Source organism: Mustela nigripes, chromosome X (genome assembly GCF_022355385.1).
Source record: "Mustela nigripes isolate SB6536 chromosome X, MUSNIG.SB6536, whole genome shotgun sequence".
Lineage (NCBI taxonomy): Eukaryota > Metazoa > Chordata > Mammalia > Carnivora > Mustelidae > Mustela > Mustela nigripes.
Genome location: NC_081575.1, coordinates 53,471,877 through 53,538,498, shown reverse-complemented (window position 1 = coordinate 53,538,498; position 66,622 = coordinate 53,471,877). Strand labels below are relative to the sequence as shown.

General features: G+C 34.3%; 1 protein-coding gene and 1 long non-coding RNA gene across 3 annotated transcripts in view; one reads left to right on the top strand and one right to left on the bottom strand.

Annotated features, from left to right (window-relative positions):
• The first annotated feature begins 29,113 nt into the window (after nucleotides 1-29,113).
• Nucleotides 29,114-33,425, top strand: PABPC5 (poly(A) binding protein cytoplasmic 5). Of its 2 annotated transcripts, none has more exons than XM_059386162.1 (2): nucleotides 29,114-29,343; nucleotides 30,003-33,425. In XM_059386162.1, the coding sequence occupies exon 2, from the start codon at nucleotides 30,029-30,031 to the stop codon at nucleotides 31,175-31,177; it is 1,149 nt and encodes a 382-aa protein (XP_059242145.1). In that variant the 5' UTR covers nucleotides 29,114-29,343; nucleotides 30,003-30,028; the 3' UTR covers nucleotides 31,178-33,425. The 2 variants fall into 2 exon arrangements, with proteins under 2 accessions (XP_059242145.1, XP_059242144.1); XM_059386161.1 differs by having other exon boundaries at nucleotides 29,885-33,425.
• Nucleotides 33,426-65,196: 31,771 nt separating this feature from the next.
• The window catches only part of LOC132006813 (uncharacterized), an 11,371-nt gene continuing 9,945 nt past the window's right edge, over nucleotides 65,197-66,622 (bottom strand). The window contains exon 4 of the long non-coding RNA XR_009401235.1: nucleotides 65,197-66,622. This exon is cut by the window's right edge and continues 1,989 nt beyond it. This is a non-coding gene — a long non-coding RNA (uncharacterized LOC132006813).

The window sequence follows — 66,622 nt, the reverse complement described above, 5'->3', positions numbered from 1 at the left end:
TTTTTTAAAGATTTTATTTATTTGACAGAGAGAAATCACAAGTAGGCAGAGAAGCAGGCAGAGAGAGAGGAAGGGAAGCAGGCTCCCCCGCCGAGCAGGGAGCCTGATGCGGGACTCGATCCCAGGACCCTGAGATCATGACCTGAGCCGAAGGCAGCGGCTTAACCCACTGAGCCACCCAGGTGCCCAATGATTGACTTTTTTCATTTAACATTATTATAATTTCTATATCCACCCATGTCATTGCAAATGGCATGATTTTGTTCTTTTTATAGCTGAATAATATTCTATTATATATATATATAGTGGAATGAAATGGAGAGATATATATCTCACATCATCTTTATATGTTATTTGTATCTTCTTTATCCTTTATCCATTCATCAAGTGATGGACACTTGGTCTACTTCCATATTTTCGCTATTGTAAATAATGCTCCTATAAACATTAGGGTGCATGTATACCTTTGAATCACTGTTGTTGTGTTCTTTGGGTAAATACCCAGTAGTGCAATTGATGGATTGATAGATTGTAGGGTAGCTCTATTTTACAGTTTTTGAGGAAATTCTACTATTTTCCATAGTATCTGCACCAGTTTGCATTCCCACAAACAGTGCAAAAGTGTTCCTTTTTCTTCATATCCTCAGGAACACTTGTTGTTTCTTGCATTGTTCTGTTGTTGTGCTAGCTCTTGTGTTATTGATTTTAGCCATTCTGACAGATATGAGGTGATATCTCATTGTAGTTTTGATTTGCATTTCTCTGATTGGTAAGTGATGATTTCATGTGTTCTTTGGCCACCTGGATGTCTTCTTTGGAGAAATTTCTGTTCATATCTTCTGCCCATTTTTTAATTGTATTATTTATTTTTTTAATATTAAGTTTTATAAGTTCTTTATATAATTTGGATACCAACCCTTTATTGGATATGCTATTTGCAAATATCTTCTCCCATGCAAGATATTACCTTTAGTTTTGTTGATTATTTCCTTTGTTGTGCAGAAGCCTTTATTTTTTTATTAAAAATAGTTTATTTTTGCCTTTGTTTCCCTTGCCTCAGCAGACGTATCTAGAAAAAAGTTGCTACAGATAATTTCTAAGATTTTTATGGATTTTAATCTGATTTGTAGTTATTTTTTTTATGATGTCTGTCTGACTTTTTACTCAGTATATGTATATGTTTACTTGAGTATATGTTTGTATATGGTGAAGAATGTGATCCAGTTTCATTCCTTTGCATGAAGCTGTCCGTTTTCCCTTATTCATTGAAAAGACTGTCTTTTCCCCATTGCATATTGTTGCCTACCCATTGTATATTGTTGCTTCATTTGTCATAGACTAATTGATCTGATAAGCCTGGGTTTATGTCTGGGCTCAATATTCTCTTTCTGAATGTCTTTTTTTTTTTTTTTTTTTTTTTTTGCCAGTAAAGTACTGTTCTAATTACTATATCTTTGAAATCCACTTTAACCATAAAGGCAGTTACAGATTAAAAGTAAAGGATTAGAGAAAGATATATCATGCTAACACTAACCAAAGAAAGCAATGGTAACTATATTAATTTTAGACAAAGTTGACACCAGAGGAATATATATATAAAATCAGGATTAAGGAGAGCCATTACGGAATGATAAAATGGTCAATTATTGAATAATACTTAAGAATTCTTAATGTGGGGGTGCCTGGGTGGCTCAGTGGGTTAAAGCCTCTGCCTTCAGCTCAGGTCATGATCCCGGGGCCCAGGGATCGAGCCCCGCATCTGGCTCTCTGCTCAGCGGGGAGCCTGCTTCCTTTCCTCTCTCTCTGCCTCTCTGCCTCCCTGTGATTTCTGTCTGTCAAAATAAATAAAATCTTTAAAAAAAAAAAGAATTCTTAATGTGTATGTGTCTAAGAACTAAGTGTCAAAATATGTGAGAAAAAAGCTGATAGAACTTCAAGGAGAAAGAGACAAGGAGACATCATTTCCCCACTGTCAGTAATGGACAGTTCCAGCAGAAAGAACATCAATACAGACATCGTTGAGCTAAACAGAATGATCAGTCAGTTGAATCTAATTGATATTTATAAAATACTTCATCCAACAACAGCAAAACTCAAATATTGTTCAAGCTCATAGGGAACATTTATCAAAATATATCACAATTTAATTCACAAAACACACCTTATCAAATTTAAAAGAGAAGAAATTATACATGTTTATACAATAATGGAATTAAAGTAAATACCAACAATTGAAAGATAAGTAGAAAACCACAAAATGCTGAGAGATTAGACAACACAATAAACAACAAATTGGCCAAAAAGACTAAGGAGAAATTAAACAATATTTGAACTATGAACTATATTACAATTAAACCACAACTTATCCTACTTTGTGGAAACCAGTAAAAACAATGTGTATAAGGAAATGTATAGCATTAAATGCATATATGAGAAATGAAAGATATATTATCAATAATCTAAGCTTCCCCTACAGGAAACTAGAGAGAGAGAAAAAAAATAAATCCAAAGTAAGCAGAAGAAAAATAAAATAGAGATTAGTGTAGAAATAAAGAAAATTAAAACCAGAAAATCAATAGACAAAAATCAACAAAATGAAAATCCAGTTCTTAAAAAGGATCTGTAAAATTCATAAGGTTTTAGCTATGGCAACTAAGGAAATAAAAAAGAGAAGAACCAAGTTATTAATATCAGAAATGAAAAAAAATCTGTATCTGTATTACTACAGATATCATAGATATTAAAAAGAATAAAAGAATCATATGAACTTTCTATGTTTACAAATTTGATAACCAAGATGAAATAACCAATTCTTTGAAAGACACAATTTGTCAAAAGTCACACAAGAAACAATAGACAATCTGAATAGATCTATATCTATTAAAATATTGAATCAATAATTAATAACCTCCCCAAATAGAAGACACCAGTTCCAGATGGGTTCACTTGTAAATTATACCAAATGCTTAAAGAAGAAATTACCTCAATTCTCTGCAATTGCTTTCATAAAATAGAAACAAGGGAAGCACATCCTAACTCATAATATAAGGCCAGTATTATCCTAATACCAAATATAAGATAAAGACATTAAGACAAAGGAAAACTACAAACCAATATATATCATACACAGAAGCAAAATCCTCTACAAAATATTAGCAAATCAAATCCAAGATTGTATAAAAGGAATCACACAGTTTTAGATATGCAACATTGGTTCAATCTTTGAAAATCAGTAATGTATTTGAACATATCAACTGAGTAAAGAAGGAAAATCTCATGATCATATCAATAGATAAAGAATTTGATAAAACCCTAAACCCATTTATCATAAAAACTCTTAACAAACTAAGAATAGAGAGGAACTTATTCAACCTCATAAAAAAGTCTACAAAAGCCAACAGCTAACATCATAATTACAAGTGAAAAATTTAGTTTCCTCACTTTTGAAAAAAAAAACAAAACAAGAATGCCCAATACCACCATTCTCACTACTCATAATTATACTGAAAGTCCTATTTAATGCGATAATATAAGAAGAAGAGATATTGTATATAAATTGAGGAGGAAAAAATTAAACTAAGTTCACAAATTACATGTTAATGTAGAAAATCCCAAAGAATTACTCTCACAAACATATCCCTCGATATATAATAAGCAATTAAAACATGGTCGCAGGATGAAAGGTTGATATACAAAAGTCAACTCTTTTTCTATATACAAGAAATACTTAGAATTCAAGACAAAAAAGCAGAGTTCCATTTACATGGTCACCAGACAAGCAAAAGCCTTAGGCATAAATCTGATGAACTATGTATGAGATATATATGATATGAGGAAATCTATAAAACCTTGATGAAAGTAAGTAAGGAACAAATAAATGAAGAGATATTCCATTTAATAGATAGGAAGGCTCAGTATAATGTTATGACAGTTCTTTCCAAATTAACATATAGATTCAACACAATCCAAATAAAAATTTCAGTTAGTTATTTTGTTGATATTAATAAATTGAAGTTTATATAGTGAGGGAAAAGACAACAGTTTTGACAGCATAATATTGAAGGAGAAGAACAAAGTCAGGAGACTGAAACTACCCCAACTTCAAGACTTACTCTAAAGCTATAGTAATCAAGACAGTGTTATATTAGCAAAAGAATAGACATGTTGATCAATGGAACAGACCAGAGAGCTCAGACATAGATCCACACAGGTATAATCAAATGATCTTTGACAAATTATCACAGACAATTCAATAAGGAAAAGAGGTTTTTTTGTTTTGTTTTGTTTTGTTTTTTAAGATTTTATTTATTTATTTGACAGAGAGAAATCACAAGTAGATGGAGAGGCAGGCAGAGAGAGAGGAGGAAGCAGGCTCCCAGGAAAAGAGGTTTTTTTTCAACAATTGGTACTGGAACAACCGGACATACCCATGCAAAAAATAATAAAAATCTAGACACAGACCTTATATCCTTCACAAAAATTAATTTATAATGGGTCATAAGCATGAATGTTAAAAGGCACCACTATAAAACTCTTAGAGATGACATAAGAGGGTATCTAGATAACCTTGGAGTTGGCAAAGACAAATATGTGATTTTGTTAAGAAAATTAAAAAAAAAAACATTAAGTTGGAATTCTTTTTTCTGTATATATTTAATAAATCTTTATTAATTATATTCCATTCTGTCTTTACCAAAATCCATGCCTTATCATTACCAGAATATCTTAAAATCCATTTAACTAAAGCAACACTTTAGATCCATTTAGATACATTTGACAGTTTTCACGTACAAATACTCCAGATCCTTTTGTGAGCACTGAGCCAGCATCAGATAGTATAGGTTTCAGATGACATTAAATGAGAATTTTCAGGAAGATCATAATATCACTTTGTAACTTACATAGCAAAATTCTTTGGCAAACAATAACTTCATCAAAATCCCTCTCATCCACTGAACCACACATACAAATGAACACACCTTCATTTTACACACAATTAAAGGTTATACACTAAGAGTAATATTCCCAGGTAAGCCAACTAATAAAACAAATAAATTTTGAAAATTGTCATGTCCCAAGCACCATAATTATATCTGATGATACAAAAATGAACAAAAATAAATCCTTCCTTCACAAAAACATCTATCATGGAAGACATATACTTAAATAACAAATCATGATAATGTGGGATAAAGTTACCAATTGGTAAAGTAGGGTGCTAATCAACCAGATAGGAGAGGTGTCTAATGTTTTATGAACTCACAAAGAAAAATTATATGCCAAACTTCTGATTTCTTATTTAAAGAATACTTATTTATTACTTCAACTCATCATTATGTATATTTTCCCACAATAATAATTTTATTATTACAATTAAATATTTATGAATTTGACACAGATATCTGTGTATATAACTTCTCTTTAATAATAATAATAATGATAAAAATAACAAAAATCAAGCATATAGCACTTATTCTGTGCCATATATTATTCCAAATGTTTTATATATATTAACTATTTTAATCCTTACAACAAATTATGATATAAATGTTAACATTGGTGTCATTTACGTCTAAGAAAAGTGGAGAACAGAGAAGTTAAATTATTTGTACAAATATAAACAACAAAATAGTAATTGGTTAAGACAGATTTCAACAAAGTTTCTAAATCCTGTACCTTTAAACACAGTTATATTAATTTTCAATACATGTAAAATAGATTATATTGACTTTGAGAACTTGAAAAGCAGGAATTACCTTTTCTCACCACTACCTAAATACCCTATCTTGCTAACCATTACCTTCCATCTTTATTTCAGTTAGTTTTCCCTACTCAAATGTCATCTCTGAATTTCTGCATGCAAAATTCCTGTTAAAGACCCAAATCAAATCATGTTTCCTTTGTAAAAGCTAATCTAAGGCAACCCTTCATCTCCTGGATTATAAAATGTATTCTTAAAAAACAACAAAACAAAACAAACAAACAAACAAAAACAACTTCTTTTCTCCAAAACACACTGTGAAAAAAACAAAAAGACAAGCCACTGACAGAAAGAAAATATCTTCAAAAGATGTATATATAAAGGACTAATATTACAAATACACAAAGGATCTATAAATCTCATTTTGTTTAAATAAACAACCCAGTTAAAAATGGAGAAAAGTTTTAAAATATTTTGAATAAATACCCAGAAGTGGGATTACTGGACCATATGGTAGTTCTATTTTTATTTTTTTAAAAGATTTTACTTATTTGCTAAAGAGAGAGAGAGCGCGCACAAGCAGGGGGAGTGGCAGGCAGAAGGGGCTGCAGGCTCCCTGCTGAGTAAGGAGCCTGACACAGACCTCAATCTCAGGACCTTGGGATTATTACCTAAACCAAAGACAGACTCTTAATTGAGCCACTCAGGCATCCCTACTTTTAATTTTTTGAGGAAACACTCTTGTACATTTTGCATTCCCACTGACAACGCGTAAAGGTTCTAATTTCTCCACATTCTTACTAACACTTGTTTTTTGTTCTTTGGATAATAGTCATTCTGACAAGTGCAAGGTGATTTTTAATTATGGTTTTGATTTGCATTTTTCTAATAACTTGTGATGTACATATTTTCATATACCTGCTGGTCATTTATATGTCTTCTTTGGAGAAATATTTATTCAAGTCCTTCACAGATTTTACAATCAGGCTATTTGTTTTGTTTTTACTATTGATTTGTGGAAGTTTCTTTTTTTTAAATTATGTTCAACTAGACAACATATAGTACATCAATAGTCTTTGATATAGTATTCAGTGATTCATCAGTTGTGTATAAGACCCAGTGGAAGTTTCTAATATATTTTGGAGGTTAACTCCTCATCAGAAATATGGTTTGCATATATTTTCTCCCAACTGGAAAAAATATAAGCACTGTCATGTTCATTGCAACATTATTGATAATGAAAATCTAGTCCATCAACAGAAGAGTAGATAAAAAACAAATACATGCAACAGAATAATATTCACCCTTTAAAAAAAACTGGAATATGTGACAACACTAATAGAACTTGAGGATATTATGCTAAGTGAAACAAGTCCATTATACAAAGGTAAATAGTGCATGATTCTATTTTTATAATGTATCTAAAAATAGAATAGAATTAAAGAGAGGAATTAAAAAGAACTAAATACTGTCATAGAATTAAAGAGTGGAATATAGTTTCTGGGGGCTGGGAGGGCATGAGGAGTTACTTACCAACAGGCATAATGTTTAGTCAAGCAAGATGAGTAAGCTCTAGAGGTCTGTTGTATAACCTTGTCCTTGTAGTCAATAATAATATACTGTCTACTTAAAAGTTTATTAAGGAGACAGACCTCATATAAAGTGTACTTTTCATGGTAAAATAGTATTTTTAAAAGAAAAAAATGGAGAAAAGTTCTGAGGAGACAACTCCACAAAGATGAGGTACAGATGGAAATAGAAAGTATTATGCTGAGCAAAATATATCATTCAGAGAAAGAATAACACCATAAGATTTCATCTCTATGTGGAACTTAAGAAACAAAACAAATAAGCAAAGTAAAAAAAAAAAAAAAAGAAAGAAAGAAAGAGACAGAGAGAAAGAGAGAGAGAGAGAGACAGACCAAGAAACAACTCTTAACTACAAAGAACAAACTGATGGTTACCAGAGTGGAGGTGGGTGGGGAGATGGGTTAAATAGGTAATGGAGATTAAGGAGTGTGCTTACTGTGATGAGCACTGGGTACTGTATGGAAGTGTTGAAACAGTATACTGTATACCTGCAACTAATATTATACTGTATGCTAACTAATAGGAAATTAAATAAAAAATTTAAAAAAACTAATATATATATATGAAGTAGTCATCGTGGGATGCATGGGTGGTTCAGTATGTTAAGTGTCTACCTTCAACTCAGGTCATGATTCCAGGGTCCTGGGATCAAGCCCCACATCCAGCTCCATGCTTAGCAAGAAGCCTGATTCTCCCTCTGCCCCTCCTCTTCTTGTGCTCTCTCTGACAGATAAATAAAGCCTTTAAAAAAATAAATAAAATGATACCTACTCCTCTATCCTCTAAAGACCTGTTTTGTCTACTTTAGGGAAAAAAAAAAAGAGGGGAAGACACCATGTCATTAGGTAATGGAAAATTAAAATGACAGTGAGAAGTATCTGTTCATGTCTTCTGCCTGTTATTTGACTTGATTACATCTAGACAATGGATTACATCTAGACAATGACTTGATTACATCTAGACATCTATTATTGTCAAAGCTATAAAATAAATGAGCTATCAGGACATGGAACAACATGGGATAATCCTTATGTGTATATTACTAAGCAAAGGAAGACTATCTGAAAAGGCTACATACTGTATGATTTTGTTTATATTACATTCTAGAAAAAGGAAATAAGTATGGAGACATTAAAAAGATGAGTAATGATCAGGGTATAGGGTAAAAGAAGGAATAAATAAGCAAATCACAGAGAAGTTTTAGGACAATGAAACTATGTCATATGATACTGTAATAGTAGATACATATACATTTGCCAAACCCACAAAATGTATACTATCAAGAGTGAACCGTAATATAAACTGTGGACTTTGGTAGATAATGATGTGTCAATAATGGGTTATCAGTTCTTACAAAGGTACCATATTAGTTCAGGATATTGACAGTGAGAGCCTATATTTGGGGTGAGCTAAAGTAATGTGTGTGTGTTTTTATTTTCCACTCATTATTTTTCTGTGAGTCTAAAACTGCTCTAACAACTGTTTATTAATACTTCAATAAAATTATGTAAAGGTAACTAGTTGCTATTTTGTGCCATGATAAATTGCCAAAACAACAAGCAAGTTTCAATAAATTGGAAAAATTAATGTTTTGGTCAAGTCCTTTGGTGTCAGGTTAACAATGAAGACAAGTCTTCAGAAGGTCCCTGATTTCAGCTGTAATGGTGGGACAGTATATAGTTAGCTACTAAAATTAGGTTTTAGTAGCTAATAATTTAGTAGCTAATAATTTAGTAGCTCATAATTTCCTTAAATACTTACAATATTTATTTGCTAAAGGCTTCTTTGGAATGCAGTACAATTTGGGAGTTCATTACCTAAATTGAAAAAATAAAAATAAAATTATTTAATTTAATTTTTTTCATATAAGAGTTTTCATTAATATTAATTCACCCACAACCTATCATTACCAAGAGTGTGTATGTTTTATTTACTGAAAGAAAAGAAGTGTTACTATTTTCTTTGTATTTTTAACAAAAAGAATATGTCCCTTAGCATAGGAGAAGTTGTGACAATGCTGTTGGTTTGTCTTCCTTCCTCTATCAGTCCTCAAAATTGACCTTACAGGGGTGCCTGGGTGGCTCACTGGGTTAGAGCCTCTGCCTTCAGCTCAGGTCATGATCTCAGGGTCCTGGAATCGAGCCCTGTATCGGGCTCTCCATTCGGCAGAGAGCCTGCTTCCCCCTCTCTCTCTGCCTGCCTCTCTGCCTACTTGTGATATCTCTGTCAAATAAATAAATAAAATCTTTAAAAAAATTGACCTTACACCTTTCTTAAAGTTAGCATTTCACTTTATTTTGTAAATAATCACCCTTTCCTTCCTAATGTCTTTAAGTGTAAAATTAAACATTTTAAAAGAAATATATTTAGAGTATATTGTGTATTTTCAAGTTCAGAGTTGTACGCCAGTTGTTTCTGGCAATCAAAAGAATGAAGTAAGATACTGACAAAAAAAATTATTAGATGAGGTTAAAATACTCAGAGTTGAAAATGGTTCTTCAAGGAAATATATATTCAGTCTTTATAATGATCTTTGTATTACAACAGACACAAAGCTTTCCTTTAGATTAAAAGAAGATGATTAGACTTCTTGTTTCTTAACAGAACAATAACAAAAACTGGAAATTATAATTTCCTTAAAAATACAGCTACAGAGAAGAAAATGGCAGTGGATTAGGAGGGCACTAGGCTTCTCTCCTCCCACAAACACAACTAGATTTTTTAAAAAGATTTTATTTATTTATTTGTCATAGAGAAAGAGAGCACAAGCAGGAAGAGTGTCAGGCAGCAGCAGAGAAAGAAGCAAGCTCCCTGCTGGACAAGGAGCCTGATGCAGGACTCAATCCCAGGACCCTGGGATCATGACCTGAGCCGAAGGCAGCAGCTTAACCTACTGAGCCACCCAGGTGTCCCAAACACTGCTAGATATTTATCAAATCATTCTAAATACCCCCAGAAATTCATCTGATGAAAGACAGAACAAATCCCACAACTAAAGGGAGAAAATAGGCCACATCAAAGAAGGTAGGAAATATGGAAACAGGGTTTAGGGGAGAAATGGATCACAGATCACAAGTGCTGTAGAGGAGAGGGAGACATTGTCATAAAGAAGTACAAGAGAGAAAGAAGACCACACAGGGGAATGTACAAGGAAAATATTTCCTCAAAGTCACTGGCTTGGAAAAGAAAAGTGTTTGATTTTCATGAGTTCTTGTAACCAGCAGGAATTAAAGCTTAGAGTTTTAAAAGCCAGCAAGCTTGGCTGGTACAAAGCATGGAGGGCACTGTGCTGCTCCCAAAGAGAAAATAGCGAACAACCCAAGAGCAGAGAACCTGGAAACAGCAATGTGAACACCTGGAGCACACAGACAGATTATTTGCTCTTCCTGGAGCATATCCCTGAGAGGCAGCATTCATGGAGATCACTCTGCAGAGCAAAGGCTGGCAACATGTTCTGCCACCTGTGAGCATAAATACAGAACCATCAGCAAGAAGCAGCACAGAACCCACACTGTCTGCCTAACTTGTTTATGCAAGGTACCACCATCCTGTGTTCTGGTGGGACTGCCCTTCTCAGTGAATCTTGCCTTAGTCCCACCACAGAGGGCTCTACACACACAAAACCAGCACAAAACCCTGCCTATACCGTGTCTTCCAACTAGAGAGTGCTGCAGGTCCTCAGTTCTGGTTGGTGTCAGGCCTCATTTCACAAGCAGACCACAACACACCAAGTTAAAACTCACCACATTCAGACTAGGGACCAAACACTGCCCACAGCAGGCAAGGAGAGCCTTTGAAGACTATTGGCCTGAAGGATAGAGCAACCAAAAAACACAACAGCATTGTGAATTCAGTGAGTCTGTCAATCATAGTAACAATTGTATTACAGGAGTCCCCAAAAAAGAGTGAAAATGAAACAAAAATTTTGTTTTAGGTATTAATAGTGGAAAATTCCTTAATCGTGGGAAGGAAAAGGATATTCAGACCCTGGAGGCACAGAGAATCCCCATTAACATCAAAAGTAGCAGCCAACAGCAAGATATGTTGTAAATATTTCTTTTCTTTCTTTCTTTTTATTTTTTTTTCAAAATAAAGCAATAAAGAAAAAAGTCTTGAAAGCAGCAAGATAAAAGAAGTTGTTAAATTATACAGAAAGCCCCATAAGGCTAGCTGCATATTTCTCTACAGAGACTTGTCAAGCCAGAAAGGAGTAACATCATATATGCAAAGGGCCAAATGGGAAAAATCTATAGCCATGAATACTCTATCTAGCAAGACTATCATTGAAAATAAAGGGAGACAAAGAGTTTCCTAGACATACGATACCTAAGGAGTTTGTGACCACTAATCCAGCCCTTCAAGAAATATTAAGGGGGACTCTTGGAGTGCAAAGGAGAAACCAAAAGTGAAAAAGACAAGAAAGGCCCAGAGAAAATCTCTAGAAACAAAGATAAGACATATAATAAAATGGCAATAAATATTTATCTATCAGTAACTCTTTTGACTAAATGGACTACAAGGTCCAATCAAAACACATAGGGTGTCAGAATAGGTTTAAAAAAAAGGTCCATCTATATGCTGCCTATAAAAGACTCAATTTAGACCTAAAGACACCTGAAGTTTAAAAATAAGGGGATAGAGACTAATCATGTAAATGGATGGTAAAAGAAAGCTAGAGTAGCAATGCTTACATTGCACTAACTAGACATTAAACAAAGCCTGTGACAAAAGACAAATAAGAGCATTAATAATCATAAAGGAGATAATAAAACAAGAAGATTTAATAACTGTAAATATTTATACAAGCAACATGGAAGAACCCAAATATATAAAAAACAATAACAAACATAAAAGAGCAAATTGATAAAAATACAATATTGTAGGGGACTTTAACACCTCACTTATATCAGTGGACAGATCACTGAAACAGAAAACAAGGAAACAATGGCTTTGGATGACACATTGGACCAGATGGACTTAAGAGATATATTCAGAACACTCCATCCTAAAACAGCACAATACACATTCTTTTCAAGTGCACATGGGACAATCTCCAGAATAGATCACACATTAGGTCACAAATCAGATTTCAAAAAATATAATAACATTAAAGTCATACCACACATCTTTTCTAACCACAATGCTATAAAACTGGAAGCCAACCACAAGAAAAATTTGGAAACATCACAAATACATGGAGGTTAAACAACATGCTATTAAAGAATGAATGGCTCAAGCAGAAAATCAAAGAACAAATTTTTTTAAAAAGCATGGAAACAAATGAAAATGAAAAAACAATGGTCTAAAACTTTGGTATGTGGCAAAAGGGGTCCTGAGAAGGAAGTATATAGCAATGCAGGCCTACCCCAAGAAGCAAGAAAAACCTCAAATACACAACCTACCATTACATTTAAGGTACCTAGGGTACCTAAGGTATGCTAAAGTCAGCAGAATAAAAGGAAATAATAAAGATTAAAGCAGAAATAAATGATATAGAAAAGAAAAAAATGAACAGATCAATGAGACCAGGAAACATTTCTTTGAAAACAAAACAAAACTGATAAACTACTAACCAGACTTATCAAAAAGAAAAGAGAAAGAACCCAAATAAATAAAATCATGAATGAAAGAGGAGAGACCATAACCAACACCACAGAAATACAAACAATTGTAATAGAATATTATGAGCAATTGTAGGCCAACAAATTAGGTAATCTGGAAGAAGTGAATAAATTCCTACAAACATTTAAACTACCAAAATTGAAACAAGAAGAAATAGAAAATCTGAACAGACCTATAACCATCAAAGAAATTGAATCTGTAAAAAAAAAAAAAAAAAAAAAAAAAAAAATCTCCCCCAAAACAAGAGTCCAGGGCCAGATGGCTTCTCAGGAAAATTATACCAAATATTTAAAGAAGAATTAATACCTAGTCTTCTGAAACTATTTGGGAAAAAAAAAAGGAAGGAAAATTTCCAAATTCATTCTATAAGGCCAGCATTGCCTTGATCCCAAAACCAGACGAGACCCCACTAAAAGGAATTATAGTCCAATATCCCTGATGAAGATGTATGTAAAAATCCTTAACAAGATACAGATAATTGAATCCAGCAGTACATTAAAAAGATTATTCACCACTACTAAGTGGGTTCTATTCCTGGGCTGCAGAAGTAGTTCAACATCCACATGATCTGATGATTGATTATCAATCATCACATTATCATCACAACATCAAATTGATTATCAATGTGATATACCACATTAATAAAAGAAAGGAAAAGAAACATATGATCCTCTTAATAGATGCAGAAACAACATTTGACAAAATACAACATCGTTTCTTGATAAAAGCCCTCCATAATGCTGGGATAGAGGGACCTCAACACCATAAAGGTCATATGTGAAAACTCCACAGCTAATATCATCCTCAAGGGGCAAAAACTGATAGCTTTTCACCTAAAGTCAGGAACACGACAGAGATGTCCACTTTCACCACTGTTCAACACAGTACTAGAAGTCTTAGCCTCTACAATCAGGCAACAAAAAGAAATAAATGTATCCAAATCACCAAAGAGAGAGAAAGCTCTGAATCCTAACCACTAGACCACCAGGGAAGGCCTTCCAAATCACCAAAGAAGTCAATTTTTCACTCTTCATGGAGAGAACATGATACCCTATGTAGAAAACCTGAATGATTCCACCAAAAAATTGCTAGAATTGATACAGGAATTCAGCAAAGTCACAGGGTATAAAATCAATGCACAGAAATCTGTTGCATTTCTATATACTAAGAATGAAGTAGCAGAGAAAAAAAAATCAAGGGATCAATTCCATTTACACCAAAAACTGTAAGATACATAGGAATAAACATTACCAAAGACATAAAAAATCTGTACTCTGAGAATTATAGAACACTTATGAAAGAAATTGTAGACAACACAAAGAAATGGAAACACTCCATGCTCATGGATTGGCAGAATAAATATTGTTAAAATGTCTACACTACCCAAAGCAATCTACACATTTAATGAAATCCCTACCAAAATACCACCAGTATTTCTCAGAGAGCTAGAACAATGAATCCTAAAATTTATATGGAACCATAACAGATTCTGAATACCCAAATCAATCCTGAAAAAGAAAAGGAAAGCTGGAAGCATCACAATTCCAGACTTCAAGTTATACCACAATGCTAGTCATCAAGACAGTATGGTACTGGCACAAAAACAGACACATAGTTCAATGAAGCAGAATAGAAAACTGAGATATAAATCCACAACTATATGATCAACTAATCTTTGACAAAACAGGAAAGAAAATATCCAAAGGAAAAATGTGTCTCTTCAACAAATGGTGTTGGGAAAACTGGATAGAAACATGTAGAGGAATGAAACCAGACCACTTTCTTATATCATACACAAAAATAAATTCAAAATAGATGACAGACCTAAATGTGAGACAGGAAACCATCAAAATCCTAGAGGAGAGAATAGGCAATATCCTTTTGGCCATTGGCCACAGTGCCTTGTTAGTAGATACATTTCATGAAAGGAAAACAAAGGCAAAAATAAACTATGGGGACTTCATCAAAATAAAGTTTCTGTAGAGCAAAGGTGAAAATCAACAAAAGTAAAAAGCAGGGGCACCTGAGTGGCTCAGTGGGTTAAAACCTCTGCCTTGGGCTCAGGTCATGATCTTGGGGGTCCTGGGATGGAGCCCTGCACAGGCTCTCTGCTCAGCAGGGAGCCTGCTTCCCCCTCTCTCTCCCTGTCAAATAAATAAATAAAATCTTAAAATAAAAAACCTAAAAAGCAACCTATAGAATAGGAGAAGATGTTTGACATATTTGATAATGACGATAAATGACATATTTGATAAAGTATTAATATCTAAAATCTATAAAGAACTTATGAAATTCCACACCCAAAAAACAAATAACCCAGTTAAGAAAAGGGCAGAAGACATGAATAGACATGAATTTTTTCCAAAGAAGACATCCAGATGGCCAACAGACATATGAAAAGATTATCAGCATCACTCCATTCATATCTCAATATGAATGTGATATCTTAATATACCTTGAGATATCACATCACCCCTGTTAGTGTGACTAAAATTAAAAACAAAGGAAACAACAGATATTGGTGAGGGTTCAGAGAAATGGGAAGCCTGCTACACTATTGGTAGGAATGTAAATTGATACAGAATCTCTGGAGAGCAGTATGGAGTTTCCTCAAAAAGTTAAAAATAAAATTGCCCTATGACCCAGCAATTGCACTACTAGGTACTTACCCAAAGGATACAAAAATACTGATTCAAAGGAACACATGCACCCTGATGTTATAGCAGCATTATAAACCATAGCTAAATTATGGAAAGAGCCCAAAAGTCCATCAGTTGATGAATGGATAAAGAAGAGGTGGTATTTATAAAGAATGGAATTACTTGTGATAAAAAATGAAATCTTGCCATTTGCAATGACATGAATGGAGCTAGGATGTATTATGCTAAGCAAAAGAAGTCAGTCAGAGAATGATAAATACCAAATGATTTCACTCATATGTGGAATTTAAGAAACGAAACAGATGAACATAGGGGAAGGGGGGAAAGAAGAGAGGGAGTCAAACCATAAGAGACTCTTAACTTTAGAGAACAAACTGAGTGCTAATGGTGGGCAGGGGACAGTCTAAATGTGTGGTGGGTATTAAGGAGGGCACTTGTGATGAGCACTGGGTCTTATATGTACATGATTGATCACTAAATTCTCCTCATGAAACCAATATTATAGTGTATGTAAACCAACTAGAAGTCAAAAATTTAGAAAAGAAAAAAAATAAAAAATAAAAATAAATAACATTAAAAGGAGGAACACTCCCCCCTCCCCGCAAAAAAAAAAAAAAAAATTTAATATAACCAACAAAGTGACAGAGAAAGAAAGGAGGAGAGAAAGGAGAATGGAAGTAGGGAGGACAGGGAGAACAACAGTGATCCTATACAAAATATATGATTGTTTGTTTTTTTCAAAAAGAGCATCTACGAATATAATTATACATGATAAAGTTATTTCAGATATTTTAATTCATATTTTATTTTGGCAGTAATCCACAATACATTCTCTACAACTTTTTGAAGAACTCAGTGTGTGAAGAAGTCTAGTAGGAATACTATTTTTAGGGCTTGACCTATATTTCCCAAGGGTAGTAAGCTATACTAACTTAAGAAATTTGGAACTATACTAATGTAAGAAATTCTGAACATAACAAATTCTGAAAATACTTTCAATATGACCATATCCTTTGTCATGCAGCTGCTAGTCTGGGAAGTGGAAATGACTTCTCTTCTGGGACCTATAGATCCTGCTGTAAATTGTTTAATTACATCAATCAACATAGATTTCATTTAAATATTTTATAAGGTTGTAAAATCCATGCCTTTTGAAAATGTTTGTTAAGGTCCATATTATTTTAAGATAGGCCACTCTATCTCACTGTTAACTGCTATTACATCACCCAGTTTGTTTCCTATATGGATCTTGTCACAAATTAGAGTTTTTTCCTTTATTCTTTATCTGTCTATAATATACCCCCCACTTAGAATGTGATAACTATTATGTATAGCAGGAACCAAGTCTGTCTTGTTCAAAATTCTACCCTCAATGCCCAGCAGAGTCCCTGATATGTAAAGGATTCTCAATAAATGCATGGCATTTAAGTAAATGGATGAAACATGATAGACCTTAAAATGTATCTTTATACCATCATATATTAAATGTCACAAAAATTTAATAACTTCTTAAAACAGTCATGTGAAGAAAAATTAATGTCATGCTGGTGAAAGAGGAGAGCTGAAGCAAGTGCAAAATGTCTAGCACTCAATTTGAAACGGAGAGAACACTTAACTTGATGAATAATGTACCTAAATATTCTAAGGGTCGTTTCAATATTATTGAAGCTACAAATAGATAAATAATTAATCAGAAGAAATATCCTCTCATTATTAATTACTGTTTTTCAGCTTTAGTAGTAAATCAGTTTCAAGAATGTTTGAGCAGGGGCGCCGGGGTGGCTCAGTGGGATAAGACCTCTGCCTTTGGCTCAGGTCATGATCCCAGGGTACTGGGATTGAGCCCGCATCGGGGTCTCTGCTCAGCAGGGAACCTGCTTCCTCCTCTCTCTTTGCCTACTTGTGATCTCTGTCTGTCAAATAAATAAATAAAATCATTTTTAAAAATCTTAAAAAAATAATGTTTGAGCAATACAAATATAATATAAGTACTAGATTAATCACTTATAAAACCAGCACAGAGGTCAAAGCATAAATGTCATAAAATCAATTAAATCTATAAAACCAATCAAGGGATTCACAAAATAAAATAATGTAAAATATGACATCATATACATAAATGAATACATAAATATGGTGGGGAAGTAAAAACTGCTGCTCTTAGAATGTGTTAAAACTTAAGTGACCATCAACTCAGTAGAGTCAGCTATATAGATAAGATGTTATATGTGAACCTAATGGTAACTGCAAGTCAGAAACCTGTAATAGATACACAAAAAAATATGGAGAAAGGAATCCACACATATCACTAAAGAAAGCCATCAAACCACAAGGGAAGAGAGCAAGAGAAGAAAGGAAGAGAGAAGAACTAAAGAAGCAATAATAAAGTAGGTAACAAAATGTCAATAAGTGCATACCTATCAATAATTACTTCAAATGAAAATAATCTAAGCGATCCAATCAAAACACGTAAGGTGACTAAATGGATAAAAAATGCAAGACCCATCTATATGCTTCCTACAAGAGATTCACTTCAGATCTAATGACACATGCAGATTAAAGTGAAGAGATGGGGGGCGCCTGGGTGGCTCAGTGAGTTAACGCCTCTGCCTTCGGCTCGGGTCATGATCCCAGGGTCCTGGGATCGAGCCCCACATCGGGCTCTCTGCTCGGCGGGGAGCCTGCTTCCTTCTCTCTCTCTCTGCCTGCTTCTCTGTCTACTTGTGATCTCTGTCTGTCAAATAAATAAATAAAATCTTTAAAAAAAATAAAAAGTGAAGAGATGGAAAAAACTTCTACCCCGCAAATGGAAGCAAAAAGAAAGCTGGAGTAACAATACTTATATCAGACATAATAGATTAAAATAAAGACTGTAATAAGAGACAAACAAAACAAAACCTTTCGTAATGATGAAGGGAAAAATCCAACAAGAGGACATAACAATTGTAAATATTTGTACAGCAAACATGGGACCACCTAAATACATAAATCACCTATTAATAGACATAAGAGGCAAAGAAAATGACAGTGATCCAATAGTAGGGAAATTTAACACCCCAACTGGGGTTGAATTAATTAATTAACATTAATTAATTAATTGACATTAATTAATTCATTAATTCATTATTTGACATTAATTAATTAGCATTAATGGATAGATCATACAGACAGAAATTAATAAGGAAACAGTATTTTTGAATGATACATTGGACCAGTTAGACTTAACAGATATATTAATAATATTTCATCCAAAACAAATGGAGTATACATCAATTTCAAGTATATATGGAACATTCTCCAAAATAGATCACGTTTTAGGTTGCAAAACAAACCTCAATAAACTTAAAAAAAGACTGAAGTCATATCATTCATGTTTTCCCAACCAAAAAAGTATGAAACTAGAAATTAGTTATCAGAAAATATCTGGAAAGGATACAAATACACTGAGCTAACTAACATGATACTAAAAATTTGGTCAACCAAGAAATAAAAAAAGTAAATTAAAAAATATAGAGAGACATGGGGTGCCTGGGTGGTTCAGTGGGTTAAGCCTCTGCCTTCGGCTCAGGTCATGATCTCAGGGTCCTGGGATGGAGCCTCACATCGGCCTTTCTGCTCAGCAGGGAGTCTGCTTCCTCCTCTCTCTCTGCCTGCCTCTCTGCCTACTTGTGATCTCTGTCAAATGAATAAATAAAATCTTTAAAGAAATACATGGAGACAAATGAAAGTGAAACACAATGATTCAAAATCTTTGAGATATAGCAGATGCTGTTTTAAGGGGGACAATTTTATCAATATAGACTTACCTCAAAAAAAAAAATCTCAAATAACAGCCTAACTTACACCTAAAGTAGTTAGAAAGAAAAAAAAAATGTCATTAAATACTACATCCAAAATTAATGATGTACTATACGTTGGTTAAATGAATTTAATTAAAAAATGAACAAAGTCTAAAGCTAATAGAAGGAAGAAAGTAATAAAAATTAGAGCAGAAATAAAATAGAGATTAAAAAATAGAGACTAAAAAATTGAGAAATAAAATAGAGACCAGAAAACATCAATGAAACCAGAAGTTGGTTCTTTGAAAAGATCAACAAAGTTGATCAAACTTTAGCCAGACTCATGAAAAGGAGAGTGGTTGTAGAATTCAAATAAATGAAATCAGAAATTAAGGAGAAGAAAAAACAACCAAAACCACAGAAATGCAAAGGATTATAAAATAATATTATGAAAAATTGTATGAGAACAAATTAGACAACCTTAAAGAAATGGACAAATTTATAGAAACATAACCTTCAAAAATCGAATCAGGAAGAAAATGAAAATTTGAACAGACCAATTACTAGCAATGGAATTGAATCAGTAATCAAAAAACTCCCAACAAATAAAACTGCAGCATCACATGTCTTCGCAAGTTATTATACCAAACATTTAAAGAAGAGTTAATAACTGTTCTTATTTAAACTATTCCAAATAAAAAAAAAAATAGAAGAGGAAGAAAAGCTTCCAAATTTACTTTGCCAGATGGTCAATACCCTTATACCAAACCATATAAGGACACAACAACAACAACAAGGGAAAAAAAATAACAACAACAACAACAACAACAAATGAAAAAACTATAGGCCAATATCTCTGATGAGCATACATGCAAAAATTTTGAACAAAATTTTAATAAAACAAGTCAACAATACATACAAAAAATCATTCACAATCATCAAGTGAGATTTATACCTGGGATGAAAATATTTGCAAATAGATGAACATGATATATCATATATAATAGAGAAAGGATACAAAATATATGATCATCCCAATAGATGCAGAAAAAACATTAGACAAAGTGCAAATTCCATTCATTATAAAAAGCTTCAACAAAGTAAATTTAGAGAAACTTACCTTAACAAAATAAAGGTATTATATGAAAAATTCACAACAAACTTACTCAATGGTGAAAAATTGGGAATTTTTCCTCTAAGATCAGGAACAAGACCGATATGTCCACTCTCGCCGCTTTTATTAAACATAGTACTGAGTCCTACCAACAGCAATCAGACAAGGAAAAAAAAAATTGAAAGATACCTAAATTGGTAAGAAGGAGGAGGAGCAAGAGGAGGAAGGGGAGGAGGAGAGAAGGGGGAGGAGAATTAGAATTAGTTGTTAAAATGTTACTATTTGTGGATGACATGATACTTATATAGAAAATCCTAAAGAATCCACAAAAAAACTACTATAAATGATAAATGAATTTGGGAAAGTTGGAGGTTACAAAATTAATATATAGAAATTGGTTCCATTTCTATGCACTAATAATGAAATAGCAGAAAGAGAAATTAAGAAAGCAACTTCATTTACAGTTTCTCCCAAACAATAAGATACCTAAGAATAAACTTGAGCAAAAGACCTGTACTTTATAACGTATGTGTTACACCTGAACTTCCATGTCAGAAAAGCAGAGAATTTTTCTCAATCATCTATTTATTTAAATATTCAATTTTCCTGATCTTTGGAGAACTGTTTCCCATGTTTTACATTTCTGAACAGGTAGTCCAGAAGGAAGGAAAAAAGTATAAGATATGATTTTCAATATGTGGAATATTTTATTTTGTTTTGACATTCTAAACCAGAAGTCTTTAATTATCTTTCCATTACGTATCCCCTTCTAAATCCTTATATAAAACAACCCTGCTACAGCAATCTGCCTACTGCCACACTCACACATGACACACAAATGAGTCAATATGTATCCAAGTTCCATCAGTAAATGGGCTGACCATCAGTCTACAACTTTATTCTGCTTTGAAAAGAGGAGCTGGTTTTATAAGAATTCTCTCTTAATTTCATAAAAGTGATTTACTATAGTTGAAATAGTTAGAATAGCACTGACCCTACTCAAATTTTCTTAAAGGCTATAGAATAGTGCTCAATTATAAAATCACCCATGCCTGTTTTTTTAATAGTTATTTGTAAAATAATTCTCTATTGTAGCCATTAGCAATTGTTCTTCTATTTTTCCTTTGAATCAAATTTGGTAATTCTTATTTTGCTAATAATTGGTCATTTCATCCAAATTTCCATGTTGTTGGTAAAATACAGCATGTTCAAAAGAAATGTGACTGTGCATATAACCAAATAATAATAAACTAACACTTAATAAAACCTAAATTACATATACCATTTAACTGTGTAATCCTCACTTCTGAAAATATAGCTAATAGAAATAGGAACAATAATATATTGCAATGTGAATATATTGTATGTGAATAAGGATGTTTATGAAAGCATTATGCATCATGATGATAAAATAATTAACAGCTTTAATGCCCAATAAAAGAAATGTTAAGTGTCATGTAAAGCATAGATGAATGGGTAGAGAGTTTCAGTTCAGCAAGATGAAAAGAGTTCTGGAGATAGGTACTGGTGTTGGTTGTACAAAAATTTGAATATAGTTAGTGCCACTGAATTGTACACTTAAAATCATTAAGATGGTAAACTTTGTGTGTTTTAACCATAATTTAAAAAACAAAAGTATGGCACAAAGTTGATGTTTAAAAAATATTTATTTCTTGTTATAAGTCAAGTAAAATGACTATAACTCAATGTTACAAATCAAAGTATGTGGGCTGAGTGTGTGTGTGTATGTGTGTGTGTGTGTATTTTCCTGTATGAGCATATGCTCAGTAAACAGACCCTAGTGAGAAGAAATAAATTTGCTTGAGGCTATCTGCCAAGTGGGTGATACTCCTTCTCTATTTTAATGCATCATAACAGGAAATACTTTGATTCTATATCATATATGTTATATAAACTTTTAGATAGGTTAGATTGTGACTACCCATCAATTGCATAAATTCATAAATAGTATTCTTTACATTTATTTTAAACTTAGATGATCTAATTGAAAGAACATCCTAAGGAGACACTTAATAAAACCTAAATATATATAAAGTTGTTACATAATGTTGTATTATATTTATTAATACTCAGATTTCTTCACTGTAGAATGCATGACATTTTTGCAGCAGTTCCTTTGTCTTTTCCATTTAACTTTTATTATTTTTATTGAAGTATAATTAACATATAATGTTATATTAGTTTCAAGCATATAACATATTGATTCAGTCACCTCTCTTTTGGCAACTTTCAGTTTGCTCTCTGTATAGTAAAGTGTTTGCTGCTTGTTCTATTTTTGTTTTTTAGATTGCACATATAGGTGAAATCATATGCTATTTTGCTCTCTCTGATTTATTTCACTTATCAATATATCCTCTAAGTCCATTCATATTATTTCAAATGGCAAGATCACATTCATTTTTATGACTAAGAAATATTCCTTGTGTATACGTACCACAACTTCTTTATTCATTCATCTATTGATGAACACCTGGGTTCCTTCCATATCTTGGCTATTATAAATAATGTCACAAAAAACATAAAGTGCATACATCTTTTGGAATTAGTGTTTTGGTTTTCTTTGGATAAATACCCAGGAGTAGAATTACTGGATCATATGCTATTTCCATTTTTAATTTTTTGAGGAACCCCCATACTGTTTTTACATTAGCAGCATCAATTTACATTCCCATCAACAGTGCACAAGAGTTCCTTTCCCTCCATATTTTTGTCAACGCTTGTTATTTCAATCCCTTATTTCAAGATATAATACAGAGCTATGGTAATCTAAACAGTATGGTACTTGTACAAAAATAGACACAGATCAACAGAACAGAATAGAAGTCTCATAAACAAATCCACACTAAAATACAGTCAAATAGTCTTTGACAGAGACAATAATATACAACGGGAAAACAGTCTCTTCAACAAATGTTTTTGTTAAAACAGGATAGCTATATGCAAAAAAATGAAACTGGGCCTCTTTCTTACACCAAACACAAAAATAAGCTCAAAATGGATTAAAGACCTAAATGTGACATGTAAACCATAAAACTCCTAGAAGAAAATGTATGCAGTAGATTCTTTGACATTGGCCTTAGCAACATTTTTCTATATATGTCTCCTCAGGCAATTGAAACAAAAGCAAAAATAAACTAATGGGTCTACACCAAAACAAAAAGCTTTTGAACTGCAAAGGAAAACATCCACAAAATAAAAGGGTAACCTACTGAATAAGAGAAGATATTTGAAAACGATATATCTGCTAAGGGGTTAATATACAAAAAATATTTTAAAAAAACCTCAACACCAAAAAAATATAAATAATACCATTAAAAATGGACAGAAGTCCTGAACAGACATTTTTTTTTCCCCAAAGAAGTCATACAGATAGCCAACAGGCACATAAAAAGATGCTTAACTTCACTAACCACTTGGAAAATGCAAATCAAAACCACAATGAGATACTACCTTATACTTTTCAAGATGGCTAGAATAAAAAATATATGACTTTTTATTCAACAGAGATTCAGTCCATGATACATGTGAAAAAAGAAAATATATTAAACTAACACATTTGTCTTAATTTTCAATAAATCCCCTAGGGTTATAAATGTATGAATTATAGCTACTGCTTTCTATATATAAAATATAGTTCTATAATTTAAAAAAATACTGAAATTTCGGTTAAGTATTGAAGAATAAGACATTCTGATTTATTAAAAATTTAGCATAAATTATTTAGTACTTTGCATTTTTTATTAAATAAAACATTCTAAAAAACTTTCTATTCAGGACATACAAATACGCCTCATTCTTTCTTTTTTTTCAAATTTTTATTTAAATTCTAGTTAGTTAACATACAGTGCAATAGTAGTTTCAGGAGTAGAATTCAGTGATTCATCACTTAAATAAAATACCCAGTGTTCCTCATAACAAGTTCCCTTAATTCCCATCATCTATTTAGCTCATCCCCCACCTACTTCTCTTCCTCAACCCTGAGTTTGTTCTCTATCTTTAAGTCTTTCATGGTTTGATAAACTCTTGTTTTTTTTTCCCCTCTCCCATATATTCATCTGCTTTGTTTCTTAAATTCCATATATGAATGAAATAAAATGGTATTTTTCTTTATCTGACTTATTTCATTTGGCATAATACATTCTAGCTCCATTCACATCATTGCAAATGATGGCAAAATGGCAAAATTTCACTATTTTTGATGGCTGAATAGTTAATTCTATTCCATTGTAAACTCTTGAAAATTTCTAGTTTTGGTCACATTCTCACTTTGTAAGTATACGCTAATAAACACAAATTAATAATTCTTTGATAACGAATCTTATCAAGGTGCCTTCAGGATTGTAATTCAGAGCATAAGTACTCATAGCTCAGGATAAAATTTTTGTAATTGAAAAATAGAATCACTACTGGCTCCAAAACCTGCTATGAAAATGCCTGTTCATACCACATTCTCAATGTCAAATTGCTTTCTTGCAATTGTCCTGTATCTAAAAAAATATGAATCAAGTACTAGGTAATTAAGTTTTTACTTTATAATTTTTTTTTTCAGTCAGCACAGACTTCACTCAAGAAAGCAGCAAATTTAGTTTCATTGTGAAGCCTCAGCAATTTGTACTGCTGATACATTTAATTGGAAACATAGAATCAAGTGCCTGTTAAGACAAACCTGAAAAATAAATTCCCAAGTTTCCTCTTCTTCCACTCAAGCTGACACATTGCTATTAACTGTAAATAACAACATATGATGGAATGCACTTAGAATGCCAGTTGTTCCGGATTCTTTCCTCATGCAAAACATTTCTCAAATTCTGAAAGACTCAGATGTTCTTTAACCAATTGCCCTAGGAATCTGGGTGGGGATTTTTAATGGATTTAATATATGAATCATATTTACAATAGGCTATACACTTGCCTTTAATATATAATAATAATGACAGAGAAATGTTCTATATCTAAATTTTGTTTTACAGATGCTTCTCAACTTAAATTTTAAAAGGATTAAATAAATGGTTCCCCACCCCCATAAACTTCTGCTTAGCAGAGGGAACTCTTCTAAAATTCACTCTTTTTAAACCAGTTCTAAATTTCTGATTTTTTACCCACTCAAAAGTTTACTATAGTTTAGAATCACTATACTTCAATGACCACAAAATAACAAATAGGTCTAGAAAGGAGTTTATTTTGAAAATAATTGCTTTTAACAATCCAGTTATATCTATAATCCTAGAGAATATATACACAAATGAATTAGAATATGGAAAACATTTGGATGGTTAGATCAAAATGAAATATTGATTTGACTCAGTGATAATATTGTGGGAATTATTCTTTTGGATTTGTGTTATTTTAATATAATATTTGCAGTAAAGTAATATTTTTAAATAAGAAAAATAAACAGTCCAAGATTCTAGCCCATGGTTGACTAAAGTAAAGTTGTAAGGAAAGATTTTTTTTTTTCAAAATATGATAAGCTAAGCAGGTGTTCACAAGTGTTTCTACATATTGATTACTGTGGTTGTATTATGATACTAATTTTTATTGATCTATCTCTATTTTATTTATTGTTTGCACTTTCTTTTTTTCATATAGTCTCCATGTCCTACCTAAGCATGAATCCTATAAAATAAGCACAAGAGTTCAATAAAGAAAATTACTAAATATTTAAGTAAATAATGAGGGTAAATTGTTATCTGTAGTCAAATACACCGTTTAATAGAAAAAGTAAGATGTAAAAAATGAAGCACCACATGAATTTAGCCTGTTCTTATAATATCTTTTTAAAACAACATCCAGTGGGGTCATGTCCTTCATTTGCATTCTTTGTTATTGCCAAGATCTTTTCCAGCATATTAGTACTGATATAAATTTTGTTTGGATTTTCTTTTAGAGGGGAGGGGTTGTGGAAGGGACCGGATAAGGACCTGAGTGTTATAAATATTGATGATTTTCCAAAGTGAGGGAAACACTCTTCTCCAAAACAGTTTCTCACAAACTTTAAGGAGAGATAAAGTGGGAAACCCGAGTTGAGTCTAAACTTAAAACATTGTTTCTTGCCATGGTTTAAAGTTGAAAACTCATATTGAAATTCATAATTAAAGACATTCCGTGCTCATGGATTGGAAGAACAAATATTGTTAAAATGTTTATAATGTCCAAAGCAATCTATACATTTAAGGAAATCCCTATCAAAATACCATCGGCATTTTTCACAGTGCTAGAATAAGTAATGCCCAAATTTGTATAGAACTACAAAAGATCCCAAATAACCAAAGCAAACTTGAAAAAGAAAAGAAAGTCTGATGGCAGCACAATTCTGGACTTTAAATTATATTACAGGGGCGCCTGGGTGGCTCAGTGGGTTGAAGCCTCTGCCTTCCGCCAGTCATGATCCCAGAGTCCTGGGATGGAGCCCCGCCTCAGGCTCTCTGCTCAGCAGGGAGCCTGCTTCCTCTTCTCTCTCTGCCTGCCTCTCTGCCTACTTGTGATCTCGCTCTCTGTCAAATAAATAACTAAAAATCTAAAAAAAAAAAATCCCTAAATTATATTACAAAGCTGTAGTGGTCAAACAGTATAGTACTGGCACAAAAACAGACACATAGATCAGTGGAACAGAATAGAAAGCCCAGAAATGAACCCACAACTGTATGGTCAATAAATCTTCAACAAAGCAGGAAAGAATATCCAAAAGAAAAAAGACAATCTCTTCAACAAATGACATTGGGAAAACTGGACAGCAACATGCTAAAGAATGAAATTGGACCATTTTCTTATACCATTGACAAAAATAAATTCAAAATGGATGTAGGCCTAAATGTGAGCCTTGAAATCATAAAAATCCTAAAGGAGAACATGGATGCTACTGTCTTTGACATCATCTGTAGCAAATTCTTAGATATGTCTCCTGAGACAAAAGAAATAAAGCAAAAATAAGCTATTGGGACTTCATCAACATAAAAAGATTCTGTACAGTGAAGGAAGCAATCAACAAAATTAAAAGGCAATCTTTGGAATGAGAGAAGATATTTGCAATGACATATCTGATAAAAGGTTAGTATTTAAAATATATGTAGAACTTATACCACTCAACAATCCAAAAACAAAAACCCAAATTTAAAAATGAGCAGAAGACATGAAAAGATATTTTTCCAAAGGAGACATAAAGATGGCCAACAGACACATGAGAAAATGCTCACATCTTTGATCATCGGGGAAATACAAGTCAAAACTAAAATGAGGTATCAACTCACATTTGTCAGAATGGCTAAAAACAACAATATAGGAAACAACATGTATTGGTGAAAATGTGGAGAATGGGGAATCCTCTTGCACTGTTGGTGGAAATACACACTGGTGCAGAAAATCTGGATAATCATATGCAGTTTCCCCAAAAATGTAAATATAGAACTACCTTATGATCCAGAAATTGTACTACTAGGTATCTACCCAAAGAACACAAAAATAGTGATTCAAATGGATACATGCACCCTGAAGTTTATAGCAGCATTATCTACAATAGCCAAACTATGGAAACAGCTCAAGTGTCCATCAACTGATGAATGGATAAAGAATAGGTGGTATGTATATATATGAATATTATATATATATATATAGTATGCACCATTGTATATATACAATGGACTATAACTCAGTCTTAAGAAAGAATGAAATCTTGCCATTTGCGAAGACATGGATGATGTAAGAGAATTTTATGCTAAAGGAAATAAAGTCAGAAAAAGACAAATACTATATGAAACTGATGAGTACCGAAGGGGAGGTGAATAGGTGATGGGTTAAATTGGTAATGGGGATTAAAGTGCACTTATGATGAGCACCAGGTGTTGTATGGACGTGTTGAATCACTATATTGTCCACCTGATACTAATATTACACTGTATTTTAACCAACTGGAATTTAAATAAAAACTTATAAAATAAGATAATCAGTAATTAATGCATAAAGCGCCTATATCTTTACATGTGTATTTCATCTGTGAACATTAATCATACATTTTGTATTGATTCTTCAGGTTTTATCTCCTTCAGTAAGATTTTGTAATTTGTGATTATGGAGATGGCACATTTTCAACATTTTGTGGCACAAGGTATCATAAAAAAGCCATTTTATGGTTCTCCAGTCATTCAAATCTTAGTATTACTGGAGTAATGAAAAGAATTCTGCCTACTACCTGGGGATAATGTGATCATTATGTTAGAGTTTAATGGAGTAAGGAAAAAGGCCAAACACAACATGGCCCTATGTTTTATTTGACCCTGTGATCATTCAGCACCTAATGGGAATCCAGTACAGCTGCCAATTCTGACTTTCCAATTAACTCAGGAGAGTGACCAATCTTATATCTTATTTCCTAAGCAGAAATTGTATTGGGAATTGTTTTTTCTAATAAGAAAAAAAGTATGAGAGTTCTTTCTGCCTAGGTGATCACCTCCTGCTTTGATTTTGGGGTCAGCAGCCTAAAATTAATATTTTAAGATAACAAACACATAATATTTTAAAATAAAAATATGTCGTTTGTTGTTGTTGTTGTTGTTGTTTTAATCTTGGCACAGAGGAAGCGGGAAGTTACTTAGCAGGGTTCCGGGTTTCCTCACGCCCCGCCCGCTCTACCACAGCTAAATGGTTTTCGTCCTTGGGTCGGTCTGTCCTGTGGAGAGCAATCCACGTCCACCGTCCCTGCTCTCTCTGCCCGCCCGCTGCGCATCTGCCCTTCTCCTCTGACTCCGCCCCGCATCTGTCCGGAACCGCCTCCCGCCTGAGCTGACCCAGTGCGAGTCTGCCAGTCAGTCCCTCCGGACCTGCCGCGAGTCTCAGACTGCCGAAATTACCGCGCGTCACTCGGTCCGTACCCGGTGGGCATCTGGGGTATCTGGGCGGTCTCCTGTCTCCAGCGCGTGTGTCTGTCTGTCTGTCTTTCTGTGCGATCCGATCCGCCTTCTGCAGTCTGCCTTCTGGCCCCAGCGCACCAAGTGTTTAGACTGCCCTTTTGCTGACGCTGAGTGTGTTTAGCGGCCTTCTATCTGAGAGCCAGCTTGAGACCGGCCAGGCAGCCGGCGGAGGAATACACGTTTGGTCCCTGACACTGTTAATAGAATTTTAAGCCAACAGGAGCCCGAGGCCTATGTTTATGCAGAAAACAGGTCTCAAGGCCTCTGTCTGCAATGCTGGATGTGGGGTGACAGCCAGTTGCTTGATGATTTCTTACAATTAAATGGGGAACAGGAAATTTCTTTCTACTGGCTTTTGAAACCGATTTTAAATCTTAATGGGCGGAAATTATAAGTCCTCTTAGGTAGAACAGATTCGTTATTGGGATGCATATTTGTCTGATGTGTTTGTTCTGAGCCTGCTGACCAGCTGTTTCTGAACTTCATTTTCTCAGCCTCAACAGTGATTCTGAGTCTGCTTTTAGCTTTCTTCTCCTTGGCTTTCTTCTGTTTATGAACTGCTGCTTGGCCCATAGCTTAGAGAAATCAGCCTTTTTTTTCCCCTCTCTCAAGAGAGCCACCTCCCTGTACTCAGAAAGATGGGGAGTGGAGAGCCTAATTCTGCTGGCAAGAAAAAGAAGTACCTAAAGGCTGCCCTGTACGTGGGTGACTTGGACCCAGATGTCACGGAGGATATGCTATATAAAAAGTTCAGGCCTGCTGGTCCTCTGCGCTTCACCCGAATATGCCGTGACCCCGTGACCCGCAGCCCCCTGGGCTATGGCTATGTTAACTTCCGCTTTCCTGCAGATGCTGAGTGGGCCCTGAATACAATGAATTTTGACTTAATTAATGGCAAACCTTTCCGCCTCATGTGGTCTCAGCCAGATGACCGCTTAAGAAAGTCTGGAGTTGGAAATATATTCATCAAAAACCTGGATAAATCCATAGACAATAGGGCTCTTTTTTATTTATTTTCTGCCTTTGGGAACATTCTCTCCTGCAAAGTCGTATGTGATGACAATGGTTCTAAGGGTTATGCCTATGTGCACTTTGATAGCCTGGCCGCTGCCAATAGAGCCATCTGGCACATGAATGGATTGCGGCTTAACAACCGCCAGGTGTATGTTGGCAGATTCAAATTCCCAGAAGAGCGGGCAGCTGAAGTCAGAACCAGGGATAGAGCGACTTTCACCAATGTTTTTGTTAAAAACTTTGGAGATGACTTGGATGACGAACAACTGAAGGAAATCTTTAGTGGCTATGGGCCAACTGAGAGTGTTAAAGTTATAAGAGATGCCAGTGGGAAATCTAAGGGCTTTGGATTTGTGAGGTATGAGACACACGAGGCTGCCCAAAAGGCTGTATTAGACCTGCATGGAAAGTCCATCAATGGGAAAGTTCTATATGTAGGGCGGGCACAGAAGAAAATTGAACGATTGGCTGAGTTAAGACGAAGATTTGAACGACTGAGATTAAAAGAAAAAAGTCGGCCTCCGGGGGTGCCTATCTATATTAAGAACCTGGATGAGACCATCGATGATGAAAAACTGAAGGAGGAATTTTCTTCCTTTGGATCAATTAGCCGGGCCAAAGTGATGGTGGAAGTAGGGCAAGGCAAAGGGTTTGGTGTTGTCTGCTTCTCCTCTTTTGAAGATGCTACCAAAGCAGTGGATGAGATGAATGGTCGCACAGTGGGCTCTAAGCCCCTGCATGTTACCCTGGGCCAGGCCAGGCGCAGGTGGTGAGAATAAGAATGCTCAATTTGTTTCAGCCTTAAGCTGATGCCTACTTAGTTTGGGCTCCTTTGTGATAAGAGGTTATTTTATTCCAGGTTTTTTTTTTTTTTTAAGTGAATACTTTGTTTTGGGGGAAAAAAAGTGAACCTAGAAAACCTTGTTCATTTTAGTGAAGAACATAATTTCTAATTGTAAAATTATCATTTTTGTACTATCTTTTGATAAAATATCCTTAGGAATATGTAGAATAAAATTCATCTCTCCACATATTTTTTTTCCTAATTCAGTCCAGGTAAGGTTATTGATTGACTATAGTTCCTTCCTTATTCCAGTTATAATACTAAATATAATTTCTTCTATGAAAATATTCTCAAAATAAACAATATTTCTGAATCTATCACACAGAAAACTTCTAACTTGCTTTTTGGGAAATCAATAGAGCAGGGGAAAATGTATGTGATTCACTTAACATTTGTGCATAATTTTACCTTATTTAAAATGAATATTATTTTAAGGAGATGTGAGTTTCGTTATACTTTTTTTCCCCTTTTCTACTATATTGTGGGCATACCACAGAGTTGACAGTGGCTTTGACTAAGTGTTGGGAGTTTTCTTTAACTTCATGCCTAGAGAAATAAACATATTGGTGTTTTCTCAATCAATACCTTAGGAAATTAACACTTTAAGCATAATTAAAATGATGAGTTTCATCTTAAAGATCTTTCCTGAGAAATTAAATATATGAAGACAGTCTAAGGAGCATTCTTGCCACTCATTTTCTAAACTCCTTAGTAGTATAGATGGGTCATGTTAAAATAAAAAAAGATGAATAACTGCATTGAATTGCCTTTACCTATAGATAATTTTAAAATTTTACCTCCATTTCTATAAAGTGTCAGTATAAGGGTAAATAATCCGTACAGTGATGTGAAAAACTACATTGAAGATTATCTTCTATTAAACTTGTCATTATCTCTTGTAAATTTTTGAATACATCCATGTGATAATATTTACATATCTATCAAAAGTAAGGAAAAGCTTGTCTCTTGTGATTAAATCATATGCCTCCATCTATTATATGAAAGCTATTAATCCAGTATGGTTCTCTTTATGTCTGGCTGCTTGGAAGTTGTGACAAAATGTTCTGTTCTATATTGCAGTTACATTAGTTAGCATGTTATTTCTCGATTATGGATTTTCCATATTTTACTTATAGTCTCCTCTTTTCCCTACCCTTCTACCTTCCATACATATTATACTTTTGTGGGTTTTTTTACATTGCCTTTCATTTAATATGTGGGTGTTCAAATACATTTTGGAAATAGAGAAATTATTACTTAATTTATGTAAAATTTAAATAATTACTTTTAAAAAATCAGATTCATTCATATCACAGTTCCAACCATAAGAAAATGTTTTGTCTTTATTCTTAATTGGCTTTTATTATGTTGTATAGAAATCTTAGGTTACATACATAATGAAGTATAAATATATAATTTTGTTAACACTTTTGTTAGCTATGTGCCCATAAAATAATGAGAAAAAGTTGTTTCTGTGTACTTGTTTATCTACAAATTGCATTTATATTCATTATCAAGTATTTTCAAATGAAAATCACTGCTTTTGTTGATCATATACATAATACATGCTCATTTAAAAAATGTACACAATGCAGTCATTTATAAAGAAGTAAAACTTCCACAGTTCAGAGATAACCATTATTAGTGTTTTTAATGCATACATATACTTCCATACCTTTTCTCCTATGTGTACACACACTATTTACCAAACAAAAAATAACATACTATATGTACTGTGTTTTGTTAAATTTTAAACTAAAACAATCTTTTTATGTCAATAAATATTGATCTGTATCATAATTTGAGTGACTGCACAGTATTCCGTTGTGTGGATGCACTATAGGTTATCTAAGTAACACATATTGAATAAGATTTATGTGTTTTTCAATGTATTCTACATCTGTAAACAGTGTTGTGATTAACTTCCTTGCTTAAAACAGTGTGCATTACACGAGCTTGAGAAAAAGTATCTATAGCATATAAAAGCTTAAGTCCGGTAGAGAAATTAAAATACACATTACATCGATATATGTATCAGAATTTTGGAAAAAAAATTCAAGATATATCCTTTACTTAAATTGACAAAAGTAAAACTAAAACCAATGGGATATAATTTTTCATATTTTCTGAGCCTACTTGCCCAATGGTATAAACATTGTGATCATTAAAATACATGAAAACAATGCAAACAGTTGTTTATTTATTTAAAATAATTACCTTAGTAATTATTTAAGTAATTAAGTAAAATAATTACCTTAGTAATTATTTACCATATGTACTCTCTACACCTTTTCACCCATTACCAGTTTTCATTTAAATTTATAAACTTTAAGTATTAGTGTTAACTTAAAACCTTGACACATGCTTTGATTCAGTATAAATCACAAAAGATTTCTAGTAGGTAAAAATCTTCAAGTATAAGCATTTAATACATTTTGGGAAATTGTTCAAGTATTTGGTTATTATTTTCAAGAAGTCAGCCTGTATAAATAAAGGACTAATTAAAATATGTCCAAGGACAGATAAAACATACATGTTAGGACATTGCAAAATAGACAGAAACTCTGAATTTAGTTGGTAAAAAGATAAAGGAAAGATAATCTTTATTTGAACAAAAACACCTGGGTAGCATTCCCATCTTGCACTTTTCATTTTAACAACATTTAATAGACTAATAATTAAGGCTTCAAATTGGGAGCAAACCAACTGGACAGCTTATATTGGTGAAAAGACATTAAAAACATTTCTTAGCACAAGATAATTAGTAAAAATTAATAGAACAGTACTATCAATTGTCATGGTAAACTCAAGGATAGACTGTTAAACACAAGTTTTGTTTTTCTTCCTTTAAAAAAAAAATATATATTTTTTTTAGCTTTTCAAAAAAGTCACTGTACAAACTTCAAATGTACCCAGGGAGAAGAAAATTGCCTTGTGGGGTGCCTGGATGGCCCAGTAGGTTGAGTGTCCAGCTCTTGGTTTCAGCTCAGGTCATGATCTCAGGATCCCGAGACAAAGCCCTGCATTGGGCTCTGTGCTCAGTGGGGAGTCTCCTTAAGTTTCTCTCTCCCTCTCCTTCTGCCCCTTCCCTCTGCTCTCTCTCTTTCTAAAATAAATCAATCTTAAAAAAATGAATGTTGCTTTATTAAAGATTATTTTGGTGAGACTTTTCTTTAAAGAAAATTTCTTACATATAGTGGTGCCTTTCTGGTTGTATCTTTGGTTAAAGGGAAAAATAAAATGTTATATGTGTAAGATATTTTCAGCACAAGGGAGAAATAACTAAGATTACTGTGTATTTAAGGGAATGTTTAGGAATGGTGTAAATACCATCTTATCTATAAATGGCCTAATTTAAGGGAATAGTTAGAAGTGTATCAATAAATAACTGAATATAGATGATATATGTGTATGATATATATGTGTATGAATATAGATGATATATGCACCTACAGTAATACCCAGAATTTATTTAGCATTCCATGATTATTTGTTGAATTACCCTCCATTTGTTTGCCTTTCAATTCCCTTCTCAGAATTTCACAAATGAAATGAATTAGAGAATAAGCCATTTTTTATTAAATCTTATCCCATGAAGAAATAATTTGGAACCGATTTAAATAGATTGGTGCTTCTAAAGTTCTGTTACTAGTGAAATAGAATAGTCATTATACCGTTAAGGTGTTGTCAATACTTTTATAATCCTCATGCTTTCTTTTTTGTTATTGTTCAACAATTGATGAGCTTCTAATAGTTGGCATGACTCAAATGAAAGTCTATTTGTATAGAAACATTTTTTTAAATAAGTTAATGGGATATTCCTCCAAGACCAAAACTATTCCACAGAGGGCCCTGCTCCTACATTAAATCAAATGGGATCACAATAATTCCTGAAAGACTAATGCTTATGCATGTGAAATTGTTTCTTACATATTTTAGGGTGTTACTTCCCATGAAGTATGACTTAGCAAATGGTTTCTTGGAGACTCAAGAGAGTTAATGTATCCTACTTGGCTCCAAAGGATCATGATTAGTAGTTAGATAATCTAGCTAGCATTAGAAATCTGAGAAAGACTTTACTCAATGTACAAATATTGAGTATATAATTACCATAAAACTAAAAATAAATAAATAAATAAACTAACTTCATGTACTTTCACCCTCTAAAGTCAAAGTCAATTTTAAAAGATTTCCCATTTGGCAACCAAAAATGATCAGTGTTCTCATTAAATTTTTCAACAAAAGTTTGGAGCCTTTGTATTTTATTTAACTAAGAAAATACTTAGTACTTTGGAGAGACTTGCAGGAAAAGGGGCAAATGATGATATATGCTATGACCATCTCAGTTATCAGAGTAAATTAGTTTCTTTGTTTTAAAACTAGTAAGGGAAATACCAGATGTTGGCATCTTTTGCATAAAAAATAAATCTTCTATACTGTAGAATAAATAATTATACAAGTTTTGAGATTGATTTGAAACTTCCAAAATGGAGGTCCTGCATAGCTCAGTCATTAAGCATCTGCTTTCAGCTCAAATAATAATCCCAGTGTCTTGGGATCAAGCCCTGCATCCAGCTCCCTACTCAGCGGGCAACCTGTTTCTCCCTCTCCCACTTCTTCTGCTTGTATTCCCTCTCTCACTCGCTCTCTCTGTCAAATAAGTAAATAAAATCTTAAGAAAAAAAAAAAAAACTTCCAAAATGGTAAATTATACTTTTGGGAAATCAAGGACTTTTAAAATCAATATTTAGAAACACAAAAAGAAATTTTAAGCAAATTTACACAGGATGGCAAACAACTCCTTTTTTAAAATCAAAGTTGACATACTAATTATATTAGTTTCAGGTACACAACATATTGATACAACATTTCTATACAGTACTCAATGCTCACCATGGTAAGTTATACCATCTGTCACTGAACAATGTTATTAGAATATTACCCACTACATTCCCTATGGTTTACTCTTCATCTCCAGGACTTACTTTATAAATGGAAGGTTGTACCTTTTAATTTCCTTGATCTGTTTTACCTATCTCCCCTCTGGCAAGCACCAGTTTGTTCTCTGTATTTAACAATCTACTTATTTTTTAATTTAATTTTATTTTTTCAGTGTTCCAAGATTCATTGTTTATGCACCACACCCAGCGCTCCATGCAATATGTGCCCTCCTTAATACCCACCACCAGGGCGCCTGGGTGGCTCAGTGGGTTAAAGCCTCTGCCTCCAGCTCAGGTCATGATCCCAGGGTCCTGGGATTGAGCCCCGAATCAGGCTTTCTGCTCAGCAGGGAGTCTACTTACCTTCCTCTCTCTCTGCCTACATCTCTGCCTACTTGTGACCTCTGTTTGCCAAATAAATAAATAAAATCTTTAAAAAAAATACCCATGACCAGGCTCACCCATCGCCCCACCCCCCTCCCCTCTAAAACCCTCAGTTTGTTTCTCAGAGTCCACAGTCTCTCATAGTTCATCCCCCCCCTCTAAATCCCCCCAATTCACTTCTCTTTTTCTTCTCCTAATGTCCTCCATGTTATTCCTTATGCTCCTTTATCCATTCATCTTGTTTATTTGTTTATTCATTTGTTTTGTTTTATAGAGTCCACATATAAGTGATATCATATGGAATTTGTCTTTGATTTATTTCACTTAGTATAATACTCTGTAGGCCCATGCACATTGTTGCAAATAACAAAATAACACAGTCTCATTTTTTCTTAAACAAGGTCTCCTTTTTATGGCTGAGTAATATTCCATTGTGTGTATATTATATATACCACATTTTCTTTATCCATTCATTTATGGGTGGATACCTAGGTTGCTTCCATATCTTGGGTATTATAAATAATGCCACAATAAATATAAGGTGCATTTATCTTTTGTAATTAGCATTTTTACTTTCTCTGGGTGCAAGCAACTCTGTTTGTTTGTTTCAAGGTTTTTTTTTTTTTAATAGTTTATTTATTTATGAAAGAGATAGAGTGAAGGGCAGAGGGAGAAGCAGACTCCCTGATGAGTTGAGAGCCTGATATGGGGCTGAATCCTCAGACTCCAGGATCATGACTTGAGTAGAAAGCAGATGCTTAACCAACTGAGCCACCCAGCCATCTCTGTTTCAAGTTTTTATTTGAATTCCAGTTAGTTAACAAATAGTGCAGTATTAGTTTCTAAGAGAATTTCATGATTCATCACACACATATAGCACCCAGTGCTCATCACAGTAAGTGCCTTCCTTAATACCCAACACCCATTTAACCCATCCCCTTGCTCATCTTCCTTCTAACAAACCTCAGTTTGTTCTATACAGTTAAGAGTCTTTTGTGTGGTTTTCTTCTCTTTTTCCCTTACGTTCACCTGTTTTGTTTCTTAAATTCCACATACGAGTGAAATCATATGGTATTTGTCTTTCTCTGACTGACTTATTTCAGTTAGCATAATACTTTCTAGCTCTGTCCATGTCATTGCAAATGGCAAGATTTTTTTAAATGACTGAGTAATATTCCATTATACTTATAAAACACTTCTTTATCCATTCATCACTTGATGGACATTTGGGCTCTTTCCATTATTTGGCTATTGTTGATAGTGCTTCTATAAACAGTAGGTGCATGTGTCCCTCTGAATCAGTATTTTTGTATCCTTGGGTAAATATTTAGTAGTGCACTTGTTAGATCATAGGGTAGTTTTACTTTTAACTTTTTGACTTTTAACTCCATACTGTTTTCTGGAGTGTTTGCACCAGGTTGCACTCCTATCAGCAGTGTAAGAGGGTTCCCCTTTCTCCACACTCTTGCCAACATCTATTGTTTCCTGTGTTTTAAATGACCTTTTAAAAGACTTTGGCCAGACAACATCCCTTAGTAGAATAGGCATAGAGAAGAATTTGCAAGCTTTTCTTTTCCAGTGCTTTAGGAAACACAGAATATATCCCTAATTTATTTTATTGCAGAGAAACTTATTATATGTTGATTTCCTTAAATAAAGGAATAAATATAATACTTTTTGTGATGAAGGGAAGATTTATTACAATATGGTAAGAATAGTGACAAAGTAATGAAAGTCAAGATGAAGAATATTTTTTCTCTAATCATTAAAGAATTTTTTTTAATATATGGGATTTATTAATTAAACAAAGGATAATTTTAAAAGGGACACAGTGAAAGAAAGAGCAATTTGAATGTTATAAGCATTTAAGAGTAAAGGCAATAAATGTCTGCCTGGCTAGATATCTACTTTACAGTGAAGCATCATGAATAGTTTTCAATTAATTTGTATGGTTCGTTTTTTTTTTTCCCCCTTAAGGTTTATTTATTCATTTTAGAGAGATTGAAACAGAGCACAAGTGAGTGGGGTAGAAGGATAGGGAGAGAATCTCAAGCAGACTCTGAACTGAGCATAGACCCCACATGGGGCTCTACCTCATGACCCTGAAATCATGACCTGAGCCAAAATCAAGAGTCAGATGCTTAACCAACTGTGCCTCCCAGGTGCCCCTGTATGATTATGCTTAACATTTATTTGACTAGTACAGTAATAGTAACCTGTAGGAACCTTTCATTTGTAAGTGAATTTCTTAAAAAAACAAAATCATCAGTGCTAATCTTCTTCTCTCTACTCACTTTCATTTGTCACCTAATCTCAACTCCTTCCTTTGCTGAACACAGAAGTTTTTATAAGGCATTTTTAGTTTACATAGTTTGTCTATACATTATTTCAAACATTTCTAGTAGATGTGTGTTTATGTGATTTTGTACCAATTTTTTGAAACAAAAATTTCAGGACTTGCACGTTAAGCCACAGTAGATGGTATTATGTGTACTGTTTATATACAGATGAAAGTATCTAGCTTAAAAAATGTAAATATCAAAATTATGCTAATTAAGCCAAAAATAAACCTATGGGCTCTGTTTCATAATGTATATATGCTCGAGAGCATCTGAGTACCAATGACTGGATAATACAACTAAAATTATATATTGCTAATACGGTAAAAATTTTGAGATGTGAAAGCAACATCTCAAGCATAACAAGAAATAATGCTGAGACACTAAGTTTTTCTGAAGTGGCAGCCTAGGCAATGAAATGAACTATATATAGACCTTAGTTGTTTTATGGGGATATACCACAATGATGTAACACTCTCAAAGATTAAAATATATATAAGAAGATACAGCTTTCTGAAACTTCTTTTATATCTGGATATAAGTGAAAAAACTATGGTGATTGAAAAGCAAGTATGAACTAAGTATGTCTCCCACTTTAGTCTCCAAAAGGAAAACAATTTTACTTAGAATTATTTTCTTAGACCACTGGGTCATTTAAGCAGGGTTTCTCATATAAGCAATTGCATGTTTGAATTGTATCTCTAATCTGGGCCCAAGAATTTAGGGCTGTAAGAATTGCGTTTTGGGCGCCTGGGTGGCTCAGTGGATTAAAGCCTCTGCCTTCAGCTCGGGTCATGATTCCAGGGTGCTGGGATTGAGCCCTGCGTCAGGCTCTCTGCTCAGCGGGGAGTCTGCGTCCCTTCCTTTTTCTCTGCCTGACTCTCTGCCTACTTGAGATCTCTGTCAAATAAATAAAGAAAATTTTTTAAAAAATGTGTTTTAATTCACTGGGATCATACATTTTTTTATTTTTATTAATTTTAGATTTTTCCCCCAACATAGGGCTTGAACTCACAGCTCTGAGATCAAGAGTTGCGCACTTTACCAACTGAGCCAGCCAGGCACACCATGGGATCATACATTTTTTAAAAATAGTGTCTGGTAAAACTGTTTATCTTGCTTAATGTGCAAAAGTAATCTATCAGGTTTCTGAGTGAAATTGAAAATGTAATTAAGTACTTGAAATGATATGGAATTTGTCTCTAAATACAAAATTAAAACTCATTGAATAACTAAGAACAATATATTAAATAATTTAGTTAGTAGAAATTGAATTAAAATAGAATAATTTGGGCGCCTGGGTGGCTCAGTGGGTTAGGCTGCTGCCTTCGGCTCAGGTTGTGATCTCGGGGTCCTGCGATCGAGTCCCGCATCGGGCTCTCTGCTCAGCAGGGAGCCTGCTTCCCTTCCTCTCTCTCTGCCTGCCTCTCTGCCTACTTGTGATCTCTGTCTGTAAAATAAATAAATAAATAAAATATTTTTAAAAAAATAGAATAATTTCAGATGAATTAAATAAATATGTTTTGAAACACAAGAAATAAATTAATATTCATTAATACATTGTCTCCAGAGACAGAACTTTCACCAAAAATATGTAGAAGTGATATTGGAAACAGAAGAGCAAAAAAGTCGTGGAAATCCTTCACATCTACTCAGGGAACCCACATTTCTCTGATGCACCATTAGTATAAACAAACAAACAAAAGCAATGAAAATGTCAAGAAAGTAGAGAAAAGAGGAAAGGTTTAATTCTTAGAAATATGAACTTGAGGCAACATGTATAAACTTCTTTAAGAAGAGTCCATAATTTCAAAGATATTATGTGGAAAAAAAGCCAAAGATATTATGTGGATACTTATATAAAAAGAGAAAAAATGAATTTCCTCACGTTTTAAAATTGGCACAATTCAAAATATAATAATGACAATAATAAGAGTACATTTGGTAATACAATTCTAATGAAAATAATTTGGGAGATTACATTTAGCTTAATTAAGATTCAAAGTTGGTTTTTTCAGTCATCAAATCAATTGTTAATGTGTTCTCTATCAAAAGCCTTTTTTAGCTTACAGGCCATAGGAAAAAGAGTGGCAGCCCAGATTTGACCTGCAAGTTATAGTTTCTCCACCCCTGATCTAGAATCGCTGGTCTACATACTTTAGCCTAGAAAGTATTTCCCAAGGTTAGTTGCTTTGAATAAGTAATACTATAATATATATATAAACTTTATTAACTGATATAATTCATTAAATAAGTTAGAAATCAAGTAAAGTAAAACAACAATGGTAATAGTCAAACCATATATATGCTAGATCATAGTACAAGTGGCTCATTTTTTCCCAAATTTCTGGATAGGAAAAAAAAATCTAAACAAATTCTAGATGTAAAGTATCTGAAATGATCAACTCATGAAAAGCACCTAATTTTATTTTATTTTTAAGATTTTATTTATTTCTTTGACAGAGAGAGAGACAGAGTGAGAGAAGGAACACAAATGGGGGGAGTGGGAGAGGGAGAAACAGGCTTCCCACCAAACAGGAAGCCTGATGTGGAGGTCAATCCCAAGACCCTGGGATCCTGACCTGAGCTGAAGGCAGACACTTAATGACTGAGCCACCTAGGCATTCCAAGCATCTCATTTTAGTAAGAAAATTGTATACATAAACAAAATAGGCATGTGTATACTCTGTGTGTGTGTGTGTATGTGAAGACTATACAGTTACATCAAGACATTGAGTAATTTTCTTTGGTTATAAAATTATAGATTATTTTTTGGGTTTTTTCTTCATTATTTATATTTTCTAAATAGTTTATGAATAAAATGTAGAATGTCTTTAATAAAGAAAACTATTCAAAATATTATTACAAAGATTTTATAATAACTAAAGTCTTAATGTCCTTACCCTCTAAGTCTGTTCCTCTTTGTATCTTCTTCATCTCAGTAAATGGCAGCTCCTTTCTTGGTGTTTTTGGGCCAGATACATTTGAGTAATTATTAACTCTTTTCTTTTGCTCACATCTCACATCCAGTCTGTCAGGAAATTATGATGCCTAAGTCTTGAAAATATACTCAAAATCTTATAATTTATTACCACTTCTTATAGCCAATAGCTTAGTCCAACCACCATCATGCCTCACTTAGATTATTTCATCAGTCTCCTAACAGATCTTCCTACTCTTTCCCTTTTCTTACTACACTTTCTTCACAAAACTGATTGAGTGAGTTCTTATAAATATAAGTTGGATTATGTAACCTCCCTGCTCTGAATGTCCAATGGTGGTCGCACTCACAGTGAATTTCAAATTCCTTACCAAGACCTTACCTTGCTGATTAAATATCTTACTCTTCTTTCCCTCACTCCACATCACTACCACCACATTGTTACTTCAATATCTCAGAAATACCAAGTTCATTCTTATGTCATTTCATTTGTTCCTGCTGTGTCCCTTCACCTGGAGCTCTCTTTATCCAGATATTTACATGGGTTATTCTGTCAATTTACTTGGTCTCAACTAAAATGACACTAAATAAGAAAAAATTTTCTCACCCATCTCTACATATAATTGCAAACCCCACTCCCTTCCTGAGCTCTTTATTCTTCTTACTTAACCGACTTCGTTTTTCCTCAGCGTGTAAAAATATGTGGTATGTTTTATGTTTATTTCCATTGATTTTCCTCACCCACTACCACTAAACTGTATTCCAGTGCCTAAAGGAGTAACTTATATGTAATGATAGTAAATAAAATTTGTTTAACAAATGAACTTCATGACTTAATAGAATGTAACATGACAGGAAAGAGTGATGATTATATAGAATATGGCAGAATGAATTTTCTTAATATTTAAGCAACAGCAACACGAAAACCTTTCCACAGAGAACAAAAAGGCAATGAAAAGAAATTAAACAAAATATTTATAGTGCATATGAAGCTGTCTGAAAATTGGAACAGTGTGTATTTTTTATACTTTTCTATTTTTTGGATATTTCAAATTTTATTTAATGAATATATATGGTTTTATAATGGATAAAATTGATCAACTTTAAAAATTCTTAAAATACAATGTAATAAATTAAAAATTAAAGCTTAATAAGTTTTTCTAGATTAATATTTTATTCTTATATTTCTCTTAACTTGATGAAAATTGAAAGGTAACTAGAAATGGAAATATTCATACAAATTATGCCAGATCAATGGTTATAATTTTTAATTTTGTATAAAGAAATTGCACAAATCAATACAAGAGCACATGGGCAAAATTTGTAGGGGAAATATACAGACATCTTTAGAAGAAAAAGAGGCAAATAATAACTATACAGCAAATATATGACAATATCCAAGGTAACTATTAAGAAATGCAAATTTGGGATGCCTGGGTGGCTCAGTAGATTAAGCATCTGCCTTCGGCTCAGGTCATGATCCCAGGGTCCTGGGATTGAGCCCCATGTTGGGCTCTCTGCTCAGCAGGGAGTCTGCTTCTCCCTCTCCCTCTGCTCATCTACCTGCTTGTGCTCACTCTCACTCTTTCTCTCTCTTAAAAAAAAAAAAAGAAATGCAAATTTACTGAGATACCGTTTTCACTTATCAAATTAGTAATACTGGAAAAAAAGTCAATATTGGTGAGATTGTAGTTAAAACAAGCACTCTCAACTATTGCTAATCATGGTTTAACTTTCTAAAGCTTTTAAAAAACTATTTTGGCAATTTGCTTTTGTATCCTTAAAATCATTCATAGCTTTTGAACAAGCGATTACCATCATAAAAACTGCATATGTACAGTTCTTCATTATGCTGGAAATTTTCATTATCAAGCCCTCATTAAAGATATCTGGAGTAATTTACATGCCTCATCACTCTCCTAGGGCCATGAGAACACCCCAGTCTTATACCACAACATAAAGTCCAAGAAAAAAAAATGTGTTTTATGTTAACAAGTTTAACTATTGCATCTTAGAAAAACTCATTTTCTTCAAATATGGCCTTCTCTTATCTATCCACTTTCCTCAAGGACCTACATCTACCACAGAGCTGAGATCATAGTGGGAGTGCAGTACCTATTTGTTAATTGAGTTATTGAAAACACACATCCTGTTTCTCTTCTGATTGTTGGTTTTCAATTGTTAGAAATAGAGGATAATATCCAGAAAGAGGGGAGAGACTCAAATAAAATTATCATCTGCCAACCCAGAATTCATAGTTTGTGCACACATGCATGTGGGTGTGTGTATGGGATTGTGGGTGTGTTTGTTTATATGTGTTTGTGTGTTTGCAGGGAGGGATGATCATCACAGTTGTCTGGTCAAAGTAATTACAATACTTGAGCCAGTTATAGGAGCAAAGATAATTGCCAATATGACTTCAACATTTACTAACTCAGAACTTCAAGGGAAAAGAAATGAAAATGTAAAGGTTTGACCAAGTGAAGTACATCTGGAACAGAATAAAAGAATTAAGGAAAAACCATTATTGAAAGAAATAGTTTGTGTTTTTACCCAGTATGGGAGGAAACATAATATTCTATATAATCATCCTAAAAAAATAAAACAACACAAATAGCATAAAAACTTGGGAATGAGTATAATGTAGATGTTAGCCTCAATAGGTATCTGTAGTCATTTGTAAAATGAATGTTTAACCAACAGAGCAACTATTGATAGATAAACAAAACAAACGTGTCATGAATCTATTTATAGGAATGATAAGAACTGAAACAAATGCTTGTATTTGCTTCAAATTAAGCAGAATACTTTGGTAATTATTTTTATCTATATGAAGAAAGTTGAGTAATTAAAATGACACCTCATGTTTCTTTTTTTTCATCTGTATATGTCTATATATAGACTATATTCTGTTCTCAAATTTTAATTAGTGATAGGGAAAACCACTTCAGTAAATATAAAGCATTGGAAATCTTTTTTTTTTATTCCCTTTAATTTTGAAAAGCATATCTCTAAATTCCCTTTTACATTAAAAAATGTAATGTGTAATGTGTAATGTGAATTATGATTTTTTTTTTACCACTAACCATGATAGCTTATGTAGTCGTGCCTCCTCGGTCATTAATTCTCTCTTATTTGATAGTTTATTTGAGAAAAAACACACTGTGTAATTAAATTTAGATTTTTGTTAACTTGTAGCCTAGGTTAAAACAATCAAGTGCTTTTAACTCCTTATACCATTTAAAGCTATAATATATTTTTTCTTATCTATGAGTAAAAGGTTTGGGTCATTTAGAGGATGGGGAGATAATCATCTTTTAGTAATTGAGGAATGGTATTCACAAAAAAAAAATGTGAGAATGAACAATAATGCATGTGTATTTTTTCCTAAGATTAAGCCTACACCTATAACCATGAGTCTATAGATCTTTGTCTTTGGTACATCAAATAATCTTCACTCTCCCAATTTAAGTATGGGCTCGAAACCTCCACTATAAAATTACTCTGATGGGGAGTAGAAGAAATATCTAAGTAATTTGCATATATATTCAAATCAATTTTTAAATCTATATGCCCTTCTCAAAATTGTGTCATACTTCCAGAAATTAAATATTTATACAATAAGATTTTCTTCCTGCCTCTACTAATACTATCAGTACTAGTATTGGATTGATGATCAGAGCAGAAAAATATCTGTGACTGCCATTTCATCCTGAAAGGATTTCCAAGCCCTGTTCTTCTTCTTTTTTTTTTCTTTCTCTTTTTAGAGAGAGAGAGAGTGCGCGAGCGAGCGATCACAGGCAGGCAGAGTGGCAGCAGGGGCAGAGGGAGAAACAGGCTCCCCGCCAAGCAAGGAGCCCGATGTGGGACTCGATCCCAGAACGCTGGGATCATGACCTGAGCCGAAGGCAGCTGCTTAACCAACTGAGCCACCCAGGCATCCCTGTTCTTCTTAATATCTATATATATACCTAGCTTCCTCCATAATATTAAACCACTTATTATGGCTAAGGAAGTTTAGGGTAATCTGTTGTTTCTATATGGTTATATACCTGTGTATATCCAAGAATATCTACATAGACCACATTAGTGTGTTCTTTGAAAATGCACCAATATAAATAAGTCCAATTCTTTTTGAAAATGTTCAGTGCTACATAAAATTAAGCAAATTTATCATACACAAATATAACTAAGACAAGACTAATTCAAGACAATAAAAATGTAGTATTAAAAACATTTCAGAGTTAGCAAAGAGTCCTTCAATAACAAAGTAAGTGAAAGACATGATATTTCACACATAGACTTTTCTATGACTTAATTATTTTAGAATTCACTACATTCCCATTTAATTTTAATGTTTTTAAAAAATGTCTTCATAGTTTTTTTTTTAATTCGAAGTCAACTTTCTCAGAAGAAGAAGTAAAAAATGCTGCTATAACCATTTCTTTCTGACAATGTAACATTTGTTTTAGGTAGTACAGGAAAATATAAATACATACATAAATAACACATATAGATATAGATATGGATATAGATATATATAGCAAAAGGGAAAATGACTAGAAATAAATAAAACTACTATTATGTACAGAAGATGAAATTTTGCAGATTGGAAACACAAATCTGCAAATAAACTGTTAGAATAAAGTGCCTTGGTGGTTTGTCATTTAAGCACAGGACTCTTGATTTTGACTCAGGTCATGATCTCAGGGTCTGAGATTAAGGCCCACATCTGGGTCACACTCAATGGGGAGACTGTTTGAGATTCTCTGTCTCTCACTCACTCCCGCTGCTACTCATGTTCCCTCTCTCAAATAAATAAAATCTTAAAAAAAAAACTATTAGGAGTTGTCTGGGTGGTCCAGTTGGTTGGACATCTGCCTTCAAATCAGGTCATGATCTCAGGGTCCTGAAATAAATCCCACTTCAGTCTCCCTGCTCGGTGGGGAGTTTCTCTCTCTTTCTTCCTCTCCCCCTGATTATGCTCTCTTTCTCTCTCAAGTAAATAAATAAATAAATAAATAAATAAAGTTTAAAAAAAACTATTAGGATAAAAACTGTATTTCTGATATTACTGGATACAAATTTCTTTTATTTTTTTTATGTCCAGTTAGATAGTGTATCATTAGTTTTTTTTATTTTATTTATTTTACAGAGAGAGATATCACAAGTAGGCACAGAGGCAGGCAGAGAGAAAGGGGGAAGCAGGCTCCCTGCTGAGCAGAAAGCCCCATGTGGGGCTCAATCCCAGGACCTTGAGATCATAACCTGAGCTGAAGGCAGAGACTTAAACCACTGAGTCACACAGGCGCCCCCATCACTAGTTTTTGATATAGCGTTCAGTGATTGATTAGTTGTGTATAACACCCAGTGCTCTTCCCTAGTACACATCACCCTACTACCCCAACCCCCAATCCCTCCCCCCAAAAACATCAGTTTGTTTCCTGGAGTCCATAGTCTTTCATGATTCATCTCCCTCTTTGATTTCTCCCCTTCAGATTTCCCTCCCTTCCCCTATGGTCCTCCGTGCTATTGCTTATGTTCCACATATGATTGAAACCATATGAAAATTGTCTTTTTCTGTTTGACTTAATTCAGTTAACATGGTCTCCTGCAGGCCCATCCATGTTGGTGCAAATGTTGAGTATTCATCTTTTCTGATGGCTGAGGAATATTCCATTGTATATATGAACCACATCTTCTTTATCCATTCATCTGTTGAAAGTCATCTCTGCTTTTTCCACATTTTGGCTATTGTGGACCTTGCTGCTCTAATCATTAGGGTGCATGTGCCCCTTCTTTTCACTACATCTCTATCTTTTGGGTAAATACCTAGTGCAATTGCTAGGTCATAAGGTAGCTCTATGTTTATTTTTTTGAGGAACCTCCACACTTTTCCACAGTGGCTACACCAACTTACATTCCCACCAACAATGTAAGAGGGTTCCCCTTTCTCCACACCCTCTCCCAACATTTGTTGTTTCTTACCTTGTCACTTTTGTTTTAATTCTTATTTTTTCAGTGTTCCAAGAGTGATTGTTTAAGCACGACACACAATGCTCCATGCAATATGTGTGCCCTCTTCAATACCCACCACCTATCCTTATCCCTCCATCCCCCTCACCTCCAAAACCCTAAGTTTGTTTCTCAGAGTCCACAGTCTTTCATGCATCGTATCCCCCTCCAATTTCTCCCAATTCACTTTTCCTTTCCTTCTCCTCATGTCCTCCTTGTTGTTCCTTATACTCCACAAGTAAGCGAAACCATATTATAATTTACTCTCTCTGCTTGACTTATTTCACTCAGCATAATCTCCTTCAGTCCTGCCCATGTTGATACAAAGTTGGGTATACATCCTGGCTATATAATATTCCATTGTATTCATCCTTGATACAAAAACTGGTTATTACATCATGGTTACATAATATTCCATTGTATATATGGATGGTATCTTCTTTATCCATTCTTCTGTTGAAGGGCATCTTGGCTCTTTCCGCAATTTGGCAATTGTGGCCATTGGGGCTATGAACATTGGAGTACATATGACCCTTCATGAAGTAAGTTCATCTATTAAATATGCTTTGGAGAAAGTTGAAGAGCACATTATGCATGCAATTTCACAAGGATTGCAGTTGTTTTAAGTCAGGACTTGTATTTTTATTTTTTTATGTTTCAAGTTATTATTTAAATTCCAGTTAGTTAACATATAATGTAATATTAATTTCAGGAGTAGAATTTAGTGGTTCATCACTTACCTATAACACCCAGTGCTCATAACATCAAGTGTCTTCCTTAATACCCATCACCTATTTAGCCCATTAGACTACCCACCATCCCCCCAGAAATCCTCAATCTTTTCTTTATTGTTAAGAGTCTTCTTTTTGGTGTGCCACCCTCTCTTTCCCTTCCGCTATGTTCATCTGTTTTGTTTCTTAATTTCCACATATGGGAAAAATCATATATTTGTCTTTCTATGACTGACTTACTTTGCTTAGCATAATACACTCTAGCTGCATCCACATGACTACAAATGACAAGATTTCATTCTTTTTCATGGTTGAGTAATAGTCCATTATATATATTGTGGTCAGAAAATATGGATGGCATGATCTCAATCTTTTCTGTTTTTGTTGAGGACTGATTTGTGACTCAGTATATGATCTATGTGGAGAATGTCCAATATGCACTTGAAAATAATGTGTATTCTGCTTCTTTATGATGGAACGTTCTGAATATATCTGTATAGTCCATCTGGTCCAGTGTGTCATTCAAAGCCATTGTTTCCTTTTTATTTCCTGATTAGATGACCTGTCCATTGCTGTAAGTGGGGCGTTGAAGTCCCCTACTATTGTTGTATTATTATCATTTCTATAGAAATTTGCATATTTCAACTCTAGACTTCTTTTTTTTTTAAACTCTAGACTCTTGGGCGCCTGGGTGGCTCAGTGGGTTAAGCCGCTGCCTTCGGCTCAGGTCATGATCTCGGGGTCCTGGGATCGAGTCCCGCATTGGGCTTTCTGCTCAGCAGGAAGCCTGCTTCCCTCTCTCTCTCTGCCTGCCTCTCCATCTACTTGTGATTTCTCTCTGTCAAATAAATAAATAAAATCTTGAAAAAAAAACCCTCTAGACTCTTTAGTCTCTAGTTTGACAAGCAGTCTCATTCTTGTTCCTCTTTTTTTTTTTTTTTTTTTTTAGAAAGGAAGGGAAGAAGGCTCCCCGCTGAGCAGAGAGCCCAATGTGGGGCTCGATCCCATGACCCATGACCCTGAGATCATGACCTGAGCCGAAGGCAGAGGCTTAACCCACTGAGCCACCCAGGTGCCCCTCATTCTTGTTCCTCTTGTGTGGGAAAGTTACACATAGCTACCCTCATTCTGTTATTCCTATTTGTACTAGGAATGTAAACTCTCAAGGCAAACCTACTGTATTTGAATCCAACATTAGTAACTGACATTTGGTAAATGATTCACACCACTTGCTTAACTTTTTTCATAAGTATCCATGGACACTTGGGGTGCTTTCGTATCCTGGCTATTACAAATAATTCTACAATAACTGTGAGGTCCATATGTCCTTTTGAATTAGAGTTTGAGTATTTGGGGCAGTAAATATCCAGGAGTGTGACTACTGAATCTTATTGTAGTTCTATTTTTAATTTTTTGAAGAAGAAACATGCTGTCTTCCATAGCAGCTGCATCAGTTTGTATTCCCACCAACAGTTCATGAGAGTTCCTTTTTCTCCACATTCTCACCAATATTTGTTTTTTCTTGTGGTTTTGATTTTTAGCCATTCTGACAGGTATGAGATGATATCTCATTGCAGTTTGATTTGCATTTCTTTGATGAATGATGATGAGCATCTATTCATGTGTCTGTTGGCCATCTGTATGTCTTCATTAGAAGAATGACTATTTATGTCTGCCCATTTTTACTCGGGTTTTGGTTTCTTGGGTGTTAAGTTGTATCAGTTCCTTATCTATTTTGGATACTCTTTATCAGATATGTCATTTGCAAATATCTTCTCCCATTCTATCAGTTGTCGTTAGGTTTTGTTAAATGCTTCCTTTGCTGTGCAAAAAGCTTTTCATTTTGATATAGTTCCAATAGTTTATTTTGGATTTTGATTACTTGCCTTAGGAGATAAATCTAGAAAAATGTTGCTACAGTTGATGTCAGAGACATTACTGTCTGTTCTCTTCTAGAAATTTTATGTTTTAAGTTCTCACATTTAGGACTTTAATTCATTTTGAGTTTATTTTTGTGTCTTGTATTAGAAAGTGTCCAATTTCATTCTTTTGCATGTAGCTTACCGGTTTTCCCAACACCATTTTTTGAAGTGACTGTCATTTTCCCATGGCATATTCTTACTTCTTTTGCTGAAGATTAATTGACCACATAATCATGGTTTTGTTGTTGGGATTTCTATCCTGCCCCATTGATCTACATGTGTATTTTTGTGCCAATACCACACAGTTTCGATTACAACCGTTTGGTAATATAATTTGAAATCCAAAAATGGTGTTACCTCCAGCTTCCTTTTTCTTTTTCAAGATTGCTTTGGCTAATTTTTTTTTTGAGTGTGTGTGTGTGTGTGTGTGCGATTCCATACAAATTTTAGGATGGTTTGTTCTAGTTCTGAGAAAATACTGTTGGCGTTTTGATAAGTATTGCATTATATCTGTAGAGTGCTTTGGGTATTATAGACATTTTAACAACATTTGTCATCCATCCATGAGCATGAAACGTCTTTCTATTTCTTTTTAACATCTTCAATTTCTTTCATCAGAGTTTTATAGTTTACAGAGTACAGCCCTTTCACTTCCTTAATTAAGTTTATTCTTAGGTATTTTATTATTTTTGGTGCAATTGTGAATGGGATTGTTTTCTTAAGTTCTCTTTCAGTTGCTTCATTATTTATGTACAGAAACGCAATGGATATGTATACATTGATTTGTATCCTGTGACCTTACTAAATTTATTTGTCAGTTCTAATAGTTGCTTTGGTGGGGTGTTTAGAGTTTTATTTTTTTGTTTTTTAATATAGTATCATGTAATCTGCTTTACTTCTTCCTTACCTATTTGGATGTTTTTTATTCCTTTTCTTTTTGACTAATTGTTGTGGTAGGAATTTCTGTACTATGTTGAACAAAAGCGGCGGGAATTTACATCCTTGCCTTGCCTTGATCTTAGGAGGAAAGCCCTCAGTTTTTCACCATTGAGTATGATGCTAATGTGGGTTTTTCACACATGACCTTTACTAAATTGAGGTGTGTTCCCTCTAAACCTACATTATTGAGGGTTTTTATTATGAGTGGATGTTGCGCTTTGTCAAATGTTTCTTCTACCTATACTGAAATGATTATATGTTTTTTATCCTTTCTCTTATTGATATGATGAATCATGTTTATTTGTGAATATTGAATGTATTTTGCATGCCAGGAATAAATCTCATTAAATCATGGTGAATTATTTTTTTAATGTATTGTTGGATTCATTTTGGTAACAATTTATTGAGGAGTTTTACATATGTTTATAAGACATACTGGCCTACAGTTCTGCTGGGGGTGTGTGTGTATATGTGTGTGTTAGTGTCTATACCTGATTTCTGTATCAGGGTGTTAATGTTCTCATAGAATAAATTAGCAGTTTTCCTTACTTTTGCATTTTTTGGAATAGTTTAAAAAAATAAGTATTCTTCTTTAAATGTTTGGTAGAATTTGCCTGTGAAGTCAATTGGTCGAGGACTTTTCCCTGATGGGAGTTTTTTGATTACTCATTCAATTTCATTGCTGGTAATCAATCTGTCTAAATATTTTATTTCTTCCTGATTCAATTTTGGTAGTTTATATGTTTATAGGAATTTATCCATTTCGACTAGGTTTTCCAATTTGTTGGCATATAATTTGTTAATAATTCTTTTTAAAAATTATTATTATTTATTTGGCAGAGAGAGAGAGAGAGACCACAAGCAGGGGGAGTGGCAGAGGGAGAGGGAGAAGCATACTCCCCACTGAGCAGGGAGCCTGATATGGGGCTCAATTCCAGGACCCTAGGATTATGACCTGAGCAGAAGGCAGCTGCCTGACTGAGTCATCCAGGTTCCCTGGCATATAGTTTTTATAATATTTTCTTATAATCCTTGGTGGCTTAAAACAACAGATTTGGGGCATCTGGGTGGCTCAGTGGGTTAAAGCCTCTGCCTTTGGCTCAGGTCATGATCCCAGAGTCCTGGGATCAAGCCCCACATCAGGCTCTCTGCTCAGCAGGGAGCCTGCGTCCCCTGCTTTCTCTCTGCCTGCCACTCTGCATACTTGTGATCTCGGTCTGTCAAATAAATAAATAAAATCTTAAAAAAAAACAGATTTGTTTCCTCAGTTCTGGAAGCCATAATTCTGAAATCAAGGTCAAATTAAGGCTATGCTTCCTTACAAATCTCTAAGGGAGAATTCATTCCTTGCCATTTCAACTTCTCAGGGCTCCAAGCTTTTCTTTACTTGTGGTCACGTTGCTCCTATGTGTTCCCTCCATTGTCACATTTCTTTCTTCCTCTTCTGTTTAATGTCCCTCTGCCTCACTCTAATAAGGCTACTTGTCATTGGGTTTAAGCCCCACTGAGATAATCCAGGATAATCTCCTCCTCTCAAAATCCTTAATCATATATTTTGCCATAGAAGGAAATATTCACAAGTTCTGGGGTTAGGAAGTGGATATATCTTTTTGGGTGCCACTATACCCAGTTACCATAGTGGTTTACATCTAGCAGATTCAAGTTCAATAAAATGAAGCATATTTTTGGTCTATGGTAATAGTAAATATTTATGTGCCAGGAAAGATTTTAAACTTATATCTACAGACTCATTTTATCTTTCCAGCAAACTTCTGAAATAGGTACCCTTATAATTCTCATTTACAGATGTGAAAACTGAGTCATAAAGAAGTTAAATAGCATGCCCAAGATAGATAGTTAGAGGTGGAGGCAAGATTCACAGGTAGTCTGGCTCCAGAGTCAGCATTCTTTTTTTTTTTTTTTTTAAGATTTTATTTATTTGGCAGAGAGGCAGGCAGAGAGAGAGAGAGGAGGAAGCAGGCTCCCTGCTGAGCAGAGAGCCCGATGCGGGACTTGATCCCAGGACCCTGAGATCATGACCTGAGCTGAAGGCAGCGGCTTAACCCACTGAGCCACCCAGGCACCCCAGAGCCAGCATTCTCAATCAGAATGACCTACATCCATATAACTTAGATTTGCATCCATGGAAGTTACATTTGCTCCTAAGTGTTTTGTTAAATGTATTTGTCAAAGGTAAAAATATGGAAGATGGTTTACAAGGTAAGAGGAGAAAGAACAAAATATCTGTAAACAGTTCTTGAAAATTCCCATGTGCTTTTAGCATACTGTTAAATGTATTTGATAGATTATGTGTATTATATTTGAATGTGGAAAAATATAGGACTTATCTAAAAATGGTCTAAATACCAATATATTGGTATAATAATATATAATATATTATATGAATTATATTATATATAAGATATAATATAATAGTGACATTTGCAGAAAAATTAAGGAAGTAAGGTCCTACACATTTCTTACTTGTTTTACCTTGAACTTCCCTCTAATGCAGAAAAATTCCATAATATGGAGAAAAAATTGTAAATTGAAGAAAACTGCAGATGAGGAGTTATTAAAAACTAAATCCTAGGGGTAGAGCATTTCATTTTTAGACTATGGTGGTTTAATCATAAACTAAAACTTATAGAGGTCATACCAAGATTACAAGAAAAAAAATATTTTGGGAGGTTTATGTTTACCCTCATGGAATGTATCTTGAGCAGGAGAGACTAAAGCAGAGAAGGTAAAGCACAGATAAAAGGCTAAATGAGGCCCATGACTGACCTAAGAAGAGCTGTACAATATATTACAGCTTTTTAAAAAAAATTGTATTTATTTATTTACTTGAGAGAGACATAGAAAGCACGAGTGGGAGGAGGAGCAGAGAGAGGGAGAAACAGGCTCCCCCCTGAGCAAGGAGCCCAATGCAGGACTCAATGTGGGGCTCCATCCCAGGACATATATTTAACCAGCTGAGTCACTCAGGAACCCCACTTTTTAGTAATTCTCCCAGTTCATCTCCTCCTCTGCTCTTTATCAAGAACACTACTCAATGTATTCATACTCCTTTAAAAACTATAGACACTGCTCTGTAAGTTTTTATGTATGTACAACTGTCTCTTTTTTAAAAATCACACATACACACACTTTTTTTTTTAAAAGATTTTATTTATTTATTTGACAGAGAGAAATTACAAGTACACTGAGAGGCAGGCAGAGAGAGAGAGAAGGAAGCAGGCTCCCTGCTGAGCAGAGAGCCCAATGCGGGACTCAATCCCAGGACCCTGAGATCATGACCTGAGCCGAAGGCAGCAGCTTAACCCACTGAGCCACCCAGGCGCCCCACACACACACATTTTCTTTTGAGCCCACATCTCCATCTCAGTACTGCCTTTTATATTGCCACTTTTCCAGAAAAGCATTTTCATTTAGCATCTAGCTTTCATCACCTACCAGTCACTTTGTAACCTGTTGAAAATTAGGTAACCACCATCACAACCACTAATTAAATGCCTACTACCATCACTGTAACTGCTCTTGTCAAGTCATCCTACGTTAACATTCTTTTTGCTAAATCTGAAGAACATTTCTCAGTCCTTATCTCACTTGACAACTCTGTTACATTCAACATTAGTAATCACTTCTTCTGGAAACATCCTCTTTCCTTGCTTTCTATTGCATTATTATATTTGTCAGTTTTTTCTTTGACTTCTCTCATATTTCTTGTTTGGCTTTCTTTTTAAGCTCCTCTTACTCTGCACCTCCTTCAGCTGTTATTGTTTATCAAGGCACTAATACACTGTTAATCTGGAGTCCACAGACCTCTAGGAGCCCATGGATAGTATTCAGAGGGCTGTGATTTGGATTGGGGAAAACTAATTACATCTTTACTTTTACTAATCTCTTAGAGTTTATATGAAAGTTATCATTATCTTCAAAAAATCAAAACAGCATTGAATAATACCTGTAACTTTGTCACCAACAGATAATTTTATATAGCATTTCAATTGTTAGTTACCTCAATATGTGATTTAGAGTCCTCATTACTTTGAAATTAAAGCCTTTTAGGCCCACTAGGTCATGCTATTTAATGTATTAAAAAATGTATATTTGTTTATAATGTGTTTTTAAATATTTTTGTAACTATTTCAATGTATTTGTTTTCCCCTAATTATATTATCATATACTATATGTATACATATATACATGAAATGTATACATATTATATATACATATATACACACATGCTCACCTACACACACAACTATATAATTAAGAAGACATAATTCTAAGAAGGTATTCATAGGCTTTACCAGACTGCTGAAGGGGTTAATGGGACAAGAAAGGTTAAGAATCCTTCGCTTTACCATTTCTTTACCATTTCAAGGTCATTTTCTCTTATAGGTTTATGCATTTTCTCTGTGTCATCTCATTGTTTTTCCATCAATTGAGCTGCCATCTCTGCACAGATTATTCCCGGATCTACAGCATTAAGTACACCTGGTGGCTCATTTGGTTAAACTACTGCCTTTGGCTCAGGTCATGATCCTGAGTGCTGGGGTCAAGTCCTGCATCCGACTCCCAGCTCCACGGGGAGTCTGCCTCTCCCTCTAATCTTCTCCCCTCTCATGCTCTCTCTCAGATAAATAAAACACAGACAAATCTGTCTGTCTCTCAAATAAATAAATAAAATCTTTAAAAAAATCTACCCACACCTCCACTTACATATTTCAAAACTTGCCTAAACCTAAAATAATAACCTCCATTCTTCCCCAAACTTATTCTTTTCTTTTCTTTTTCTTTCTTTCTTTCTTTTTTTTTTTTTTTTTTTGGTCTTCCTTATGTCAGTAGATGATACAACCACCTGTCCAGTTGCCCAACCCACTAACTTGAGAGACTCTTCCCAATCCCGTATCTGATCTTATTTCTTCTTCCCTTGTATAGGCTATCATTACCTCTCACCTTAACTACCATGACTGCATTCTAAGTGGTCTCCCCATCTCCAGCCTTACCCAAGTTAACTTTATATTCTATGCTCAAAAATGATGTATTAAAAATACAAACACTATCATTTCACTCTTCTTAAAACAGTTAATTAACTTTCCAATCTCTCCCCTCAACAAATTATCATGGTTTGGGGCCTTTGTTCTCATCTGACCCTATCCTTATCTAGTACTCCAGTCTCATTGATCTTTAATTTCCACCATATACTCTGTCCTAGCCATTCTGAAAATATTTCATTTATTTTTATTTTACTTTGCTTTCCCTAGACTTTCTTCACTCATGAATTCTCTCTTCCTACCATCCCTCTCACCCCATCCTAACGCTTATTCATACTTTCTTTCTTTAAATAAAATGAAATTTTATCCAGGAAGTCTTTGAGACATTATCTTATATCCGCTATGCTTACCAACCCTACATTTCAGTCCTCCTCCCATCCATATACATACACCAACAGGATAGGTGGCTGTCGGGGACTGCCTCCGGCCGGGAAAGTCCCCGCCATTACAAGAAGGCGCTTGGCTCACTGCTAGCAAAACATGCTGCAAGTATACAATGAACTTTCTGGTGAAGCCTGCCTAACGGAGGACATAGTTATTGGCTGTATCAAATTTAATCAGCGTAGTAACAGGACTCTCATTGGCTCTCCCCATTGCTTGACCCCTTATTGGTCACCCTGCTGTATATAAGCTAAGGAAGTTGATTAAATAAACGGAAATGAAGCATTAACACCGTACCAGGCTCATTGTTGTCCTTGCAGGCCGAGGGCGACAGGTGGCTTTTAAATGTGCTTCCTGGACACACTCTATTCCCCAAAGTGTTATCATTTTTCCCCATACTATATACATAGTGACACTGTAGAATGACTATTTACTTGTCTACTTCCCACATTAGGCTGCATCCTCATCATGCATAAAACATAATAGAGGTACACATGATATTTTAGGATGAATGACTATATTAATACATAAATAACATTGAAAAACACTAGGCAAAAAAATAGTAACATTTAACAAAACTAATAATGTACTGTATCGTGACTAACATAACATAATAAAACATATATTAAAAATATGCCTGCTAAAGATAAAATTCATCTGAAGACTCATTTCTCAGATGTGCAAACACTGTGAAGATAAACACTGGATACTGCCTCCCACTTTGGCATTGTGAGCTTCACCACCAATAGGTAACTTGAATTGCTTTTACCATAAACCAATTTTATTATCTTTAAATCTGTCAGCTTTTTACATTTTGTGTTCTTTTCAGTTATGGCTGCTTAGATCTACTTTCAGTTGATGCAGCACATTGATTTGGAGTTTCAGATTTTCCAAGGCAATATTTGTGGTAACAAGTGTTTTCTAAACATAGTTCCTTTATTTAAAAATGGGGAAAAAAAGAACGTTTAAGAAGTGACTTTTATATACAAATAATATTGTTTTAAGTCTTCATATTAAATAGATGCATCCTATAGGGATAAACACTTAGCATAACACTTATGCATAAACACTGAAACCTTAGCATAAACACTGAAAAATAACAGAAAGCACGCTTCTTTTTTTCAATTTTAAAAAATTTTTGTTAACAAATAATGTATTATTAGCCCCAGGGTACAGGTCTGTGAATCATCAGGCTTACACACTTCACAGCACTCACCATAGCACATATCCTCCCCAATGTCCATAACCCTACCACCCTCTCCCTACATTCCCCCCTCCCCTAGCCCCTACCTCCCACTGACCACCCTCAGTTTGTTTTGTGAGATTAAGAGATTTTTATGGTTTGTCTCCCTCCTGATCCCATCTTGTTACATTTTTTCCTTCCCTACCCCTCAAGCCCCCCACGTTGCCTCTCAAATGCTTCATATCAGGGAGATCATATGAGAATTGTCAGAAAGCACTCTTCTTGATGAAGGAAAATAAATTCAAATAAAATACATACCATGGGGAGATGGAGAGGAGAAGTGAATTGGAGGAAATTGGAGGGGGAGATAAACCATGAGAGACTGTGGACCCTGAGAAACAAACCGAGGGCTTTGGAGGGAAGAGGGTTAAGAGGTTGGGTGAGCCTGGTGGTGGGTATTACAGAAAGCACATATTGCATGGAGCACTGGGTGTGGTGAATAAATAATGAATTCTGGAACACTGAAAAGAAATAATAAAAAAAAAAAAAGTCATACCACATTAGATCAGGAATCCTAACCTTTTTTGAACTGAAAGGAGCCTCTAGGGATCATCTAGTCAGTCCCAAAATTTTTTCAAAAGAACATTTTTTTTTCTTCTCAGCACTCTCTAAGATATTCCAGTTGCCCAGTTAGGAAGCCAGTGCAATCAGGGAGAACAGAGATGAACAAGATCAACAAGAAAAATCACTGAAGAAAAAGTGAGTTCCTATCAGCTAATTTAGACTTTGTAATATGAATATGTGAATGTGATAAAGTGGCTGATGAAATAACCTGCAGCCATTTGGCCAAAGCAGGAAGATGGCACCAATGTTTTTCATTAAGCAGATAAATCATACTTGTTACTCCAAGATTTCTATAGCCATTATTTGGAAGAATATGGTAGCAGTAATTCTAAACTAGTTAATAGTAATCAATGCATGATTTTACATTGGATAAGCCAGCTAACAGAAGGAAGATTTATATCATGAAAATTCCTGTCAATGTACAATAACCACAGGGAGAAACACTGAAGCAAATAATCCCACAAACTAGGTGTGACTAATAATGTTTTCTAGGGCCTTTGAGATAAAAACTTTAATTCCTATCCTTGCCCTTTACTCTTCTCTGTGATTCTCTCTTCCCTGTGGTATTTTAGCATTCTTTTTACCCAACAGTTAAGGGAAAATGATTATAGGAAAAATGAAACTATGTAAAATATATAATTTATTTTTTTTACTATTATAATATACCCAAATACTTGTGTTTATATCTTCTTCTTCCCAGTTTCTCTCGCTCTCTCCCTCTTTCGCTCTTTTCCTTCTGTCTCTCTTTCCCTCTCTCTCTCTCTCTCTAACTCACAAAGGACAACCAGGATGTATAATAGAATGACTGAGTTCATCGTTACTATTTACACATTAGTATTATTATTTATACTTCACTAATTCAAGCTAAGTAGTTGATCAGACTAAGAGAGGGAAAATTTCAAATGAAAGCATATATTTAAAGTTGACTACCTTGTATCATCCAAAACGTTTTTGAAAACAAATCCTTCTTGGCCTTGCAAAAGCAGTTCACATAACCTTCCAACTCTTTCTTGATTGACATCCTTTTGGCTTACATGATGCTACTCTATCTTAATATCATTCCTACCATATGGACCAGTATTTCACTGACTATCTTTTAGGTTCGCCTTCTTCCTTCAACCCCTAAAGTTAAATAAATAGATGCCTTAATCCATTTGGACTTTTATAACAAAAATGCCATAGGCTGGTTGTCTTAAAAACAATAAAAATTTATTACTCTTTTCTGAAGATTGGGAAGTTCAAAATTAATGTGCTGACAGAGTCACTCTCTGGTGACTCTGCTTCCTTGCTCATAGATGACTGTTTTCACATTGCATCTTCACTTGCTGGAAATGGCAAAGGAGCTCTCTGGGGTGCCTTTTTAAAGATACTGATCTCAAGAAGATCTAACAATTTTAAATATCTATGCCCCTAACATGGGAGCAGCTAACTATATAAACCAATTAATAACAAAATCAAAGAAACACATCAACAATAATACAATAATAGTAGGGGAATTTAACACTCCCCTCACTGAAATGGACAGATCATCCAAGCAAAAGATCAACAAGAAAATAAAGGTCTTAAATGATACACTGGACCAGATGGACATCACAGATATATTCAGAACATTTCATCCCAAAGCAACAGAATATACATTCTTCTCTAGTTCACATGAAACATTCTCCAGAATAGAGCACATCCTGGATCATAAATCAGGTCTCCACCAATATCAAAAGATTGGGATCATTCCCTGCATATCTTCAGACCACAATGCTCTGAAGCTAGAACTCAATCACAAGAGGAAATTTGGAAAGAACCCAAATGCATGGAGACTAAACAGCATCCTTCTAAAGAATGAATAGGTCAACCAGGAAATTAAAGAAAAATTGAAAAAAAAATTCATGGAAAAAATGATAATGAAAACACAATGGCTCAAAATCTGTGGGACACAGCAAAGGCAGTCTTGAGAGGAAAATATATAGTGGTACAAGCCGTTCTCAAAAAAACAAGAAAGGTCTCAGGTACACAACTTAACCCTACACCTAAAGGAGCTGGAGAAAGAACAACAAAGAAAGCCTAAACCCAGCAAGAGAAGAGAAATCATAAAGATCAGAGCAGAAATCAATGAAATAGAAACCAAAAAACCAATAGAACAAATCAACAAAACTAGGAGCTGGTTCTTTGAAAGAATTAATAATATTGATAACCCCCTGGCCAGATTTATCAAAAAGAAAAGAGAAAGGACCCAAATAAATAAAATCATGAATGAAAGTGGAGAGATCACAACCAATACCAAAGAAATACAAACAATTATAAGAACATACCATGAGCAGCTCTACGCCAACAAATTTGACAATCTGGAAGAAATGGATGCATTCCTAGAGACCTTTAAACTACCACAACTGAACCAGCAAGAAATAAAAAACCTGACAGACCCATAACCAGTAAGGAGATTGAAACAGTCATCAAAAATCTCCAAACAAACAAAAGCCCAGGGCCATACAGCTTCCCAGGAGAATTCTACCAAACATTTAAAGAAGAATTAATTCCTATTCACCTGAAACTGTTCCAAAAACTAGAAATGGAAGGAAAACTTCCAAACTCATTTTATGAGGCCAGCATCACCTTGATCCCAAAACCAGACAAGAATCCCATCGAAAAAGAAAACTACAGACCAATATCCTTGATGAACACAGATGCAAAAGTTCCCAACAAAATACTAGCCAATAGGATTCAACAGTACATTAAAAGGATTATTCACCACGACCAAGTGGAATTTATTCCAGGGCTGCAAGGTTGGTTCAACATCTGCAAATCAATCAATGTGATACAACACATTAATAAAAGAAAGAACAAGAGCCATATGATACTCTCAATAGATGCTGAAAAAGCATTTGACAAAGTACAGCATCCCTTCCTGATCAAAACTCTTCAAAGTGTAGGAATAGAGAACACATACCTCAATATTATCAAGGCCATCTATGAAAAAACCACCACAAATATCATTCTCAATGGAGAAAATCTACAAGCTTTTCCGCTAAGGTCAGGAACACGGCAAGGATGTCTATTATCACCACTGCTGTTCAACATAGTACTAGAAGTCCTAGCCTCAGCAGTCAGAAAACAAAAAGAAATTAAAGGCATCCAAATCAGCAAAGAAGAAGTCAAACTATCACTCTTTGCAGATGATATACTATATGTGGAAAACCCAAAAGACTCCACTCCAAAACTGCTAGAACTTGTACAGGAAATTAGAAAAGTTTCAGGATATAAAATCAATGCACAGAAATCAGCTGCATTTCTCTATACCAACAACAAGACAGAAGAAAGAGAAATTAAGGAGCCAGTCCCATCTACAATTGCCCCAAAACTGTAAGATACCTAGGAATAAATCTAACAAAAGAGGGAAAGAATCTATACTCAGAAAACTATAAAGTACTCATGAAAGAAATTGAGGAAGACATAAAGAAATAAAAAAAATGTTCCATGCTCCTGGATTGAAAGAACAAATATTGTGAAAATGTCTATGCTACCTAAAGCAATCTACACATTTAATGCAATCCCTATCAAAATCACACCCATTGTTTTTCAAATAAATGGAACAAATAATCCTAAAATTTATATGGAATCAGAAAAAAACCTCGAATAGCCAAAGGAATATTGAAAAAGAAAGCCAAAGTTGGTGGCATCACAATTCCAGAGTTCAAGCTCTATTCCAAAGCTGTCATCATCAAGACAGTATGGTACTGGCAGAAAAACAGACACATAGATCAATGGAAAGGAATAGAGAGCCCAGAGATAGACCCTCAACTCTATGGTCAACTAATTTTCAACAAAGCAGGAAAGAGTGTCCAATGGAAAAAAGACAGTCTCTTCAACAAATGGTGTTGGGAAAATTGGACAGCCACATGCAGAAAAATGAAACTGGACCATTTCCATACACCACACACGAAAATAGACTCCAAATGGATGAAGTACCTCAATGTGAGAAAGGAATCCATCAAAATCCTTGAGGAGAACACAGGCAGCAACCTCTTCGACCTCAGCCACAGCAAATTCCTCCTAGGAACATCACCAAAGGCAAGGGAAGCATGGGCAAAAGTGAACTATTGGGACTTCATCAAGATCAAAAGCTTTTGCACAACAAAGGAAACAGTTAACAAAATCAAAGACAACTGACAGAATGGGAGAAGATATTTGTAAATGACATATCAGATAAAGGGCTAGTATCCAAAGTGTATAAAGAACTTAGCAAACTCAACACCCAAAGAACAAATAATCCAATCAAGAAATGGGCAGAGGACATGAATAGACATTTCTGCAAAGAAGACATCCAGCTGGCCAACAGACACATGAAAAAGTGCTCCACATCATTTGGCATCAGTGAAATACAAATCAAAACCACGAGATACCACCTCATACCAGTCAGAATAGCTAAAATTAACAAGTCAGGAAATGACAGATGCTGGCGAGGATGTAGAGAAATGGGAACCCTCCTACACTGTTGGTGAGAATGCAAGATGGTGCAACCACTTTTGAAAACAGCATGGGGGTTCCTCAAAAAGTTGAAAATAGAGATACCCTGTGACCCAGCAATTGCACTACTGGTTATTTACCCTAAAGATACAAACATATTGATCCAAAGGGGCACGTGCACCTGAATGTTTATAACAGTAATGTCCAAAATAGCCAAACTATGGAAAGAACCTAGATGTCTATCAACAGACGAATGGATAAAGAAGATGTGATTATATATATAATATATATATATATTATATATATATATGAATACTATGCAGCCATCAGAAGAAATGAAATCTTGCCATTTACGATGATGTGGTTGGAACTAGAGGGTATAATGCTTAGTGAAATAAGTCAATCAGAGAAAGACAACTATCATATGATCTCCCTGATATGAGGAAGTGGAGAGGCAATGTGGGCGGTTTGGGGGGTAGAAAAAGAATGAATGAAACAAGTTGGGATCGGGAGGGAGACAAACCATAACAGACTCTTAATCTCACAAAACAAACCGAGGGTTGCTGAGAGAAGGGGGGTAGGGAGAGGGTAGTGCGGTTATGGACACTGGGGAGGGTATGTGCTATGGTGAGTGCTGTGAAGTGTGTAAATCTGGTGATTCACAGACCCGTACCCCTGGGGCCTATAATACATTATATGTTAATTAAAATAAAACAAAACAAAAAATAAAACTGCTTAACAGAAGTTTTTATACTATTTAAAAAGGGTTCCCTGGTTGAATAAACTCTCCATAAACCCCTGCTGAAGAGCTGCAATACATATTGCATTTTGAATACACAGGTGGTCTTTCTCTAAATAGAACTCTTTCACTCTGACAGCACTCCTACCTACCCCAGCTCGAACATGTTCCTTTGCTGTTCCTTAGAAATCTTCAGCTTCAGCACAGACACCATCTTTGCCCTCTCCCCTCCAAGTTGTTTTTCTACAGTATTGCCTTCCCTACCCCAGGATTCTAAGGTTGCCTCTTCTTAGTACTCTTTCTCCTTCTCCTCCTGGAGGCCCAATCCAGTTTATTATTTTCTACACGTGCCTTGGACACAAAAGATTTATCTTATAGTTTTTGGATTTCTTTTAAGTTATTATTAGCTGAATAAGCCAGTTAATTTTGTTAAGAGTTTATTGAACTATTATATAGAGCTTCTTGGTAGAGCAAATCTACTGTAAGAATAAAGATATTGTTTATCTGACAATTTTACCAGTCTAGACAGCATCTCATGTCATAGTTGTTCTGTAAAGTATAAGAACCAGGCACAGTATTGCAGAGGAAATTTTTACTTTTTGATTTTTATGCATTGTTAACCTAGAAAGGCTTTTGAAGAAAAAGAGATTAAAATGACACAGAGTTAAAAATAAGTTCAGTACAAATTATAGTAGGATTTAATTCTCAATAAATATTAGTTTATAAAAATAACTGACAAATACAGTTTAATACTTTTAATATAAATATATAATTATTGAGGTTCTTGACTAAATTTGAAGATATATATTTTACTGTCTAGATCACTAATTGATATACATTTTGAAGTAATCATGGAACTTCTATTGCAAATGGATTTTTTAAAGATTCTGTTTATTTGAGAGAGAGTTGGAGATACAAAGAGTGAAAGACAGAGAACACAAGCAGTGGGAGAGGTAGAGAGAAAGGGAGAAGCAGATTCCTTGATGAGAAGGGAGCCTGATGCCATACCTGAGCTGAAGGCAGCCCTCTAACCAATTGAGCCACCCAGGTGCCCTTGTAAATGCACTTTTAAAATATTATTGTCTTTTCAGAAATCCATTTAAGCTCCCCACCCCAAGTGATCCTTATTTAAAATGGGGCAATTTTAATAATTCATAGAACATTTGGAAACCTCTGTCATTTAACAAGTTTATGACAAAGTTAATTTCACAATTTTTAATATTTTATTGAAATTCTTCTATGATTGTTACATTACTATGGTTACTTTTGGAGAATAATTTATAACTGATGGGAGTGGAAGTATAGGTGTTAAGTCATTCAGTTGCACTGTTCAAAATTTATAAAGATTTTTGAATAACATATCATTACTTGTGATGAATTACAAAAGGCTTATCAACATAGCCTACCCACTTCATCATCTTCCATAGACTAAATGACCCAAGAATGTAATACATAAAATGTAAGGATAGAGTCATAAGTTATTTTGGTATTTATAGGACAGTTCTAAGAAGGCTTTCCTCTTGGGATCATGACACTCAGCCAAGGAGGTAATATTTCACTGATACTGAACCTAGAGCACCAGGGAAATGGACCAGTCTAAACTAGGCAATGTTCCAACTGCATATCAGAGCCTTCACACTGGTACTTGCAGTGGGTACCAGAGTGCCACTCAGAATAACTGAGGTAGATAGCTAATTATACAAGTTAGATCACTAGAATTGGACTCGGAGTAAAACTTGTATTTGTTGGATTCAGCTCAAGACACTGACTACTAGGTCTGAAAACACACTGAATTTGAAAACCTATTAGATTTTTAAAGGATTCTTTGATATGACTGGATTAGGTTCAGTCTAAAGGTAAAGCTCCCTTAGTGTTTTGAACTCCAGTAACAATACTAGAGAAGATGGAGCCTAGTGATAATAACAACGTTCACAGTAGAAGGAATCCAGAAACAGTATTTTATTTTCATTGCCAATTTTGTTATGATTTTTTTTCTTTAAAAAGAGAACCCTCTATGCTCCAAACACTTTTTCCTTCCCTATGTAGCCTGTCAAAAAAAGACAAACACAACAGAATCAGTCATGTGCCAAATTGCATCTATAGTTTAACTTTCTTTAGAACTTAGTCAACAAATAGTGATTAATTGAAAAATTCAAGACTTTTTTTTTTTTTTTTTGCATGAGAGTAAGGTGAATCACTGCTCTTCACCTTATGTGAAAGGAAATCTTAAAGTAATAGTGGAGACCAGCTGTGCTTTGGTAAATGAGAAGTCTTGGTTTTAACACTCTATCCAAACACAGAAACTGACATTCATCTAAGTTTCAGTAATGATAAAATAAAAATTTCCAGTCTTAAAAGAAAACAGAAACTCTACATTAGTTATCTAAACACACATCTAATCACTTAAAATGAGATATCTGCAGCATTCTATTAAAAAAAACTGGCTCAAAGTAGCAATCTACTAAACACTATGTTGATTAAAACATAACAGTTGTTTAAAAAGTTAAATAATTTTCTACATTTCAATCAAATACACAAATACACAGTATATTTGTTATCATACATCAAAAATATAACTGATTTCACAAACTATATAAAAGTTCAGTTAATTAGTTCATAGCCATACCTTAAAACAGAAATAAAGAGTCTTAAAGAAGGCTCAGAGTGGTACGATATTAGCCCAGAACTCTTTAAAAAAATGTATATTTTTACCAA

Coding starts and splice junctions, on each gene's coding strand:
- PABPC5 (XM_059386162.1), top strand. CDS start 30,029: ATGGGGAGTGGAGAGCCTAATTCTGCTGGCAAGAAAAAGAAGTACCTA.